This window comes from Asterias amurensis, chromosome 18 (genome assembly GCF_032118995.1).
Source record: "Asterias amurensis chromosome 18, ASM3211899v1".
In the NCBI taxonomy this organism is placed as follows: domain Eukaryota; kingdom Metazoa; phylum Echinodermata; class Asteroidea; order Forcipulatida; family Asteriidae; genus Asterias; species Asterias amurensis.
This window is the reverse complement of record NC_092665.1, coordinates 9,931,695-10,003,783: the sequence shown is the minus strand read 5'-3', so window position 1 is coordinate 10,003,783 and position 72,089 is coordinate 9,931,695. Positions and strand designations below refer to the sequence as shown.

General features: G+C 39.1%; 4 protein-coding genes across 7 annotated transcripts in view; 1 reads left to right on the top strand and 3 right to left on the bottom strand.

The window, feature by feature from the left end:
• The window catches only part of LOC139950573 (uncharacterized), a 45,547-nt gene extending 27,794 nt beyond the window's left edge, over positions 1-17,753 (bottom strand). Inside the window, exon 1 of the mRNA XM_071949322.1 lies at positions 17,649-17,753. The gene's annotated coding sequence lies outside the window, so the exon portion shown is untranslated. The remainder of the gene's footprint in view (positions 1-17,648) is intronic.
• Positions 17,754-22,116: 4,363 nt separating this feature from the next.
• On the bottom strand, positions 22,117-39,277 carry LOC139951045 (E3 ubiquitin-protein ligase TRAIP-like). The gene is made up of 11 exons (XM_071949861.1): positions 39,207-39,277; positions 37,677-37,813; positions 35,721-35,850; positions 33,883-34,050; positions 31,669-31,763; positions 30,924-31,037; positions 29,005-29,092; positions 28,059-28,240; positions 26,914-27,127; positions 25,571-25,735; positions 22,117-23,097 (listed from the first exon to the last, which is right to left on the bottom strand). The coding sequence occupies exons 2-11, from the start codon at positions 37,769-37,771 to the stop codon at positions 22,987-22,989; spliced, it is 1,362 nt and encodes a 453-aa protein (XP_071805962.1). The 5' UTR covers positions 37,772-37,813; positions 39,207-39,277; the 3' UTR covers positions 22,117-22,986.
• A 4,637-nt stretch (positions 39,278-43,914) lies between these two features.
• On the top strand, positions 43,915-51,357 carry LOC139951044 (monocarboxylate transporter 13-like). 3 transcript variants are annotated; one of them, XM_071949859.1, is made up of 5 exons: positions 43,915-43,992; positions 46,209-46,326; positions 47,162-47,302; positions 48,305-49,183; positions 49,790-51,357. In XM_071949859.1, exons 2-5 carry the CDS (start codon positions 46,302-46,304, stop codon positions 50,032-50,034), a joined length of 1,290 nt encoding a protein of 429 aa, XP_071805960.1. In that variant the 5' UTR covers positions 43,915-43,992; positions 46,209-46,301; the 3' UTR covers positions 50,035-51,357. The 3 variants fall into 3 exon arrangements, with proteins under 3 accessions (XP_071805960.1, XP_071805961.1, XP_071805959.1); XM_071949860.1 differs by lacking the exon at positions 43,915-43,992 and having other exon boundaries at positions 46,121-46,326; positions 48,881-49,183; XM_071949858.1 differs by lacking the exon at positions 43,915-43,992 and having other exon boundaries at positions 46,121-46,326.
• Positions 51,358-51,741: 384 nt separating this feature from the next.
• On the bottom strand, positions 51,742-71,551 carry LOC139951125 (spermidine synthase-like). 2 transcript variants are annotated; one of them, XM_071949969.1, is made up of 8 exons: positions 70,998-71,107; positions 68,875-68,995; positions 66,527-66,619; positions 66,214-66,367; positions 65,246-65,329; positions 61,676-61,821; positions 58,186-58,308; positions 51,742-56,048 (listed from the first exon to the last, which is right to left on the bottom strand). In XM_071949969.1, the coding sequence occupies exons 1-8, from the start codon at positions 71,036-71,038 to the stop codon at positions 55,980-55,982; spliced, it is 831 nt and encodes a 276-aa protein (XP_071806070.1). In that variant the 5' UTR covers positions 71,039-71,107; the 3' UTR covers positions 51,742-55,979. The 2 variants fall into 2 exon arrangements, with proteins under 2 accessions (XP_071806070.1, XP_071806069.1); XM_071949968.1 differs by lacking the exon at positions 70,998-71,107 and adding an exon at positions 71,333-71,551 and having other exon boundaries at positions 51,743-56,048.
• Between the last annotated feature and the right edge of the window lie 538 nt (positions 71,552-72,089).

Genomic DNA, 72,089 nt, shown 5'->3' with positions numbered 1-72,089 from the left:
GAACCTGAATTAGTATGCCAAAGAATAATTATTCATTTCTATTCACCGTTAATTTCTGCACATTTTGACACATCTTATGTTGCGCTACGATGTTGTTGGGTCGATTTATGGGTACTTGAGTGGCTTAAGGTCGAATTTCAAAAGTTGCAAAAGCCCCTATTCACCCCAATTCCAGAAGGGAACTCACACAAGCCTCACACACAGACAACATCAAGACAAAAGACACAAACTCGTTTCGTTTACTTGACCATGAAATTTATGGCTGTATCTTTAACTCTAAAACTGCTGATATCCTGTCCTCAATACTTGGTGTGTCCTCCATCACTGTTAACGGCAAGGAGTCGTCTTCTCATACTCCAAACGAGACATCTGATCTGTCCCTGGTCAATCCCCTGCCATTTCCTGATCAGGATGCGTCGCAATCCCTCGAGAGTGGTGTCAGGCTTGATGGACTTGTTCACTTTCTTCTGCTGCAGAAGTCACACTCGGGCGGCCACTCCTTGGCAGGTTGTCCACATTTCCCTGAGCTTGGTAGCCATTCCACCATTTTACTGACCGTCGCTGGTGACGTTCCAACTTGATGAGCTGCAGCTCGAATCGACATACCGGCTTCTATCAAACCAACGATCCGTCCTCTTTCCTGTTTGGTCAGTTGAGCCATCTTTCCTGTTATCTTGAAACACCTTTCCCTGTCTTACCATAATCAGGGATTCTGGCTCTTAACCCATTTTGTTGTATGCCTCCCATCTTTGACCCCTTTGCTTGGTAACTGACAATTATTGCTGATGTTCATCGCAACCGATTTATCCAAAACGCGACAAACAAATCATTTATAAAGGGCGGGCAAAAGAAACGCTGATCTTACTCGTCACAATACAACGATTAAGCTTGAATAGGGGCTTTTGCAACTTTTGAAATTCGACCTTAAGCCACTCAAGTGTCCGATATATCTGACCATTTGTAAGTGTTTAGATACTTTATTGGCGCAGTTTATTCAAATTGTCAAACATCTTTCTAGTCATATGCATTTCATAACAAACGGTTTAAAATACGTTTCACAGACAAACTCGCCCGATCCAAGGCACCTTGTCCCTTTATGTAAAAAACGTTTGCACATTTTGCATGAAATCGATGCAAAACTAAAATGAATGAAATGAGCACTGAGCGATAAACTCCAAACGCGAAACTAGATAAACAATTCTCATCAAGTATGACGTTTCAGACAGAAATATTTCAAGGGATGTTTTCTACTATCATCATCATCATCATCAGCGCCTGGAGTGCTTTGTTTGGTAGATACGTGCGCTATATAAGACTTCGATATTTTTTTATTATTACTATTATTATCATTAGGCCGTGTAAGTTTGATGCAAATCTGTGATCTTCACGATTTTGTTTCTTACCAATTCTGTAACGTTCCTTTCAGTACACATGAACTGTAATTCTGAAGATTTAGTTTCTGAATGTGAAGCTTATGTCAGTTATGTAATGTTGTTGTTGTTGTTGTATAACATTAGTTGTTGAATTGGAATGACGTCAAAAGCTATTCGAACGCACCGGGGCAGAACGGGGATGACCAAGCGAAGCTAAACGAACGCATCCACTATTTACCAGAGCCTGTAATTTCCATTGCATTGCTGTGTTTACCAGTGTCTGTGATACCAGTGCCTGTGTTTACCAATGCATGTGTTTACCAGTATCTGTGTTTACCAGTGCCTGTGTGTACCAGTGCCCGATTTACCAGTGCCTGTGTTTACCAATGCCTGTGTTTACCAGTGCCTGTGTTTACCAGTGCTGTGTTTACTAGTGCATGTGTGTACCAGTGTCTGTGTTTAACGAACGACCACTCACCGCTCTCGTAGTGACGTCGTTTACCTGGGGCCAGCCCCCAAGTGACACTCCACAAGCAGGGCACTGGGGGCTGACCTGGGGGAGCCCCTGGAATGACGTCAAAAGCTATTCGAACGCACCGGGGCAGAACGGGGATGACCAAGCGAAGCTAAACGAACGCACCCACTATTTACCAGAGCCTGTAATTTCCATTGAATTGCTGTGATACCAGTGTCTGTGTGTACCAGTGCCTGTGTTTACCAATGCATGTGTTTACCAGTGCCTGTGTTTACCAGTGTCTGTGATACCAGTGCCTGTGTTTACCAATGCATGTGTTTACCAGTATCTGTGTTTACCAGTGCCTGTGTGTACCAGTGCCCGATTTACCAGTGCCTGTGTTTACCAATGCCTGTGTTTACCAGTGCCTTTGTTTACCAGTGCTGTGTTTACTAGTGCATGTGTGTACCAGTGTCTGTGTTTAACGAACGACCACTCACCGCTCTCGTAGTGACGTCGTTTACCTGGGCCAGCCCCCAAGTGACACTCCACAAGCAGGGCACTGGGGGCTGACCTGGGGGAGCCCCTGGAATGACGTCAAAAGCTATTCGAACGCACCGGGGCAGAACGGGGATGACCAAGCGAAGCTAAACGAACGCACCCACTATTTACCAGAGCCTGTAATTTCCATTGCATTGCTGTGATACCAGTGTCTGTGTGTACCAGTGTCTGTGTTTACCAGTGTCTGTGATACCAGTGCCTGTGTTTACCAATGCATGTGTTTACCAGTATCTGTGTTTACCAGTGCCTGTGTGTACCAGTGCCCGATTTACCAGTGCCTGTGTTTACCAATGCCTGTGTTTACCAGTGCCTGTGTTTACCAGTGCCTGTGTGTACCAGTGTCTGTGTTTACCAGTGTCTGTGATACCAGTGCCCGGTTTGCCAGTGCCTGTGTGTACCAGTGCCCGATTTACCAGTGCCTGTGTTTACCAATGCCTGTGTTTACCAGTGCCTGTGTTTACCAGTGCCTGTGTGTACCAGTGTCTGTGTTTACCAGTGTTTGTGATACCAGTGCCCGGTTTGCCAGTGCCTGTGTTTACCAGTGTCTGTGTTTACCAGTGCCTGTGTTTACCAGTGTCTGTGTTTACCAGTGCCTGTGTGTACCAGTGCCTGTGTGTACCAGTGCCTGTGTTTACCAGTGCCTGTGTTTACCAATGCCTGTGTTTACTAGTGTCTGTGTTTACCAGTGCCTGTGTTTACCAGTGTCTGTGTTTACCAGTGCCTGTGTTTACCAGTGCCTGTGTGTACCAGTGCCTGTGTGTACCAGTGCCTGTGTTTACCAAGCTGTGTTTACCAGTGTCTGTGTTTACCAGTGCCTGTCTTTACCAGTGCCTGTGTTTACCAGTGTCTGTGTTTACCAGTGCACGTGTTTACCAGTGTCTGTGTTTCAGTGTTTGTGTTTACTAGTGTCTGTGTTTACCAGGGTAGTTTTTTGTGTGTACTGTGTATAAACAGTTAACATTAAAATTTAAATAGTTTACCCTTGCCTGCACTTACAAGTGCCAGGTATACCTTTGACCATCACCCCTTTCCCCAGCAAGTCTTAATAATTAAGGTCAAACAAACCTTGTTTTCTCTCAGCCACAGACTGACCTTGCCTCGCTCAGCATCTCAAGACTCCTAAAAGCATTTGTTGACTGATAATTTATTAAACCAATGAAGTGTGGACATGAAGCTGTGAGAGAAACGACAATACTTAATGGCTCCCACGTCCCTGGGATTAAGTATAGCACATAATGAAAGAATCTGCCAGACATCTATCCGTCAAGCATTCTTCATCAATCCGATTATAGATTTATTATGATGCAATCACGGATTTTCAAGGGGGTAACGAAATAATTAGATGTTTTTAATATTATTTTATCTTATTCTTAAGAAAATACTTTATTAGCCTTGAGAAAAGCATGCGCCAATACAATATGAAAACGATCCCATCTATATATTTTAGACAGCTATATTATGTCTTGTTCCCCTATTACGTAGAAGTTTAAACGTGCAAGGCGCAGTATGGTAACCAGACTATTTTTTTTGTAACAACCCAAGATCGTCCCTAACATCTTTACACAACAAAGAATGATAAGAATATAAGATTAACATAATGATAAACATTCCAAAAACACGATAATTCAAAAGGCGAGAATCATGTTAAAATGTAAAAAGTTATAGAACAACTACCAAGGCGTTACGATAATCGCTTCCTTCTTCCTTGCGGCAGTCGAAGACGGGTTTAGGCCTACATTTTGCATTTTGTTCAATTGTTTTGTTATGAACACTAGAAATGTACACAACTACACCGTCATGGACACAAAAGGATGTCTTTACAATATTCTATTTAAATGTTAGTAAATATTTAATTGAGGTAAAATAAAAATGAAAACCAGTACATAATAGGCCCACACAGTTTTCCGGAATTGAAACTTAGCGGTTCTGCCGCGGCGAGTTTGAGGAGTTTATAATTTGAAATTGTTACAGGATCTACCTTTTCTATGATTGGAAGTAAACCTAACTCAAGTCATGCAGGTGATTTATCCGAATCAAACAGGATTCCGCAATGTATACACATACATCGTCATTGCCATACTAGTTAATTGTATTCACAGTAAAAATCTTATTTTAAATACCAGACAGATTAAATAAACAAGGAAGAAAGTACACAAATTTCACGGACCGCAATACTTTTTAATGTTTGAAAATGACAAAATGTGATGCTTTCTTCATCGACCGTTTTACTTTACTCCGAGATTACATTCGTATGTTTTTTTTTCTTCTATAGACCATTGAAGCCAGTGACATCTCTGGAAGTTCTAATTACTATCAAAATTGTTTGTTATCCAGCCAACTGTGAAACACAACTTTATCTATATACGGCAGCACTCGGTACTGGCGTTTTGATTTTTGCTTTGTTAAATAATAAATTACTTTAATTTCCCGTTCCTGTTTTTGAGAAGCGAACGTTGAATAGAAAATTAATCATCGATATTGATGCAATAACTTTTGTATCGCCACCGAAGAAGAAGAAAAAGGGAAACAAAATACTGTGAACAAGAACTGTGGATGACCAAGGGCATTATAACAAGTTTGTTGAACGGCAAATTCATTCAACATTACAATGTGTAGACTTTACCCCCCCCCCCCAAGAAAACAAAAACCAACGCGACAAAGGATTGATTTAATTAATTGTCTGGTGAAAGATGGGGAAAGGACTGGAAAATAACGAACGCATTTTAAAATAAACTTGGAAAGGTATACTGAACATTACCATTGCGATTTCGAGATGCAGCCTGGAACACATTGTGATTTGTGATTCCTCTATCCTTTCAATAAAACCTTGCATGGGACTGTAGAAGTACGAGACTTGGTTATAATGGGAACCAAATAATCCCGAAATGCCCCGCAAAACGAGCGAGACATAGTCTGGTCTAAAAATAGCGGTTTCAAACTCAATTTTCACAAGATTTGAGACGCACACTAATGTCTATTTATTAATGCAACCTTTTGACTGTACCTTGTAAAGCCACACGAAGATAAAAACATAATCACAATTCAAGCCAGATAGTTCACGCAGGCAAGTTCTTCTTGGTCATTGCCATAGTGCTTCTGAATGACCGGAATAAATAAATACAAACAATTTACTCATAAAATTTGCTTTTACGTTTAGAGAGACAAAATGCCAGACATTTCTTTGAGTATCAAAAAGAAATCAAATAGATTGGACAAACCTTTGCGCAATATCAACGTGAACCAAAACTGAATCACAGTTTATTACAATTTTCCAAATTGCTTGATTTTGACGGCGATCATACCCCGACTTGACAATTTTTATCGGGGTGATTGGCATCGTCTTCGTAAGGTCAAAACAACAGTTGATGATGATATAGTCAAAGCCTTTGCTTTATACATTTTGTCTTGTTTGAAAAATGAAAAATAAACATTCTTAATTTGTTTTCGTGGAAATGCCGTCCCGTATGGAAAAAAGTATGACAAATAACCACTAAAAATGCTTTTAGAAAGTAATGGAGACTGCTCTCATGGAAATATAAGCATGAATAATACAACAAATGTCGATGGCATTTATTGGATTTGTGTTATTCTAAAAAGATGAGGTATATTTAGATGTTTTCTTTAATGTGTTTACTAAAGGAATGGGAAGCTGCTCAAGATGAGGAGAGCGAAGTGCAAGTGGTTTATTTTCTTTGTATGGGCCATTCAACCTAACAAACTTCACAACGCGGGAAAAACATACTCAAAGTTTTAAAGGTCTAGAATCAATTAAAGGCTTTCACCATCGAATTTAGAAAGACATTAAAGGGACAAGGTGCCTTAGATCGGGCGAGTTGGTCTGTGAAACGTAATTGAAACCGTTTGTTATAAAATGCATATGATTAGAAAGATGTTTTAAAAGTTGAATATAATGATCCACACAAACATGTCTCGAAATTGCGTGGTTTTCCTTTTACTTTGCGAACTAACACGGTCGGTCATTTGTTTGACTCCACATTAATTAATTGGCGTGCCGTGTTAGTTCACGAAAAACCATGCAATTCGAGGCCTGTTTGTGTGGAGCGCCATATTTTACTTATAGGTTTTCTAACCTTTCATAACAAACGGTTTCAAACGCTTTTCATAGCCCAACTCGCCCGATCAAACGCAACGTGTTCCTGTAAGTGACGTCTTTGCATGTGCATAATAAAGGTCAAAAACAATTCGAATCAGTTTCAGGTGACTTTTAAAAAACACCAGATTGTTAGGTAAGGAGCGCCTCAGAGTGAGTGGGCAGCAATCAGTAACAACCATAGAAACGTGTGCGTATAAAAGTTAATTTACCTTGTTCAATTGTATTTCTTACTGGTGCTTGACTATCCTTCTATCAGGAAAGAACATTTAAAGACACTTTTGGTTGTTACTCAGAGTAATTGTTAGCAAAAAACTTACTTGGTAACGAGCAATGAAGAGCTGTTCTGATAGTGTAAATTATTGTGAGAAACGGCTCCCTCTAGCTTTTTGAAAAAGAGGATTGTCACTCAAAAAATTAAAGACTTCAGGCCTGAAGCCTTTTACTCATCTGAAAGCACACAAATTTGTGCAACAATGTGATTTGTTGTTCTCTTGAAACTTCGATGACAAATTCCACAGATTTAAAGCTATTTTATGCATATTTATGTTGGGACACGGCAAGTGAGAATACTGGAGGAAAAAATATAGCAAGATTACTTCTTTCTTTCTGAAGTACAAAAAGCAAAACAAGAAGGACATCTGAGACGTTTTATCGCAGTGAAGATGTTTTCCCAGTAAATGAAACAATTCCAGCTGGGTGTGGTTTTGTTCTCTTCTACTAAAACAATACGGCGTAAAGGTCTTGTGTGCATTGCTGAGGTCACATTATTGTCTCTGTATAATAGAGAGCTGGTGGAGAGGTCTTAATCTTTCCGTTTTGTTGTAAAGTTCGGATAATCCGTGTGTGTTTCTGTTGGTTTGTTTTTACATAAAAGAGTGGTTTAAAGTGTAAAAGGCAACGGTTGGATCTAATTTTTTAAATTATGTTTAATTGAGACATAGTTTAAAGATTCCAGGTTTTATTTTTTCTCTGTCAGAATTTCAACTAGCTAATGTTTTATATAATAAGCTTTCGTTTTCCGACAATAAGTGGTAGTTAATTAACAACCAAACATTCATTATTTTCTGGGTCCCATTACAATCTCATGTCAGTCAGCCAAGTGAAAGTTTGGGCAATGTGACATGCATGTATTACGCTCGTAGCCCATATTCAATGTTTTTGTATGTTTTGTTTTGTATTCAACTAGTATCATCTGTTGATAAAGATCTTTTTCAAAGAGAGGGACATTATGAAAGATGTCTCAATGGTCAATCCTGTGCGCCGCGAACGCAAACATTGTTCACATCGGTTTACCTATATAAGATGGAGACTTAGTGACGCCAATGCAATGTTGGTGCCGTTATCAAATTTGTGAAAATAATACGTGGTTAATCATTTGGAAAGTATGTTCAAAAGGCAACCAATACCTTTGGTATTGCTAACCCTTGGATTGTTTTTAACCCTATATATTATATACAATAACTGTTACAATTAATCTTTGAACAATTCAAAAGGTGGTCACGTTTTGGAGGTTTCGCTGGAAATCCGGAGATGGCCATGCAGGATCTGATAAACGTTACGGCGGTAACGCTTCTCAGTTAAAAATTGTATTAGAACACACCCGCAAATCACATGTGCTTATTTGATTGCAGAATTAACTATTTTATGTTAAACGTGAACGACGTGAAAACACATTCCTCTTTAATGCAGGCCTAGACTGGGTCCAATTTCATAAAGCCTGTAAGCAAACTGGTTACCAGCCAAAATATCACATTGCAACTGGTGCCCACTCATTCTTTGCTTAGCAAAACAAATTGCTAAGCAGTATTGTTGTCTTAATATCTTGATAGACTTTGCGGTCCAGGTAACCCTTACCCTAAACCAGTGCGCAAAACCACCGACATAACGCTCTAAAAAAAAAAAAAAAATGCAAAATGAATTCTCCGACTGGAAACCCTTCATTTCTTAATCCATGATTTATTCTCTGCATTCTTGCTATTTCGGTGTGAATAGATGTTTTGTTGGTTGACCTTGATCGCGCACATCTAAGCAGAAGTAAGAAATCTAACTGTTGTTGTTTTTGTTGTTATGTTGTTGTTATTGTTGTTGTTGTTATGATGTTGTTGTTGTTCTTGTTGTTGTTATGTTGCTGTTTTTGTTTTCACGATCGAGTTGTTAAAGACCACAGATGTTTCTTAGAAACCATGCTTTATTCAAAATAACAGACTTCTGGATATCAGATGGCTCGTCTTGAAGTGTGTGAATTGTTTGCACGGTCCAGCGAGCAAACCTTGTTCCCAGACAATTATTGTTCATCACTTTAACGTTTCTCTAGAATTATAATTGCTCCATAACACAGCATTACTATAATGCGTTTGAGGTGTAGGCAGTGAACGTGTTTAATTAAGCCTTAGTATATAATGCAGTGTCTGTACACAGTGTCATGGCGGAGTCAAGGTGCTTGGTTCCCTGACGTCAGACTATAATGAAATTCACTGGCTTTCAATAAGTGATGTTATACAGACTGTGAGTGATGAGAGAACATGGTTGCATTCAAACATCTTAGATTTTTGTTTTTCAAATATTAGAGAATATGTTTCTGAACAATAAAATAATTTGTTGAGTAATTGTTTTTCACGATTTATATGTTTGAAAAATAAATAAAGTTGTGTGGGTGTGACTCCGCCTTCCCCTTTTTGTGATGTCATTCGAGGCAGACTTTGCCTCGATCGAACATCGAACACACGTACGTGCAAGTACATTCAAGTCCTAGTCGTGAGTTTGTACGTTTCAAAAAAGGGTTTTTCTTGCATTTTCCGGCAATGTCGACCTGGTGTATTCCTGCTGGATGCAGCAAAACAACTAAGGATGGGGTCAGTGTGCCAGTCTTTTCCAGCGCTGTGCAGCAAACACTTCGAGCCGTCGTGCTTCGAGAATCCGGAATAAACTACACATTTTGACATGAAGAGAAAAGTTCTTTTCTAAAACATGACGCCATCCCAATAATTTTTCCAGCTAGTGGGGAAGTCGAAGAGGGTACCTGAAACACGTGACGAACCTAAAGGAGCATTTGCCTGACGTGAAGTGACTTTGAGGGCATGTTTTAGCTTGCGCGCGCCAAGCGTCACACTATCTTGTGTTCACGGTGTATTTCTGTCCGAATTGTCATATTTGATGACAAATAAATAAAACTAATACCATTTAGAGTTTATCGCTCAGTGAGCGTATTATTATTTTTTTTTTCGATGTCACGAAAATATTAATGTGTACACGGAATTTCACTAATTCCTCGTAATCCTGATGGCCGATCGATCTCAAACTTCCACAGGTGGATCACATAATGTGATTACAAAGCCACCAACTGTTTTTTTTTGCAAAAAAAAAACACAATTCTGTAAGTTCCTTTAAAATGAGAATTAGTACTGTGTGACTCGTCGTGCGGGGCCATGTAACGCAATTATTCGTATTGCTATTACCGCTTTACTAGTAAATTACATAAACGACAAAGCTGCATTGATCATTGCTATAGTTGTATAATGGAAATTGTCAAGAACTTTACAAACTCTTTTGCAAAAACATCTATCTGGGTTCGAAGTTGAAGGAACTGAATTTATTGCTAATTACGTGCGCGCAGATCGGATGCGTAAAGTCGGGCAAATTCAGTTGTCGTCTTTGTTATACAGAAAATGTACTGAGCAATTTCGATGTGTTAAGCGAAAAGCACCAGGGACCGGTCACTAACAATAACATAAACATGTTAGCTGATACACTGTTTCTGAGTAAGTAGAGAAAGCTTTCTATGGACGTGGATACCGGCACAGTCAAAATACACACAACTGCTAAAAGGCACTGGACACTATTGGTAATTACTCAAAATACCCATTAGCATAAAAACTAACTTAATATTACGAGCAATGGAGAGCTGTTGATAGTATAAACCATTGTGGGAAATGGCTCCCTCTGAGGTAATGTGGTTCTTAACAAAGAGGTAATTTCTCACTCAAATAATAAAAAACTTCAGCTGAAGCATTTTGTTATACAATCTAAAAGCACACAGAGGTATGCCTAATGCAAAGGGTGTTATTCTTTCATTCTTCTCGTGCAAATTATAACCAATTGAGCCCAAATGTTCACAGGTTTGTTGTTTCTTTTGCAAAATGTTGGATTACACGAAGTGAAGTCTTTGACAATCACCAAATGTATCCAGTGTCTTTAAATCCCAGACGTACATCACAGACTATGCTTACCAGAATAAGGATGTATACTCTTCTAGCCTAAACACCCTTTTAAATGTATAGTATCCATAACTGGGATCGTGCACTTGTTTGCTATAAGCAAGCTAGGCAACTTCTACTGCTATTTCCTGATAAAGTTAGTTTTACTGCCACGGCATTTCATCAGTTTCCAAACGTTTACATAACGTCATTTACTTAAACTAACGCCGCAAATAATGTGCGTTGAAACAACGTTATTTTATGTTATTTCGACGCTGTTACGCCCTCCCCATTAACCAAGAGTCAACGTTGAAATAACGTTGTGTGCCCATTGCTGGGAAGGTGTTCAAGTGGTATGCTCTGCATATTCTTCTACAACAAGTTAGAGTAGATCGTGATCATCATGCAAATACAGATTTGTCTACATCCCATTGTATACTTTCTTGATTTCCTTTTAATTTGAGCTGATTCTAAAACGTTCCAGTTCCCCTTTATGCTTGAAATACTGTTTTTTTTTGTATCTCCCTGTCCTCAACATAATAATATCTATACCGATAAATAATTCTGGACAACAACGTTGTATATCTAAGGCTATGCATTATTAACGACAAAGCCTCACATCAGTGTTTGTTTAAAGGAGAGGTGTGAGATGGATTGGATACGAGCTAGTGTTCGTCAAATCATTGTCAAATTAAGATAGTAGTTGGCAACTATTCATCGCTGTTTTTTTAAGAGCAAACTAATTCACATTCTCTCATTTAAAACCAAAATGAAAAAGAAAATACAACAAAACTTAAAAAAGGCTACAAAATCAAATTCAAGAAAGTTAAATCGCGAATTTTCATTTTAGGTTTATTTCGATAGCGACAAACTCAATATGCAACGGATCTTAAAAAGATTTTTTTTTATTTATTTTTGCAGCCAACAACAGCAACAGCAGCAAATAGTAACAACAAAAGCAGCAGCAACGCAACATCACAAAGAGCAGCAGCAACAACCGAACAATAATATGCCATGTTGTTATATATGATGTATCTTGAGGTTTTGAGTCAATACTCTTTAATCTTTAAAAGATCCACCACTTCGTTACGATGTGTTGTCTTGTGAATTTTGTATTTGAAATAAAACGAAAATATAAAGCGTTACCATAACTTTGGTACAGTATGATGCTACTTGAAAACCAATAAGGACTTAAAGACAGTGGACACTATTGGTAATTGTCAAAGACTAGTCTTCACTTTTGGTGTATCTCAACATATGCATTAAATAACAGAACTGTAAAAATTTGAGCTCAATCGGTCATCGAATTTTCGAGATAATAATTAAAGAAGAAGAAAAAACCTTGTGTCACGAAGTTGTTTGCTTTCTGATGCTTGTTTTCGAGACCTCAAATTCTAAACTTGAGGTCTGGAAATCAATTTCGTGGAAAATTATTTCTTTCTCGAAAACTACTTCACTTCGAGAGAGAGCTGTTTATCACAATGTTTTATACCATCAACCTCTCCCCATTACTCGTAATCAAGTCAGGTTTTATTATGATAATTATTTTGAGTAACTACCAATAGTGTCCACTGTTTAAATACATGCATTATTTCAATCACTGTAACTAAATTATTTCTTCCAAACACGGACTATGTAAACTATGTATGGTCTGTTTCTTGAAAATAATTGAGAATTTTAACTAAAATTCTTCCAAAAATTTCCCTCAAACTTGGTGATTTACCATCCCTTTTTATGTTTTTCTTGAAAACTAGAGAGTTTACATATACTTAAATTAGGTACCACTCCTTTATGACGTGTTTCTTTGGAACAAAAAGGAGGATTTGTAGGATTGTACTATGATTAACAATGCCTTTTTTAAACACCACAATGTATATTTTAGCCCTACACCGATGGGTATTAAGCACTGTATTGGTATATACTCGGGAATGTTCAGAGTATATACACATTGGTGTAAGGGTCAAGTCCAAATATTATCAAATCGGTTGGTTACTTAAAATAATTATTAGCATATTATATTTCTTGGTAACGAGTAATAATGGGGGAGGTTGATATTATAAAACATTGTGAGAAACGGCTCCGTCTGAAGTAATGTAGTTTGCGAGAAAGAAGTTATTTTTCACGAATTTGATTTCGAGACCTCAGATTTAGAATTAATTTGAGGTCTCGAAATCAAGCATCTGAAAGCACACAGCTTCGTGCGAAAAGGGTGTTTTTTCTTTCATTATTATCTCGCAACTTCGACGACCGAATGAGCTCAAATTTTCACAGGTTTGTTATTTTGTGCATAATGTTTAGGTTTTGGAAGTGTCGTGGCCGAGCGGTTAAGAGCACCGAATTCAAACTCTGGTGTTTCTAATCAGCAGAGTGTGGGTTCGAATCCCCAGCCGTGACACTGTGTCCTGGAGCAAGACACTTAACCATTGCTTCGTCCTTCGGATGGGACGTAAAGCCGTTGGTCCCATGTGTTGTGTAACGCATGTAAAAGAACCCAGTGCACTTATCGAAAAGAGAAGGGATTCGCCCGGTGTTCCTGGTTGTGGCTGCTTAATGCGCCGTAGCACCTTGTAAACCCTTATAATGTGCTAAATAATTGGGTCTCAGAATTCATCACTGCAATAACCTATCTTTCTGAAAGTTTGTATATACTCAGCGCCTTGAGTACCTTGTTTGGTAGATACGTGCGCTATATAAGACTTCGATATTATTATTATTATTATTATTATTATTATTATTATTATTATTATTATTATTATTATTATTATTATTATTATTATTATTATTATTGTTATTATTATTATTATTATTATTATTATTATTATTATTATTATTATTATTATTATTATTATTATTATTATTATTATTATTATTATTATTATTATTATTATTATTATTATTATTATTATTATTATTATTATTATTATTATTATTATTATTATTATTATTATTATTATTATTATTATTATTATTATTATTATTATTATTATTATTATTATTATTATTATTATTATTATTATTATTATTATTATTATTATTACACCAACTGAGAAGACTAGCCTTTGACAATCACTAGTAGTGTCCACAGTATTGCACCATCTCTTTGATGTTTGGATCTCTTTGATGATTTTTGGAAACCTTTTGACCAGGAATGAATGTACTCCTCTCCCAAAACAAGTGAGATGATTCCTTTAACACGTATCAATAGAATCGATCGCGATGTTTGGTTGATAGGATCTTGACATAAGAGAATCTTGAGACGAACGTGCCCCGGGAAATTTTACCGGTTGAGCGGACATTTTGTTAACCGTCAAATCGCTCTCCGGATAGGGCAAATAAATCGGTCGAGGTTACGTCTGTCTGCTCAATGCCAATGCAATATTTTGTTATGACTCATCTGGAATTAGATACAAATCTACATATCTGTAGGTGTCTGCTAAAATGTACTCGTACATTAGGCTTGTACATTAAGCTATAGAGTGCGTAAGGTACACAGCCCTGGTTATAGGTGGTTAATGAATATTTTCTACATGTACATGTTCCACAGCTTCAGAGTTTGCAGCAATGGAGTTGAAAATAAATAATTACCGGCCAGCGATAACCAAAATTATAAAAATTTGTATGAATTTTTTCTCAGTGTTGTATAGTCAAGTACTTTTCAGTCGAGTATCAAGTATTGAGTGCTTGGGTGGCAGATGTATAGTACTCGAGTACCGGTAGGTTGGGCTTCAAACATGTCCGTGAACCGAATATTTTAGGGGTCTTACAATACTTACATCATCGGTGTTGTTACATAGATACCCAAAAAATGAATAAAAATGTACACCATTATGGTGCTAAAATAAAACTTATTTCGGCAAAAAACATTATCATTGGTGCTACTTTTAAAACCATATTATGAGGTTAACTTTTACTCTGTTATCAGTAATATGCGATAACACCACTGGTGTTAATTTAACACCCCCAGTTCTTGAGTCCAACGGCCAAGTACCAAGTAGGCTACTTGGATCTCAGAGTGCAAGTGCAAGTGTAGGCATACGAGTACTTTGTTTTTAATAATAAGTCAATATTAATACAAATCTAAAAATGTGTATTTCCTTATATTCTGTTGCAACTGATGGTCAACAATTATGTGTTTGTACGACAACCACCTTTTCACGCACGAATACATTATAGGCCTATACAACTTCAACAATCAACTTCATTTTCCCGGGTTTTCTCTATTCCTTGCATGTCACGCGTGTATAAAAAAAAAAGTGGAAAGGAAAGAAGGATTTTGATGGGAGTACTTAAACCGGAGTCCGAGTACACAGTCGAGTATCGAGTCAATGTGACCATTGATTTCGAGTTGGATTCGTGTTGATAGGCGAGTAGTACCGGAGTGCCTAGTACTCTGCCTCACTGATACATTTAAAGTCACCTGGAAGTGGTATTTTTTCAAAATAAAGCTTTTTGTCACTAATATATGTGTTTTGATGAGTGGAATGTGAATACACAGTCTACTAAGGTTTTCAAAAATCCGTTCTTATGTTATTTACAAAATTAAGAGTAGACCCCGACCCGAGAGGGTGCTGTTCGTGACGTCAATCGAGGCAGACTTTGCCTGTAATGCGTAGAGTAAACACAATTGCAAAGTACATGTACGGACCAAGTCGTGAGTTTGTACGTTTATTTTTTTTTCCGGCAATGCCGACCACTGTTTTGCTGCTGAATGCAGAAAAACACTTTTTGAAATGTACCAACTCACGACTTGGACGTACATGTACTTTGCACTTTGCACGGTGTTTACTATACGAACTGCAGGCAAAGTCTGCCTCAATTGAAGTCACAAAAGGGGTAGGCGGAGTCAGCCCCCTAAACAACTTTATATATTTTTTAAACATATAAATCGTGGTCGTAAGCATATACTCTTATGTTTGAAAGAAAAACAATTCTATTTCCAGGTGACTTTAAACATGTGAAGTTTTCTCAGAACTATTCCGTAACTTTTAATCGAACTGGTTTAATGAAGTATAATGTGATCTTCATTTAAAGCATTGGTATTTGATACTCTCTCTTTAATGTCAATTTTGTTCCTCCTATACGCCTCTCTTAATATTTATGCATGACGTCATAATTCTTACCCAAAATGAGGTTATGGGCGCACGTCCCCAATCACTTGAGAAAGGCATATAAGTGTCGTTTCGGTTACATTTGTTTTAATAGGGTGTGGACAAAATTAAACGCACATTAGTCACGCAATAAATGTGTATAGGTAGATGCTGAAGTCACATTAAACCCAATGCTTGATCATGTCCTAAGTCAGATTCTCGTCTCATATCATACAAAACAAACAGAAACATTACTTTCTGTTCCCCTGTAGCTTTATTCGCACTACATTTTTGAAAGAAAGCTAGACACTTCTGCGGCTGCAACAATTAACGTGGTGTTTACACTTCTTTTGCCCGAAACACCGAATTGAAAATAATCGATGGCTTCATGCTCCCCCCACTCCATGATGGTGATGTTACACGGTAGCTCGATATAGTAAACCGATAGTTACAACCACTATTATAGCTACACGTAAATTGACAATCGCGGAAGAGTTGTTCAAAGGCACATGTCACGTGTATAATAGTCAATGAATAATTCATTATAGCCTATGCAGCAGGCATTCTCGCATAATGGTTGCTGACCTGTTCAGTGTGCAACATTGACATAAGAACAAAGAAGACGGTCTATGTTACCACCTGTTGTTATATGACCGCTTTTATTACACATCAATTTGGTATACTGTATTCACTTTTTTTCACGTGAAGACAATTTTCTATAAATTACATCTTGAAATTGAGTCATGGGTCTGCTAAAATTGTTGGATTTACTCATTATTTAATTTAACTTTAATTATTTATTTGTATACTTCAACAGTTATGTTCAATATCCTTCGTTTTATTTGATTGTTTCCGATGGGTCTTTTTATTCTGTTTTGTTTTACATAAATTTTTTAAGTTGGTCATCTTTCACATAATGATGACGTTCTATTTGAGTCTTGTGTTGACCACCATGCATGATTGAACATTATGTAATTTGGTTCGTTTCTGTTACCTTCCTTCATGTTCACGGTGTTTCGGTCCAAATAAAACTAGAACAATAGAATAATGATCTCAATATAGACATACGCATGCAGTTTATGCACTCTTAAAAAACTCCCGACTCGGGAGTTCCCCATCCCGTGGCTTCACCTATATCTAAGCATACCCGAATTTGTGCGCCAGTGTGATCATTGTTAGCAATTTTTACCGAATTCGGGTCATACTGATCCAGAAAAGGTTCAAGTCCATGGGAACAGGACGAGGGAGTCTACAGACACTGGTTTGAAACTATTGGAATGAAAATGTTGATTGGAGATTAACAAAAGTTACATCAAAACGTGTTCCGAAAGCATCACATCGTGAATATTCATGACCACATCGAGACGTGTGAAATTAGTCCTGCTCTTTCAGCATGTCCTCACATAGGTTCAACATGGAGTGCACCAATTATTACCCATTGTTAAGAAACGTCTACTTGATAATCGTTCATGTGCACAATACATGCAGACGTGCACTGCAGAATGATTAAAAACCCACGATATGCAATTACCATAATAGGAATTCCTTCGGTCTACTACATGTAAGTCTAGGATAAAGCCATATATAGCTCTATGAAGTCTACTTGGATCTACAAGTACTCTTCCATGAACATTTACTGTGTTATGGTTAAAATAATAATGCCTGTTTTGTCAAGCTTTATTAGATAAAGGTGCAGTATTGTAGAGAGAGTTAGATTCAAAAGACCATTACTCGTTACATATCAAACACCTTGAGTTGTAAACACAATTCTGATGTTGAAATGGTCTTTATGAATAGCAGTAGTCAAATAGAGAGACTTGACAACAACACACAGTTGAGAGCAAAATGCAATTATGCCAAGCTTACCATTTAGAAGACGCAGTGCTGTTGCAGTAGCGAACTCGACTTGACACGCGTGCTCCGCAATAAATGATGGCGTTGCTTTTTTTGATCATCCGAGCAAGGCTCCTGTTTGTGACACTGATGCCTGGTCTCTGCCCGTATCCCTTGTTACCATGACAACAGGAGGCAGTTGATTGGTGAGTGTTCACTGTTCCCGCGGTCTCGTAGTGAGTGGAGGTACAATGCAAAAGTCATTGCGAAACCCATCTGCGATGGTTTGGCAATCGAAGGCATAATATCGCCGCCGTGGGTAAACTCGATTGCTCCCGTGATCCGTCTGACAACGATGTCCCAATCAGAGTATTAATACGTTGATCACGCATACTTACCGCTCCCCGAGAAGATTCAGAAGGGACAAATGTACAGACTTGATGTTATTTAATTGGATTTTGAGTAAAAAGAAACCCAAAAAGTTATATATTATTATTAACGGAATTTCACAATAACTGAAGTATATAAAGGTGCGGTACTTGAAAAATATAAATAAAATCATTTTTTGCATCAAAAACAAGCAACCTTTGTTTGAAAGTTTACTTTTTTGTTCAAAGTGGCCTAGAAAAAGTTGCGTTATTGTGGTTTAATACCCTGTTGAAATACTCAACACGTTTATATTGGGCAATTCACAGTATAGGCCTATTATCAACATTTCCACACGGAGATACTTGAATGTAAATTACATAAAAGAATATCCCCTATATAAAGAACGTACACAGATAATATAACGCGGTAATTTCCTGCTCGCAAGACGCAGCTTATACCGACTCTTGAAAGTTAAACACAAAAGCAGTTTATCAAGTGCAAAAAGGGCCTTGGAGCTATTTTTATTTAGTCAAATATTTATTGAGAAAACCAAAGTGGGTGCGGCACGAGATTCCGTCCCTCGTACGGCGAACTGTGTACAAACAACTTGTGATAGCGCCCTCTTTTGAAATATCTTCCTTCAGCCCATGTTAATTCTAAATTGAGGGACAAAATCTCCGGCAGACAGATTTACCCCATCCATACCAGCATACGGATTGTAAGCTTGTGAAAATATTGATAATTGTGAACGGTCGGTAAACAAAGATTGAATGTTTCGTTCGCAGGTGGCTAACGTCGTTAAATTGCTACAACCACGGGTCATTCAAACCGAGAAGAAGGGACAATAGCTCAATCCAGAGCAACATTCCTTTGTGGAGATTAAAACTTAGGGAACTGCAACTTTTTGGTCCAAAAGTGCGTCATAATTTGACGAAAACAATTGTCAATTATAGCCAAAATATAATTGAGACGGAGTTCAAATTTGCACCAGCACACTCGGGTTGGATATCCGCGAAAAGCAATCGCGCAAATTCGGCTTCCACCCGGGCAGGGAAAAGCGACCTTCCTGAAAATCTGGAAATCGCGTTTTGACGGTGCAAATCGACCAAGTTGGGCATCCTGAACAACTTTCCTGTGTGGAGACATGCAATATTCGCAATACTTTCGGAACTGCAACTTTTTGGTCCGAAGTGACGTCATAATTTAAAAACAAATTGTAAATTATAGCCAAAAGTTATAGTGACAGAGTTCAATTAATTTGCACCAGCACACTCTGGTTGGGTATCCGCAAGTATTCGCGCCAACTCGGCTTTCGGGGTGGTTCAAAAGTGAGAAGTCTCCGTGGCAGGGAAAAGCTGTCATCTTAAAGGCAGTGTACACTTTTGATAATTACTCAAAATATTTATTGTCATAAAACCTTTCTTGATTACGATTAATGAGGAGAGGTTGATAGTAAAAAACATTGAGAGAAACGGCTCCCTCTGAAGTAATGTAGTTTTCGAGAAAGAAGTAATTTTCCACAAATTGATTTCGAGACCTCAGATTTAGAATTTGAGGTCTCGAAACCAAGCATCTGAAAGCACACAACTTCGTGTGACAATAGTGTGTTTTTTCTTTCATTATTACCTCGCAACTTCGACGACCGATCGAGCTCAAATTTCCACAGGTTTGTTATTTTATGCATATGTTGAGATACACAAACTGGAAAGACTAGTCTTTGACAATTACCAATAGTGTCCACGTCTTTAATGTAATAGTAAACTCTGGAAATCGCGTTTTGACGGTGCAAATCGACCAATTTAAGCATCCTGAACAACATTCCTGTGTGGAGACATGCAAAAAAACTTTGTTTGAAAATTACAACTTTTTGGTGCAAAAGTGACGTCATAATTGGACCCAAAGTTGTCAGTCCTTACCAAAAGTATAATAGTGACGGAGTTCAAATTTGCACCATACACTCGAGTTGGGTGTCCGCAAAAAGTAATCGCGCAAATTCGGCTCGAATTTTTATTTGTGTGTTTTATCAACTCTGGAAAACGCGTTTTGACGATGCAAATCGACCAATTTGACCATCCGGTGTGGAGACATGCAAAATTCGCAAAACTTTGGGAATTACAACTTTTTTGAGCAAAAGTGCGTCATAAATTGACCCCACGTCGATTACATACAATTGTGACGGAGTTCAAATGCTCGTGTCCAAAGGGCCATCGAGCTCAAAAACGTCTTTTTCACAAGTAATGGAGGGCTGTTAATATAAAACATTGCTAGAAACGGCTCGCTCCAAAAAATCTCCTGTTTTAGGAATCTGAATGCACACGAATTTGTGCGACAAGGGTGTTTTTCTTTCTTTCATTGTTCTCGCGCAACGTTGACAACCAATTAGTCCAGATGTTCACAGATTTGTTGTTCATGAATATATTTGGATACACCAAGTGAGAACATGGTCTTTGACAACTACCAAAGATGCCCAGTGCATTTAAATACAAACACTTTCTCAACCCTAGTTTTAGCAAGAACATCGACAATCCTCGATTTCTTTGTTCATCAATTCAGAGAATAATATCACCCGGGGTGAGAGTCATCACTAACGAACAAGTCTGAAACTTGTACAAATTCAAAGGTATGTTAAAATGATGCAATTTCTACCGTTTGGTAACCCCTGAGGTTATACATGTAGATTCCAAGAAGCTTTTAGGAACAGTATCCAAAGCACTATAGAAGTAGACCAAAGAGCAGCTGGATTTCTTTATTTGTGGGGAAAAATATTGTCTTATTTTCTTCACCAGTATGACATAACAAGTCTGAATTCAGGCAAAAGTCTGAACAATCTCATCCCTGTATCAGGTAAAATAAAAGTAAAACAATGTGTCCACGCCCTTCGAACCCATTGAACCCATAGCCCTCTACGCAATGATCAAAGACATCAATACTCGTCTCTGGAGTAAGTGTCATTGCTGACAAAATGGCATCCAAACTAATTTAAGGTTTTTTGAAATGATCCTCCTTTGAATTAGAAATTACAAGCAGCTTCTGGGAAAAGTATCTAATGCTATATTGATCACAGAGCAAGGTTTATCCTAAAGAAATTGTTCAGTTATTTTCTGCTAGAACAATGAAGGTCTGATTTCAGATACAGCCCTAAAAGAAATTCCTCACCCCTTTAATCTTTTGGTGCCGAAATTGCCGTCCTATACATCCGATTCTTTAAAGGCATGGACACCTTTTGGTAATTTTCCAAGACCAGTCTTCTCACTTGGTGTATCACCACATAATATACACAAAATAACAAACCTGTGAAAATTTGAACTCATGATTTGGTCGTTAAAGTTGGGAGATAATATTGGAAGAAAAACACCCTTGTCACACGAAGTTGTGTGCTTTCAGATTTCAGATGTTTGATTGCTGGACCTCAAAATCTTATTCTGAGGTCTCAAAATGAGACATTTTAATGGAAAACTACTTCTTTCTCGAAAACTATGTTACTTCAGAGGGAGCCATTTCTCACAATGTTTCATCCTATCAAAAGCTCTCCATTGCTGGTTACCAAGTAAGTTTTTCTGCTCAAAATTATTTTGAGTAATTACCAATGGTGGCCAGTGCCTTTAAGAAACAGTATGTAAGGGGCATATTTCGTCATGCTGGTATATTTCTACAAAGACAACTTAAACATTTGAAAACAACAGAAGCATCTGTTTACATCGATGGTTATTTTTTAGACTCATTATTTATTTAAATGATTATGTACAAGTTTTGGTTTACAAATTTTGTCAATATACATTGTACTTGACTCCACATGGTCGACCGTGTTAGTTCGCAAAGTAAAAAGCTTTTCACCCGATCCAAGGTAATGTGTGACTTCACTTAAGCTTAATAAACCTACAGAAGACATTCTACCAGAGCTCATATTTCACTAAAAACTCAGATTCATCTTAAGATGAATTAAAATGTCACTTACTGATATGCATTGCGACATCACAATTATGTTTGATACACCGCTTTATTTGAAAAGGAGACCACCCCCACACACACCTTAACTATCCCATGGTTCATGCACCCCCACCAGACCAACCCCACACCCTCTGCCCTAAAGACCAGTCAAGCCCCCTCCCCCCCACCACAACTATCCCAAGGTTCGTCCACCAACAGCCAGACCAGCCCCCTTCCCCCCAAATACCTCATGCCTCATCTACCAATCAGACCAGCCTCCCCCCCCCCAAACTTTCCCATGGTTTGTGCACCATCCATCAGACCAAACCCTACACATCTGGATCAACTACTTTATATGTGCAACTGTACATAATATATGTTGAATTGACTTCAATATAAGCATGGCCTTATCGTCAATAGGATCGAGTGTATAAACTTTACTTGGTGGCAAAAGCACAAAAGCTCTCTCCCTTAGAAAGAAAATGTCAACATTTCATTTTGCAACTCTTTACTTTTTCAATCAGAACTGTAACGAGAAGGGTTTCAGTTGGCAGGATGCTTCAATGTTCCCTGACTTGCTTCAGCCAATCAAACCCCCTTCTGCAGCTCCCTATCTGAACAGCTCAGAACCACACACGATACATCACACTTATCTCTTGTGGTCCCAATTTCACTGCCCAGCATGCAGATTGCAGACGAGTACAACACGCTTACTAGGATATAAAGGCTTACCAGCCAGAATACCATGACACATGTTCAATTTCAAACTGGTATCCTTCTCTGCTTTGTTATGCAGAAAATTGCACCATTTTCATTTGCAATAACATGCTCGATACTTTGGTTAAAAAGCAGGAATTTATTATCTAGTAATAGGGCTGACCTTGCTTTAACAGGCTATTTAATCACAAATTTTTAGAATGTGACTAATTTGATCAAACTCATCCACCCAAAATGTCAGGAAAAACAAATTCGAAATTCAGCGTTGACTGTTCTGAATGGCCCCCAACATGGCATTCCGAAATGACACTGAGTAACCTTTAACTTAATGACCAGGCTCATAAACAATGCAAATCTCTCACAAATATTTATCTAAAGTTGGTAAATTAGGAAGGGATTTCCCGGAGCTCGTGGCAGGTTTGCCCTTCTTGATTCCTTTGCCGACAGAGGATGGCTTTATGAAAGAACCCTGTGATTTACTTGATAAGGAAAACAAACACATTCTGATCAAGGTTGTGGGGTAAAAACAAAACAGAATGAAGATTAAAAAAAATCAAAATAATAGAGGCAAAAAAAAAAAAAAAATCCAGCCCGACTCCAAGATTTTATTTTATTTTATGTAAAATAATTTCTTGGTAAATTGGGGGCGCTTTTACCATTTCAAAGTTTCAAAGGCATACTATAATACGGATGTGAATTTTAAATGTCCTATTTTTGCACTGGAGGGGCCTTAACTGTAAAAGGCCGTTTCTGCAAATAAAAGAATTGTAATTAATTTTAAAGAAAAGCATATTCGCCAGTGTGAGAGCAGCATAAAGCAAGACACTCAACCATTTCGCTGCATCCTTCAGATGGGACCTAATGCTGTCAGCCAAGTGTGTTGTCTAATGGAAATAAATTCCTGATGTAACAATGTTAAATCTTGGTCAGGATATTTTATACATTCATGCATGATACTTGGCCCTACGAAAGAGAAGAACCATCTGACATGCATGTAGGGCTGGCTGACCTACAGTACATGTGCATGCCCATAAATAGACTTTTAGATTTTTACCAGACTAAAATGACAATTGAAGTGATTTCTGAGTGCGGAAACAACAAATCAGAAACCTGATTAAAGTAGGAAGAATGTTTTCGCTTTATCACAGCCCTAGGGGGCCTATTTAAATACAGTACTCAGCATTTTTCCTGTGAGGTATGTGTAGCTACTCATTTGAAATATTATAGCTATTTCTTTATTTAACACCATGTAATGGTTTACAAGATGCTGAGGTGGTGAGAAGCTGAGATGCTATAGGGCACTGGGTTATTTTACATCCATTGAACAACACACTTCTAGGCCGATGGCTTTAGGTTCCATCTGAAAGATGCAGCGAAATAGTTGAGTGTCTTGCTTTATGATGCTCTCACAATGGCGAATATGCTAGTGAATGTGCTTATACAAATGTAAATACTTGACAATCGCGTTTGAAACAAAATCAGAACGCTCACAAGTGATTCTCCACCTCCTGAACAAGAGCGTTCAATTAATAGCAACTGCCTTCTAACCAGCAAAAGTTGTGAAGACGGTCATTCACCGTCAGTTTTTGTAAGCATTGGTAAGCCATAGTTAACGTTGGTAAAGTGTGGTAAGCATTTGCAACGATCTTAAGTCTACGTAAGGCATTGGCAAGCATTGGTAAGGGTTCCTATTATATTGGTAAGGATAAGTCAGGGGACGACCGAGGACGACAGAGAAAATATTCCCCATACATTCGAAATGTTTTTGGCGAATTCAACGCGAAATTCAAACATTCATATTCAAAAGAATATTTGCCAAAGTGTGAGAGCAGCATTAGGACACAAATGTTCTGACCAGGCCTGGGTGACTAGTGAAATTGACTACTCGACTTGTTGCACCTCAAATAGTTGCGACTACAACACTAGTCGCAACTAATTCTTAATTCTCAAGATGCATTGTGGGCTGTGGCAATATTTGCTGCAGGCGCAATATAAAATATAAAATTCAAACTAAAAGGATTAAAGGATTGTGTCACAGATGTCTGATTGTGTTTTGTAAGTACATTATGTTGTCGTGAATAGTCCTGAGCAACACACATAGTTCACTAAATAGATAGTCGTGGCTATTTTTGTAGTTCCTGTCATGCCTGTAGTCATGGCGACACAATTAACCGAGTAGTTGAGAAATTGTAGTCGCAACTTGACTAAGCACTCAATATTCGTGACTGTGACACTAGTCACATTAGTCCTCCAGGACTAGTTACGATCGCGGCTAGAACCCAAACTTGCCGATAATAAATACCATGCTCGAGTTCAGTGTTTATATACGCTCGGCCGTGACAGGCCACATAATACTTAATAAGGGAATCAATATGTGGTGAAGAGGTTTTCAACTAGTGGTTTAATCCCAAGGAGGCCTGGTTCTTGATAATTTTACCGAGACGAAGTCGAGGTAAATTATCAAGAACTAGGCCTCGGCGGGTTTAACCACTTACTAGTTGAAAACCGATTCGACACACTTTGATTCCCATTCATAAATACATTTTCGGTCAAAAATATGATCACTTTTTGGTCAAAAGGTAAAATAAATGCAAAAATTATAATTGTTAAATGATTTCTTTCAACACAACACCCCTCCAGCTATGAAATAGTAAAGCCCTCCGCCGCCCTCGGGTAAACAACTCCTTATAAGGGAATGCTGTGGGCGTCGCGCGTATCGGTGATGTGGCACAACTGTTTCAGCCGTTGCTCTTGACATATAGGAATGAAGAAACTGTCTGATAAGAATAGGTGCAAGGTCGCGTGTCACGCCCATGAATTAACACTTTATACCGGTCATAAACAAAGGTTTATACACATCCACGTGATGCGCTCTCCACCAATAGGAATAGTGAAACTGTCCGAGGTATTTATGAAGACAATTTAATAGAACAAAAGGATACAAGTACAGTTTTCTTGAAAACAGTGTTATGGCCTCCCATGCCATTGTAGCCTTTACGAAAGTTACTCCTGGAGTCCGATAGAGGGCGGCGATTATTGAATAGACCAGAGTTTGCTATGCTTGCTGTCACAAGTGCGTCCGATTCCTCTTCACTCTGAGTCTTACACTGGAGAAAAAGATATAACATTATTAACCTTGTGATTCTGACGTGGTGTGTAGATGTGTAATATGTAAGAGCTTGTGTGTTTTTCTACTATTGCGGAGAAGATTTATGAAAACCGGGGGGGGGGGGGGGGGTTTAGGTTCTGGAAAAATCTCCTCCTCCGGCCCGAGCCCCATTTCATAGAGCTGCTTACGGACAACAATTTACCAAGCACAAAGCAATTCTGCTTACCAGAATATGATTTGTAACATGCATTGTACCATTAAGGACTGGTTTACTGCATAGTTTTGGTTCCTCCTCCGACCCGAGCCCCATTTCATAGAGCTGCTTACGGACAACAATTTACCAAGCACAAAGCAATTCTGCTTACCAGAATATGATTTGTAACATGCATTGTACCATTAAGGACTGGTTTACTGCATAGTTTTGGTTCAGCAAGAAACTGTCCGCTTAAGCAGCTGCATAAAACTGAGCCCTGAACTACTATTGGCTCAGTGGATCGAGTAACAACTACTCATGCTTAACTTTGAGCCCTGAACTACTATTGGCTCAGTGGATCGAGTAACAACTACTCATGCTTAACTTTGAGCCCTGAACTACTATTGGCTCAGTGGATAGAGTAACAACTACTCATGCTTAACTTTGAGCCCTGAACTACTATTGGCTCAGTGGATCGAGTAACAACTACTCATGCTTAACTTTGAGCCCTGAACTACTATTGGCTCAGTGGATCGAGTAACAACTACTCATGCTTAACTTTGAGCCCTGAACTACTATTGGCTCAGTGGATCGAGTAACAACTACTCATGCTTAACTTTACTGCTGCAGAGCCAGTTATTATTGGTCTCAATGTTAAGACTAGGCTGCTCGGTGTTCCGACAAACCATAATGAATTTGATTTACACCCCGACTAGGGTAAGGGTTAAGATTCGGAAAATAAACTTAATCGCCTGCTCTAGTCATCGTCAGGAGACTGAAGAATAGAGGCTGTATATGTTCTTACACGAATAATCTACACAGTGAAGTAGTGACAGTCACTCGTTGTTTCCAACAAACCGATAACTATGGAGTAAAATATAGGGAAAAAATGCCTTGGTAAAGCGCACCCTTTTTAGAAACGAAGCATACAGGGCTGGAATTATATTGCTACAACCCCAACTGTTAATCATTACATACTGTACCTTCTTATTTTTGTGAGCAAGGGACGTCGTCTTGACAAACGGCAAGTCAAACTCATGACATGCCCTCTTAGCCTGAGTACTTGGGCTTGGACCTTCATCGAATCGAGGTGTAGAGGGGTTACCAGGGAATGGGGAGCCAGTATCATCCAGGTCAATGATACCTCCATTCTCTGGGGTGCTTAGCTCGGGGCGCTTGAACTGACAGGGTGCAGGACTGGGGAACATGATACAAAAGTGTAACATTTTAAAGTCATTTCCAAAAAAGTCATTAAAGGACATTATTGGTAATACTCAAAATAATTATTAGCATGAAACCTTACTTCATAACAAGTAATGGGGAGAGGTTGATAGTATAAAACATTGTGAGAAACAGCTCCCTCTGAAGTGCCATAGTTTTCGAGCAGGAAGTAATTTCGACACTTTGATTTTGAGACCTCAAGTTTAGAATTTGAGGTCTCGAAATCAAGCATCTGAAAGCACACAACTTCGTGTGACAAGGGTGTTTTTTCTTTCATTATTATCTCGCATTATCTTTCATTATTATACATCGACGACCGATTGAACTCAAATTTTCACAGGTTTGTCATTTTATGTATAATTATGTGAAGATACACCAAGTGAGAAGACTGGTCTTTGACAATTACCAATAGTGTCTACTGTCTTTAAAAATAATCATCAACGTTCAATTGTGACATCAACGTTAAATTGTGCCATCAACGTTAAATTGTGCCATCAACATTGAATCATGTCATCAACATTGAATCATGTCATCAACATTTAATACTTCACGTTAATTATTCACGTTTTGAACATGTTCCAGTAGTGGTACGCCAATAAATTTGCATGCAAGATGCAACATGCAAGATGCATGTACATGTAACAGCGTTAACACGCAACACAATGCAAAATATGCGCATTGTGTGTTTTGCGTACGCAAGGCAGACTGTGAGAATACGATCAAAATCAGAAATATTTTAATGTTGGGAGCTGCATTACTTACTTCACGAAAATGATGGATTAGTGAGGAATAAATGACGACCAGATTTGAGTTATGAAGCTTTGAAAATTTCTGCCCCAGATTTGGACCCTGATATCCAGGACGTCACTGAAGTATACAAGTGTAAGGTCACCAGGGCTAGGTTTACCTCTCCATGATGAGCCTTGTGAGGGCAGTCTTGCTCGCTCCACTGGGCGATTCCATTGTCTTATGTAGGAGTGTTACTCTGTCCTTCAGATTTTTTTTTTCCTCCTGGGCACAGCGAAGATCTTCCTCGGTACTCTTCAGCTGGTTCTTGACGCGTTCTAACTCAAGGGCTTTAGCCAATAACTAAATACCAGTACAAAAGTAAAAGATGTCAGTGCAAGTGGATTGCAGAGCCAAGGATAGGTAGAAAGGTACCGATTCAAACAATTATAGTAATAATAATGGCTTCTTATAGAGTACTCATACATATCCGTCATTCAGAAACGCTTAAGACGCTTCAACATTTTACATAGCACCATGTGATGTATTTACAAGGTGCTGTGGCGAAATATGCAGCCAATCAAACCACGAACACCAGGGGCAAAGGATGTCGGACACTTCATACCTTTGCCACTTCGTAACCTGGACACTTTGAACCTTTGGGACACTTCGTAATATTTTAAAGTCAAACAATCACACAATCGTCAAAATGGCTCCTTAGTCCCAACAAAATAGTAACAATTGGTTTGATTTGCTTTTATTTCATAATCATCTGATCCAAAGCACAAAATAATCATAAACGATGCAGAAATCCCGAATTAGTACGAAGGTAGGAAGTGTCTCATGAGAAGGTACGACATGTACGAAGTGACTCGTGAGAAGGTATGAATTGTTTTGTAAGAAGGTACGAAGTGTCCAAGGTACGAAGTGTCCAAAGTCACTTCGTACCTGACGAAGTGTCCAGGGTACTAAGTGGCATGAAGGTACGAAGTGTCCTGACACCGGGGCAAACTGGGTTCTTTTACGTGCATTGCACATCACACGGGACTAACTACATAGACCATGGCCTTCGTGGCATCCATACCATCCAAGGCTTGTTACTTGCCCTGGTGCTCAAATCTACTCACATTTTTCGAACAATTTGAAAACTTTTTCTTGGCCGAGTCTAGCTCTTCTTTCAGCTTCTTACGATTTAATTTGTTGGCTTGAAACTCTCTGTGAAAGACAAAACGGAATGACAACTTTTTGTTTTAAATGAAGGATTGAGTCACAGTAAAACGTTGGTATAAACACTGCAACAGTCTACAGTACAACCATGCTCAACAATTTTACGTATATTTGACAGTTAATAGTATGTTAAATTTGCATCGGGATAAAGAATATTAATTACGGTTTTTACCCATATACACCGATTTTTGTTAGCACTGCACTGTATACTCAGTACTTGCCCTAGTTCTAGGCATATTACTTGGTTGGGATTGATCATTATTTGACAGTTGCACTGGCTGAAAAAACGCTGTTGGGTTTATAAATAAATTTCGCTAAATCTGTGATATTTTGATGTCTTTTTTTTTACAGCAACCATCAAAACAAGTTGGTTCTATGATTCTACACCCCTAAATTACGTAAAGTAATTTCAGTGCCCAGGTCAAACATTTACGTTCTAGTTTATGCATTCCGAAATTGCCATTACCGTAAATGTGCAATCTTTTTTATGTACTCCAAAAGTAGTGTCATAAATTATATGTAGATCCCATATGCACTGTACATACATGTACATACATATTATCCTGAGAGTGCATTAATACTTAAGAAGTACAAATTATGTACTTTTGACTTTGGAGTTACCAAGGTACATTTTTATTTGTTAGAAATTCCTTTTACAAAAGAATGTTTCAAAAAACCTTTAAAAATGAGGCATTTTTGAAACGCACAAAAAAAAAAGTTAATTACCATATACTGAATACAGCAAAACAATTTTTTATATACTGTGATTTGTTAAGTTTCATAGGGTAGTTTTATCCATTTTCATGCATATTTTCTTTTTTGCATTATCAGTTTTTGGTATTTATTTGCAAAAACAAATAGTGGCTTGTATTTCAACCCTTTCTATAGATGACAACACAAGAAACATGAACACATGTAAAGTGTAACAAAAGCACTCAAGTGGAAATGTGTGCATGTAGGGAAACAAAGAGAGGCAGAAAGCACACAGACAAACCATACCAAGGGGTAAACAATGATTAAGAAGATAGGGGTGGGGCCAGAGGAATGAAGGGGCTGGTTTGACCACCAGAATAAGGGAGAATAAATAATTAACTAGTGAGTGAGGAACTGGTAGACTAATTTTCTTTTGTCTCATATAAACACCGTGCCATTGCTCAAAGAGTTTGCTAAGATTCATATGCATTGACCCCTGCTTTCACAATACAGAAAATCCATGTTAAACTAGGGCAGGGTTTGCCCTAGACTGGCCAACATGACTACATGTATGTAGTTAGCTTATCATTTCACTCCTCCAGCTTTGTTAGTAGTCTGTACTTCAATTTAAATATGGATGCTTCCCGGCACTGAACTAGCCTTAAGAACTAGTTGGACAGGCTTTTGACTGGTCCACCTGTGTGTTAGCGGACCACTGCTAAGGGAAAACACTGAATTATTGGATGGACTTGGTGTTGCATATTTATTCTAAGAATGCGGCATCTGGTGCTCCCCCACCCCCTTCTATTGTGTTTTGGGAATTTTTGATTTTTTTTTCCCAAAGGATTTTGAGGGGAGGAGATACCTTTGTACAAGAGAGTAAGAGTGTGTGAACATCTTATTTAATTGAATTTTGTTTAGGGGGACACAACCTCATCTACTTATCGGCATGGTATACATGGCATTGAATGTGAGGTACAGTAGCAATATAATTTGGTTTGCGGTAACACCATGTGTATATCCACTTGCTGGTTAGATTATGTTCTTTTGAGAACGCAAACCAAATACATATAGTACATAAAATATATGTATTTAAGTAAGATTAACATTGCCGTCATTATGAAACCTTTTGAGTAGTACACAGTATGTAGCTAGCTCTCCTGCAGCTCTTGGGCCATCGCCGTATTCTTTAAGTAAAGATTCTGTAGCCTCAGCACTGCTAGTCAACACCGTTTCCAACCTGTTTAGAATAACAAACACAAGAAAAACACTGTCATTTATTTTAGTGACATTATCATATTGTAACATACCCTGGGCACGATTTCACATAACATGAAAAATCATCTTGCAATAAGTTGTTTAATACAGCCAGAACTGCCAACATTTGCATCTTGCAATCAGGCCGATTTTGTACAGCAACCAGTGAGATATTTAGAACTACATTCAACATAATAGGGGCAAACTTTCCATAATCAGGGAGAACTTAAAAAATTGTTATCAGAACATGGAACGATTGGTTTATTTTCAGGGAACTTTCTGCAGAATCAGGGAGATGGTAGCTCTGTACTGCCATTGTGATTTAGTTGGATTCAAGGAACTGGCGAAAACACCAAGAAGATGAAAAGATGGAAATACATCTCTGGGGGTGCTTCTGCTGTCTGAGCAAAAGTTACCAGGAAACCAGTTGCAAATGGACCATGTTACATTATACTATGGCTGGTGACCTCAGAAAAATAAGCAAATTGTGTACAGCGCCTTTTTTTTTTTAAATTTCTCAGCTCATGAAAACAGTCACTATATTTCATCTTTAAGCTGCTATTTGTTGCTAAGCACAATTTTTCTTCTAAGCAATTCTCTGATTTTGGTTAAACCTTTCAAGATGTTGTAGCTTCTCACGGAGTCTCTTTGCTTCCTTCTTAGCTTGTTTAGCTTCATCTATCTGGTACGATAGTAGGGATAGCTGCTTCTAAAAGGGTGAACGGAAGAAATAAAACTCTATTAAAAGAAAGCAGACATGGTTGAACTGAATGGCAGTGAAGCATGTGTGAGGTGCTTGGTGCATGGTGCCTGCCTAGTTCTCTCGAAGTGTAAGGGCTACTGCATAATGTACACTCTTACATGTAGGTTCAGTCTAACATTTCCTGCTACAGTTTGTTGTTTATGGTAGCAATAAAGTAAGATGGGGTACAGGTTAGGTCGTGGCCGAGTGGTCAAGGGCATAGGACACAAGCTCTAGTCACTCGTTTTTGACCACTAGAGTGGGTTCGTGTCCCAGCCTCAACACTTGTGACCTTAAACAAGACGCTGAAACAGTATTGCCTTTCCTTCAAATGGTACGTAAACAGTTGGTCCCGTGTGTTGTTGATAAAAATCCATTCCCCTGGTGATTAGAAGAATGGGTTTGCTTCCAGTTTTCTGGTATGATTTGCTGCATATTGTGCCACAGCACAATAACAACGGGTTATGGCCAGGATTGTAGCTACATGGACAATGATGGAGCTATACATGTATATTTAATAAATGGCTCTTAAATCTGCTCTGGAAATGTAAGGGCAAAGGAAAATACTGAATACTCTTAGGTTTAATCTGAGCATTCCTTGCTGAAGAATTTTTTCTGGTGAAATTAAGTAGCTGCCACACGTCAGTAGTAGGTAGTAGGTCACACTCCTCAGCTACCAGTCTGTCTTGTGAAACCACATCTTGCCATTCATATTTGTGGGTATTAGATCTAATTCCAATACAGACCACTACATTGTACATGTGTGTACCAACCTGATTTGAGCCTTGTTTGCAAGGCAGTCTTGTGCTATCCCTTAAACAAAACAAGGGTGCTTGCTATGTGAGCTAGAAACACCGGGGGTTAACTTCTTCTTCTCTTCAAAGATATGTGTTCTAGGTTCTTTTTACGTTCTCTATAAATCCTATGTCCCATCCGAAGAACAGAGTAATTGTGGTAACGTACTTTTTTCAAGGACACAGGTGCCACGACTGGGACTCAAAGACACACTCTGCTGATCGGAAACACTAGAGCTTGAGTCCGATGCATAGTTTACCTACATGTACATGTACCTACGATGATGGGCAGGGCTCAAACTTTACACTGGATCGCAGGCCTGAGTGTAAGGCCTGTAAACTTTTGACTGCGCAAGCCCGGCGGTCTTGTGTATTTTTAATGACGAGAAGTGAAGAATGATACCCCACTGTGCAATGTCTTTAACAAAAAATAATCTGTTCACAATGTTGACTTTGATCTGATGAAATACCATTCAAGTCTACATGTTCCATTCAAGTATTGAAGTAGGCCCATTCTTTTAAAGCTCGGTTCATATTTCCTGCGAATGCGGAGCGAATATTGACGTCAGCAAATTCGCAACAAATAATTTGCAGCAGTTTAAAGCCATTGGACCCTTTCGGTTAACAGTGTTGTCCAAGGCCCACACTTTGTGTACCACAACTTCTATATCAAATAACAAACCTGTGAAACTCAAGGCTCATTCGGTCATCGGAGTCGGGAGAAAACAACGGAAAAACCCACCCTTGTTTCCGCGCGTTTCGCCATGTCATGACATGTGTTTATAAAATAAATCCGTAATTCTCGTTAACGAGAATTTACATTTTGCTGTTTTCTCAAAAAGTAAAGCATTTTATGTACTAATATTTCAAGAGAAGTCTTTCACCATTGCCTTCTGTAAACCCTGTAAGTTATTTGTAAATCTGTGAACTTTAATTTTTTTTTCTGAACCAAAAGGGTCCAATGGCTTTAACTCTGCTTAACTCACTTGCGAATATCGCTGCGAAAGGAAGGTTGTGATGACAAATTTACGTCCAATTCGCATCGCATTCGCAGGAAGTATGAATGGGGCTTAAGTATTGTCTTTACGGGTATTAAAATGACCATAAAGACAATTGAAATCAATCTTCCCCTAGTGCTTGTTTAAATAGAAACAGTTAACTTAAAGGCATGTTGAACTGATTTAAGAAGATATATCTCTTATTCTCATATTGTAAAAAGAATTCCGGTCCAGTAAACATTTTGAACCACAATCCCTGAGGCAATATTCCAGCCCTGATGAGGGTTTTCATACCTTGAGTGCATCACACGTCGTCTGCTCAGCCTCAAGATTGTGTCTTAGATCCTTATTTTTCTTGGTCAGCGTTTTGTTTAAGTTGAGAGTTCTCTGGTTCTCCTCAGTGAGGGCCGACTTGACGGTGTCTCGCTTCTTTAGCTCCGCTTGCAACGTGTGTAACTCATTCTTTAATATGAAATATTGAACAAAATTCTTCTATAATTGATACAATAATTTAAACTACAAAGGAAACTGACTGTGTAGTCCCTGGCAACACAGCAGTTAACAAATTGCATGATTGTACTAGCTTCCCCAAACAAAGATATTGACTGATAGGGAGATTGCCAACATAGGGCTAGACAGCTCAGATGTTGGTAGAGCGTCAACATGTTAACCCGGAAGTCATTGATTCAAATCACGCTCTAGTGAATTTTTCTTTGTTCAACCAAAATAGATTTCAATTTTACCCAAGTCAGTTTTCCTAACAAGTTGTTTATTGTTTGTATTTTGATATCTGAAGTACAAAGTTGTATCCCTGTAAAGATGATCCCCTGGATTCCGCTTCCCAGGTTGAAGGGCACATTATCGTTAAGTTGGGTGCAATCCCTGGCTACACAGCAGTAAATGGTTGCATGGCTTGTGACTGGCACCCCTGAACATATTGACAAAATAGGCAAAATATCATTCCCACCATAGGGCTAGTGTACATGTAGCTCAGTTGGTAGAGCGTCAGCATGTTAACCCACAAGTCAATCATCCATTTTCAAATTATGCTCTAGTCAATTACTCCTTGATCAACTTCAAACCAATAAGACCAAGTACATATAACATTTGTGTACATACAGGCCTGTTCAGTGTATGCCTTGTTTTTAAAGGGCATGGCACTAAGTCGTTAATTTCTACTGTCATGACTGTAGCATTTCAAGGGCACCAAGGCAATGACCAGGAGGCATGGAGGCGAAGGCCTTTGTTGCCTCTGTGAGGCCTTTGTTGCCTCTGTGAAGTATTAGGCCTGTACATGAGTGCCTTCCCCAGTTTCTATTATGACATGTAAAAGTTTGCAATTAAAGGCAGTGGACACTATTGGTAGTTGTCAAAGACTAGCCTTCACAGTTGGTGTATCTCAACAATTGCATAAAATAACAAACCTGTGAAAGTTTGAGCTCAATCGGTTATCAAAGTTGCGAGATAATAATGAAAGAAGAAAACCCTTGTCACACGAAGTTGTGTGTGTTTAGATGGTTGATTTCGAGACTTCAAGTTCTAAACTTGAGGTTTCGAAATCAAATTCTGGGAAAACTACTTTTTTCTCCAAAACTATGGCACTTCAGAGGGAGCGGTTTCTCACAATGTTTTATACCACCAACCTTTCCCCATTACTTGTCACCAAGAAAGGTTTTATGCGAATAATTATTTTGAGTAATTACCAATAGTGTCCACTGCCTTTAATGAGACACAATTCCAGTAAAGTTCATTTAAAATTAAAGTTATCTGGGTGGAAACAGCCTAAAACTCAAGTCTGGCTCATGATGCATGACATGTGATGTCACTGGGTGGAACAGTTGAATGAATCTTCCTTTTTTTTGTACAATGTTTTGAAAAAGGAGGAAATTTGTTATCAGAATGGTAAAACCATGTTAACTGTATTTTCTAATGGGTGTTTTAATTGTTTGGATTTTAATATGTTTTGTTTTAATTGTTCAGCGCCCAGGAGCATGTTAACATGGATAGGCGCTATATAAATTTCCATTATTATTATTATTATTATTATTAGTAATAACAAATATTGCATGCCTGGAAGTTTGTAAAACACTGATTAAGTTGAGTCCCAATGAACATCAGAAGATTGAACTCACCTTGAGTTTGCTTGGATCGATATCTCCTGCGTCTGAACCCACTTCAAAAAACAGCTTAATGGTAGAGCGCTGAGTAGCCCTAGCACGACACTGAGGACAGGTTGCTGAGTTGGCCAGCCATGTAAGGAGACTATAAACAGTATCAAATAAAAACAAGTCAGCAAGTCAGTTAGAGTCAGGTATGGAAAGGGAATTCTCGTATGGGAAGAGACACTTAGAAAAAGCTACTACATGTACTTGATGACAATTATTTGTGGAGATTTGTAGAAAGTAAGGTCTGGACCCATTTTACTTGAGATGGTAAAATCGTCAGTTTGTGTTAACTGTACAATGTAGTTCAACAGCCAAGCTACATTGTGGCATGCATAAATGTTAAGGGTGATGCTTGTCATATGGGCAAACTTATAAAGAAAGATAATAAAAGTCACTTGTGAATGTTTCATCTGGAATGAGAAAACAGCACCAAACTTTCACAGTATTTTCACATGAATGTCAAATCTATCCATATTTTGCCAGGTGACAACCCACAGGTACCAACTGCATAATGTATGTAGATCTCTGGCTACAGCATTTGCAAACAAACACCAACCCTCAGATATCTGAGAAATAATTCATGAACAAATCGCTTCTCAGATTTAAGATGTTTCTAGTGATTGGGCACTTCATATGAAATAATTAGGCAGGATGCTTTCCAATTACCATCTATATATCAAGTAAGCTTTCAACTGTACACATTCAAATTTACATATTTTTTGCAATGGTCATTACCGACGATGACCCAACCTGTAATTAATTAAGCATTTCAGTTTGCCTGAAAACTGACCCCCCAAAAAATAAGCTAGTAATTATCATGTAACGCAAAATTGGCCTAATTTCACAGCTCTTCTTGCCATGGATAACAACTTTGACGTAAGGCTTAATGTACAGGGAAAGCCCTAGTTTTGTGCTAGCCGTATCCTAATACATGTATAATGTACATTAGCCCCTTTCACATGAGAGAACCCAAAACCTACGACCACTGTTTGGGGCGCCAGTTGTCTTTCCCAAAGGTTGCTTGCGATTTTATGATAAAAATTTAGCCTCTAGACGATCAAATTCAAGGCTAACATGATCAGTTTTTTGTTTTTTGATGATCTTCCTGTCAAGGAAACTTAGCAAACTTCCACAAGGGGAAAACACCAAGAGGCAACAGCCAATCCCTCTCTCACAAACATTGGTTTAACATGAATCGCACAAATCATTCAGAAATTGTAATTCAGCAACTAGAAGACAATACTTCTTTCTAATTCTAATCCAATACTTCTAATTCTAGTCATTGTTAAATCAGCGGTTAGCTCGGGGGATTCAAACCCACAACCTTGATGCATGATTGCAAGTCCTGCAGTCTAAGGGGCCATTTATAACAGTCAATGTTTACAAATTTCTAAATAAGTGTGACCCACCCAACCACCCCAAATTTTGACTTTTAAATATTGATTTACTTTACATTATGATCTATGCACCAAAGAACAAAATAATACTCAAATGATGCATATTTTTTAGGTCAAAGGTCTCCAACCAGAAGCCCAGTTTTCAATAGCTGTTCTTGGCTTAAACACACAAGCACATAAAACTTTACACAACAGTTTTTGGCTACATGTACGTAGATATTCTGAGGTTCTGCTCTCGCATAAAATGCTGATGACAAGTTTTATTAAGGGCAGAAATTAGGGGACAAGATCGTCTACGAAATGTATAATTTGTTTTTAACTGAATTTTGATTTTGGCCCTACAATTTGTATCTGGCTCCCACAGCATTAAACCTACATACATTGTCCATGTAGGCCCTATTGTCTATAAAACAGTCACTCTTCCAAGAGGCACTTGTTTACATAACATTGAGAGCAAAAAGACTAGTGTTAATGGAACCCATTTATTCAACAAGGAGTTAACTGGTTTGTGGTCAAACTATCTTACCATTCCTCGTGGAAAGTGTGTCCACAAGGGCAAGCCATGACGACTGTGTCTCCTTCAAAGTAGTCATGGCAGATGATACAGCAAGCATTAATCATTCTGCTGGTGATTCTTTAAGAAACTTCAAATCAGTGTTACACCTGCAATACAATAATAGGATACTTTGCAGGCATCGGAATACCCACGGCACCCACAGCAATTGCTGTGGTGTGTGCTGTGGGGTGTGCTGTGGTGTGTGCTGTGGTGTGTGCTGTGGTGTGTGCTGCCGATTGTCCTCAAACTGCCGAACGAATCGCGAAGTCACGACATGTTACGATCGTGTGCTTAGTATTTTTTCTCAGGACGACTGTGGAAAATTAACTACTCTAGGCCTAATGTTCATCCTGGAAAGAAAAAATATCTGATCCGTGCTTTGTGTACAAAACATGTCACACGTCCGGGAACCATAGATCTAGAGTGTAATATACATGTACTGGTACCCTGAGCGAGCTGCTTCGTGGTTTCCAGTAGGACTAGTTTCCAGATGCGTTGATATTATGTTTTGCAAAAAATAGTTAATGGCCTGACGTTTCGACCCTAGCAGAGTCTTTCTCGAAGGCTAAAAAAAACACAAAAAAAACCTGATGTTATGTTTTGTACACGGATCGGGTATTTTTTCTTTCCAGGACAAACATAAATAGATAATTTTCTATTTTTGAATGTGTGTGCCAGATAATTCTCCATGTTCGTTCTTGGAAAAAATAATATGCGCACAATCGTCACGTGTCGTGACTTCGCGGTGCGTTCAACAGTTCGGGGACAATCGACATTCGTAGTGTAGTGGTAAAAACCATGGAGCCCATGTAAAAACGAAATAGATCATAGATGGGGACTGAATGATTATGGTAAGAATTTAACTTTTTTTTTTTGTGGTTGCGGTTTGGATTTCCTAGCTAGACCACTCTATCTAGGTCAATTAGAGTTCAAAGAACACGTACGTGTACAGCCTAATTATGGCGAAATTTGATTAAAAAAAAAGAGGGAAAAGTTTTCGTATGTGGGGCCACGCGCCACCACTTTTTCATTCGATATGAAATTATATAGTATCTAAATCTAATTCTAATTTACCTCAAGGCTCGATGAGTGAGATATCCTTTTTTTGTAAAAATGAGTGAAAAAATGGTGCCACCACGGGTGGCGCCATATACGGAAAGTTATCCAAGAAGAGATTTGCACTCAATCGAAACCCCCCCCGTTTGTGTTGTGAGACATGTCAACTAGCCCACCTTGTTGAGCTGTAAATGGCTCCACTGTAACATCGGTCTCATCACTGTTGCCAGTGATGAGACCGATGTTAAAAAAGCGGAGCCATTTACAGCTCAACAAGGTGGGCTACATGTCAACGGTCAACTGATTGTAATGTTGTCAAGTGGTACGTTTTTGTACACAAGTCAAAGACCACCCTGTTCTAAAGAGGATTTTGAAATCAACATTACCACAAAAAACTTGTAACAAATCAACAGAAAACCATAACATAGAGGAAGAAAAACTTACGATTTTCATTCTTTCAAACATGGCGCTGTACGTACCACTGCTGAGTTCTTCAATCCACCAATCGATAGAGGGCGCCCTGGTTAAAAAAAAAAAAAAAAAAAAAAACGTAGCCGCATCCGCATGCTTGACCAGTGCATACATGTTTGTTTGTTTGTTTGTTTGTTTGTTTGTTTGTTAGAATGATCTTCCCGTCGGCAAACTCCCACAAGGGATATGCAGGCCTATGTTACCATAGAGTTATATTATTACTCTATGGTTTAAAAAAAATGTCTTTTGAAAAAACTACCACAGGCATAAAGTAGTCGCGACCCTTGCAATTATAGAGCTGTCTTGCCAACTGGTGGACTAGGTACATGTAGGCCTATCATGTTTATGTCTGTGTGAGCCGCACAGATAGGCCCCTTTCGATACCACGGCTTCGGCTTTGGATTCGGCTTCAGGCTCCGTCCTCTTGTCTGCTGAAGCCCTGCTGAACGCCGCGCATGGTTATTGTCAAAACAACCGCGGTGGCAAGCCTGGGCCGAATCCAAAGCCGAAGGCATGGTTTAGAAAGAGCCACTATTGTTGTAGCCGCACTGTATTAAAAACGCCCAATGCGTCACTGCAAAGTCAATTCATAGTGGACTCCATCTAGCTCTAAGAAAACAAATTGGAGACTCGTCATTTTGTTGTTGAGCATTTCATAATATTTTCTTACGATTCATAATCATAGGTTTCTACCTCCATGGTTTTACCCGTGCACCAATATTGTGTCTGTGCACTGTGACTTAAGTTTGTTCAGTGGTTTCTGAGGCGCGGGCCAGCTTTTCATCATGATTCACATCTAGCTCACATGGGATGGCCCCCGGTTCCGCACCAGTTGCAGTCTCTATGGGGGGGGGGGGGGGGGGGGCGTAGGTGACTTCCAGGTGACTTGAGATGGGGTCCGTTTTTCAAAGATTTACGAATGATACACTCTAAAAACTAAAGAGTTAAATCCAACACTTGCATAAGTTCGGTGAGTGACTACACTTTGACATCGAAACCTTTCTTATACGTCACAGTGTATAGAAGGTAATAGCCTCAACGATTCGATTCTGTTTCTTAGACCCCATGGAATCCGACACGAAGAACCGACAGCCAAATAAATGAGTAATTCTGACGGGGGTGCAAAATGTACTCTCCCGAAGGAAAACCGGCACACCTTCCCTTTTTTTAAGTACACCACTAGCTTGACGATAATACACTTTTGTTCGACCTCGTATAATCACCAACGGAGTTATAAAGTTATGCGCATAAAAGAGGGCATACTGCCTTTTGGCCTTTTTGGTTATCGGGAAACGCGTGAACGGGGGAAACGAGCTAAATACATATAATCACATTAGTTTAACATTTTACAGACTAAAATTCCGTTACTGACTTTATTAAAGGCAGTGGACACTATTGGTAATTACTCAAAATAATTATTAGCATAAAAACTCTTTGGTTAGGGAAAGGTTAACAATAATATGAAACATTGTGAGAAACGGCTCCCTCTGAAGTAGAGTTGTTTTCGAGAAAGAAGTAATTTTCCAAGAATTTGATTTCGAGACCTCAGATTTAGAATTTTGAGGTCTCGAAATCAAGCATCTGAAAGCACACAACTTCGTGTAACAAGGGTAATTTTTTTCGTACAGTTATCTCGCAACTTCGATGACCAGTTGAGCTCAAATTTTCACCCAGGTGTGTTATGCATGTTGAGATACACCAAGTGAAAAGCACGGTCTTTGACAGTTCATATGGGGGTTGAACAAAGAATTAACTTGAGTGGGATTCGTACCAACGACCTCCGGATTAACGTGCCGGCGCTCTACCAACTGAGCTATCTAGCCCTAAGTTGGTGGTCTCCCTATTTTTTCAATATCTTTGTTCGGGGGTGCCAGTCAGAAGCTATACAACCGTTAACTGCCGTGTAGCCAGGGATCACACCCAAATTACGATACAACCTGGGAAGCGACAGCCAGGGGATCACCTAAACGGGATGTAATTTTTTTGTTTCAGATATCAATATAAACCACAAGGGAAACTGACTGGGTAAATTTTGAAATGATTTGTCGGGTTGAACAAAGGTTTGACTAGAGAGGGATTCGAACCAACGACCACCTTTATCTTCTTTGTTAGATTTGTCTGTTGTATGTTCACATGGAGGAATGAAATCTTCCATTTTGGTTTAGACATCAAAGGCATGCTAATTGTTAAGTATCTCTTTGTTCATGTCTAACTCGATTCATGAAAATTTAAATGTCGCATTTTATTCTCTACATAGTTTTTTGTTTGTTGTTTTTGTGTGTTGAAAATGAAACGGCCATTCTATCACTTTTGAATTGTCAACTCCCAAAATAACTAACGATGGTATGTTTTTAACCCAAAGAGAGTTAACCAAATTAACATATTTGTCGTTTCAATGAAGGAGGTGTGGTTTTCACACCGTTTCGAAATCAATAACTTGTTTTGTTTTGAATTTAACTTGCAGAGACGTAATCCGGACTTGGAAAGGTACCTATTATAACACTTTGGACAGTGAAACCATGTGAAACCACAATTTAATACAAGTTGGGCGTTTTTCTAATTCGCAACGTGGAGTTTCACTTTGTAGCGTTTTGTTATCGCGTGTGGTAGATTTCTTTCGCGTAAACTTAGGCCTACCCTTCATTACTATTGTATTATTAGGGTTTTTTTCCCAGTGAAAATAGACTCCTCTCACGCGAAAGGGAAATACTACCAGCTTTACTATAGCAGCCATATCCTTGAATAATTATTCATCTAATTTATTACGCGCCATATCAACATATTAACCTTGGAGGTAGTTGTTTATCAGCTCTTATATCACGATAACAATTTAATATTCTGCATTTTCATTGGTTTGGAGCGCGTCACATGGTATGTCTTAGTTTTACTAGACGGCGGCCGTGTGATAGTGCATCGTTTGCCGTGTGATAGTGCATCGTTTGCCGTGTGATAGTCCGACGACTATCACACGGCGTACAGTATATCCATACGTCTTTTTACCCACCTCGAATCCAATCAGTTGTGCATCTTTGATCTGAAACGCGCGTACGAAGGTTGCGTGTACGAGGATGATAATTATTCTGTTGTTATAAAACAAATATTGACTTAAATTTAACATCAGCTCTTAAATATTGACTGCTTTAACTGGTGCTATGGTTAAAACTACGACTCCCTCGGTGATCCCCGGACCATTCCATATTCCCTCGGCTGCGCCTCGGGAAAATAGAACGCTCCGGGATCACCTCGGGAGTCGTAGTTTTAACCATCACTCAAAGCAGTCAATATTTGTATACTCGATCGCGAGGTCAACGTTTGTATAACGTACAGTCATCCAGTCATCACTTGGGTACTATGGTCAACTGTAAACACGACTCGCATTCGCCCGTATGTTTGCTTTGAGACAACCCGTTGGTCTGAATGCATCTAGCCCTCCTAAAAATGTAGACTATGGACAGTCGGTTATGGTATGCCGCGGTGAGATAGTGGTTTCCGCGATCATGTACTGCAGTAAGTGGACGGCTCGAAATCTAGACTTGCAGAGTGTAGTCTAGATTTCGAGCCGTCCACGTAACTAAATCATACCGTGGCGGGCGCGCTTTGGCGATTCAACCGCGCGTAGTACACTATCCAGAATCAAGCACCATCGTCTTGGGCCAAGACTAATTCAATGCTTCATGGGCGCAGTGTATTTTTTTTTAGTATAGGTTTTCTCCGTCAATTTCGGAAAATGAGCAGCCAATTTAACCACCAAGCTATTCTATTTGGCACGAAATTGAATGCTACTGAAAAGCGTCATTCGATTTCGTTTTATGATTAGTCAAATGTAATGTTGCGTCATTCGACTTAACAAAATAATCATTCAATTTAGCAATTCATCAAAGCAGCATTTCAAATTCGCAGACGCTTCTTGAGGCGTATGTGTCATGAAAAAGAATGGCGATATGCTAAATTGAACAGAGAGCTGAAGGAATTTGACTCGACTCAAAGCGAAATTAAATGGCCGAATTCTGAATTTGAAAGGCAGTAACAGCTGGAGAAGCAAAACAGCTTTAATTCGAACGCGTGAAAATGAAATTGGCTGCTCTTTTCCCGAATTGACCGAGAAAACCTATAGTATCCGCACGATGTATGTAGTATTGTCCCCGTGTTGAACAATGGGCCTATATTTAAAATTTTGTTCAAATAACATAATGTTTGGATCCTGAATACGAGGTCAATTAATGTTAACTTACCTTTTTTTTTCGGTGACAGCGACTAACAAAAAACTATGTGTTTCTCATAATTTGTGTTTTTAATTGTTTTTGTTTAACTTGTCAAAATTCGGTTTGGTATCCCCGATTTTTTTATTCAGCACCCCAAAATTAGGTAAGTTGGATGGGTTACCAACCTTAAGACTCATAGCCCTATAATCTTTTTAATCTAGCCTATACTAATATTTGCGTAGCGAACTGTTTGTTAAAAGCGTTTGTTCTGTTCTGAAACCTTTGACATGGGACCATTAACACTTGCTCAGTGGCCAGATGCATGCTTTAGCTATTTAGTTTTCTGAAATCAATCATTTAAAATAACAATAACTTTTCGACTGTTTGCCGAACACCTTTGAGCACATAGGCCTATCCCACGGATCAGGATTTTCTCGGATTACCATTCTTTTGTTTTAGCAGTAGCACATTCACGACGCCTAATCCAAATCGTTTACAGGATGTAGAACTGCATAGCCGAGGTTCATCGGAAACTTGGAACTTACCCAGTTTTACTTGTGAGTACAAAAAGTAACATTTTCCTGGCTCAGTATTATTTCAATTCAAACATTCAAAGTTTTCATGTAAATGTTACGGATGTAATTATGCACCGGCATTCTTACCGCAGCACTCGTAAGTTCAAAATGTTCCTTTTTAACTGACAACAAAACAGTTACAAGGAATGCTACATTGTTTTCTTGGGCCATTTATTGGCTGCGCCCTTTATTGCTGAAAGAACGGATTTGGAGCGCCCGGAAGACGGGCGCAGCTTTCCCCTATGCTACTCACACACTGTGGAGATGCTAGCAATGGCTTACGAACGGAAATATTTAACAATCGCTCAAACTTCGCAACATTCGCCGTAAGCGTTGGTAACATCTACGGTACGTTCACAGGTCATTCTCCACCTCCTTACGAAGATTGGTCACTTAAAGGATTTATGTACTTTTTCAAAATGTCCATAGATTTACATTAAACTTACAGGGTTTGAAGCTAATGATAGTGGAAAGCTTCCCTTCAAATATTACTTACTGAGGTGCTGTAGTTTTTTAGAAGTGAGTAAAACAATGTCATGAAAATACGTTTGTAAAAATGCTTAAAGGGACACACCGGCTCACCGTTTACGCAATTTAGGGGTGTAGAATCATAAATAATGTTTTTATAGATGGTTGCTGTAAAAAAAAAATCATCAAAATGTCACGTATTTAGCGAAAAATGATTTTAAAAAACCAAAGCGGCCATATAACAAGCTCCCGTTACACGGACTCTTTGAATGTGAATCTTACGTTAGATTTTTCACCATTATTTACATTTTGTAGCGATAATTTGAATACATGATCTTTTTTGTCAATTATTCGTAAATAATTTTGTAAAAAAAAAGATTTAAATTTGGTTAAGTAAGTTACTTTTAGACGGCTGAAAGTAAAAGTAGCCCGGAAGGTCACGTGATTGTTTGTACCACTTTTTGGTTAGAACAATCACGCGACCTGCGTTTTTGTCTTAAAATGCTCAAAAACGGCTAAATTTGATGATTTTTTTTAAGGACTGTTCTTCTTCATTCCTGGAAGACCGTTAAAGTCATATCTTAGTCCATTTTGTAGCCCAAATAGCCCAATTCGGCCGGTGTGTCCCTTTAAAATAATTTTCGTCTCATGACACTAAAATTATTTTCATGACATTGTTTTACACATTTCCCAAATACTATACAGCACCTCAGCACGTAGTATTTTCAGGGAAGCTTTCTGCTATCATTATCTTCAAACTGTGTAAGTTTAGTGTAAATCTGTGGACATTTGTTTTTGTCCTACAAAAAGTACATACACCCTTTAATGCTGCCCTCACACGGCGAACATGCTTGCGAGTTATGCCTAATGGAAGGAAATAATTTGACAGTTGCTCAAACTTCGCAACATTCGCCGTGTCTTCGAATGCGTTGGTAACAAATTCGAAACGTTCACAAATTATTTCCCACATTTTTACGAAGATCGGTCAATTTAGAACCGGTTTCTAAATGTCAGCAAGTGTTGCGAAGACGCTCATCATTCGCCGTCGATTTTCACAAGCATTTGTAACGTTGGTAAGGAGTGGGTAAGCGTTGGCAACGTTCGTAACGGCATTGGCAAGCGTTGCCCAGCATTCGTAAGATATTGGTAAGAAGGGGGCCGACCGAGAGGACGATCAGGGGTGAGACCGAGATGAAAATATTCACTATCCAACCGCCATTTTTGACTAATTCAATGCAAAATTCAAATATTCATCTTCGCAAGAACATTCGCCACTCTGTGAGAGGTTCAATACGAAGCGCTTCCTAAACTAATTTCAGCGAATATTAAGACGGTAATTCGCCTTCAATATTCGTAAGCATTGGTAAGCCATTGGTACTGTTGGTAAAGCGTGCGTATTATGCATTAGATATTGATAAGGAGAGGTTTAGGGACGACCGAGAACATATTCACTGTCAAATCGCAACTTTTGGGCGAACTCTTGCGAATTTCAAATATTCATATTCGCCTCAGTGTGAGAGTAGCATTACGCCCTTTTCCCCCCTGACAATAGGGGTGTGAATAATCACAGAGTGGTACATGGGTTTTGTTCTTTCTTTTTAAATGAGACTTTATTTAATTATCTTTCTTTAGTGGGCGGGGTTTAATCTCTGAGAGACATCATGCACTCTGAATGGCGAGGTTGGGGTGTAGTGATCGTGATAGCGTCACACATTCTGTACATACTGCAGGTCGGTTTTACACGGTGTGCCGGGATACTGTTTAACAGTCTGCAGAATGCTTTCCTTGGCACCGCAGCACAGACTGGTGCAATCATAAGCATTATGACATCTGCAGCTTACTTCGGATGTGAGTAATGAAGCCGCGGTCTGTATTCCATTCATTTTAATATCCTCATTTTCAGTTTTCTGATTGGATGAGTTTGTTTATGAAAAGAATTTGAAACCATTAAAAGGCATGCGGTTAGAAAGATGTTTTAAAAGCAGATTTTAATGAGCCACACAATATGCCTCAAATTTGCGTGGTTTCCCTAATCGTCGTGAACACTGCACGCCAATTTATGGAATCAAACTTTTGACTCCACAAAATGGCCGACCGTGTTATAGTTCACAAAATAAAAAGAGAACGACGCTATTTTGAGGCATATTTATGTGAATCATTACATAATTCTTTAAAGGCTGTGGACACTATTGGTAATTGTTAAAGACTAGTCTTCTCACTTGGTGTATCTCAACATATGCATAAAATAACAAAACTGTGAAAATTTGAGCTAAAAAAATTGGTCGTCGAAGTTGCGAGATAATAATGAAAGAAAAACACCCTCGTCGCACGAAGTTGTGTGCGTTTAGATGGTTGATTTCGAGACCTCAAATTCTAAACTTGAGGTCTCGAAATCAAATACGAGGAAAATTACTTCTCTCTCGCAAACTATATCACTTCAGAGGGAGCCATTTCTCACAATGTTTTATATCATCAACCTCTCCCCATTACTCGTCACCAAGTAAGGTTTTATGCGAATAATTATTTTGAGTAGTTACCAATAGTGTCCACTGCCTTTAAACATATTTCGAACCATGCATTTCAGACGGTTTCAAACGCTTTTGATAGACCAACCCGTCAAATTAATTGAATTTATCGCTGTTGTTACATTTTGTATTATTTCGTGTAACTTTGTTTTAATTAGGCGTAATTGGCGGTGTATTGTGTAACCGATATGGGTGTCGCTCCACAGCTATTCTCGGTGGAGTCATGCAGCTTATGGGAATGGTTGCCAGTTCCATCTGCCAGACAATCCAGCAAATGTACATCGCAAGTTTCTTCATTGGTAATGTTTGTAAATTATTGTAGAATATTTTATGATGCTGATATGGAAACACAAAACAGTCCAAAAATAAAAATTGTTTAACCTTTCAACTCTTGTATTGCTAAGTAAGATTTAAAACATTGTATGGTGGAAATACGATATGGAAAGGTTTGCGGTAAAACCATGTAATGACTATCTCTAAATGAGTTAGGGCAGCTTTCTCCAGACGATCAGAGCATACTGATCGAAACGTCGAGTTGAAACCAAGTACGGTTCTTTTCAGAACTACCCCAACTCATTTTAGAGATAATCATGTAATACATGGTAAACCACCTACACCGCAAACCTTTTCATATCTTTGATTGCTTTTTGAATTTTCCCCACCAACAAAACAACAAATAGGCATGGCATGAATTTTATACTTGATTTGTAATATATGCATGACTCAATGGTATGACTTTGCCTGAGAAATGGTAACATTTCATTCATCATCAAGTCAAATGGACCGTTCCGGCTTTCCACTAAGCTCCGCCCACCGCGCACGTGAGCAAGACATACGAACACTCCCAATGACATTCTGCACGATTCTGCCGCGCGTGCCAAATATACGCGCACGCATGACCGAGTTTGTCCGACCATAATCATTGCTGTGATTGGTCAAAATGGGTGAACGCGCACAGTTTGATTGACAGGCCGGATCGGTCCACACCGAGCCGTTTTACCGGCTTGAATGATGATGAACTGTTGTTGATATTAGTATCCACTTCTAGGTCGAGAGCATCAGACTGCGCGCGCATAACGGCCGAGTGGTCATGGTGACATTTCAATCCACAGTTTTGGTTGTTAGATCTAAAAGCGTTTCGTTGGTTTTAAAACACAGGAGTATGACATACCCGCTATGGAGTATAATAGGTTGACGTGAATAAGCAGCCATAATGATCATTTTGCTATATATAGGAATGATATAAGATGTGGCGTTGTATTACTGTTGAATGTATACCCGCCATTATATTCTATTTGCAGGTTTAGGATCGTCATGGGCGTGGTCTGGGGCAACAGTTGCCGTCACCCATTACTTCACGAAGCATTATTCCTTAGCAAATGGACTAGTCAGTGTCGGTTATGGTATCGGATACCTCTCGTTTCCGCCCATCATGCAACAGTTGCTTGTCGCTTATGGATGGCGAGGGACTCTTCTTGTAACAAGTGCAGTCTCAGCCAATATGTGCGCATGTGCAGCACTTTTCCGTCCCCGTCTCCGTAATCAACGATCTCAAATCAGGAAAAAGTTCGCTTGCTGGCGTAAACTTCAAACACGTAAAGAACAATTGCCTGCTGAGGAAAAGACTATAGACCCAACAGTTGCTTCTCAAGAAGAACCATCGCCTCTGCGATTTGATTGCAAACGTATCTGGGCACTTCTAACCCGTGTTCTCTCATTATTTCGACTGGATATTTTGGCTAGAAGTTATCGTTTCATTTTGCTCGCTGTCCTTCACTTGATCCATGTTTCACCTTATGCTGCGTACATGTTGTTCATTATACCACGTGCTATAACCGTATATGCAGACGAGAGTAATGCTTCTTTTTTGTTATCAGTCTTTGGTATTGCCAATATGGTGGGGCGTCTATCTTCCAGTATCATCGTCTACAAAGTTCCCCCTAGCCTGGTCTACTCAGTCGCCATGCTCCTCGCTAGTGGTGCTGTTCTCCTTGGACAGTTCAACAGCTACGTTTTCTTCGTCTTGTCTGTCAGCACGCTTGGGTTATGCATTGGAACAGTGAGCATAACCGCCATGGCGATAACAAGACGTCTTGTAGGTGCCGAAAACATGGGATCTGCCATTGGCTTTTATCAAGTGCTTGGAGGTGTTGGAGATCTCTTAGGACCAATTTTTGCAGGTACACAAAAAATGAAAACATCAGCAACAATAATAGTTAGCAGAAAACTATACATCCTTGATTTTTTAGGGGAGAAAGTAATCCTCAGAATCTCACTCAATAACACACTCTGTATATGAAAACAGCCTCGTGACATTTTCCGGTGTAACTCGTTAATCTTTTTTTTTTGCTGGGGGGGGGGGTGCATGCATCGCACTCATTTCGATTATGTAGCAATGAAACCACTTTGTTTTGTGCTTGAACGCCAAAACAAAGTTTGTATTATAGCAATTTGCTCCTTTTCATCAGTAATTATTGCATGTTTTGAGACACTGTTGCATTTATGGTATGGTAAATCCAGTGTTCAAAGAATAATTGCGCGTTCTTGTCTAAATAACTGTGTACACTGATCATGAAAACTTAGCATCTCAAAGTCACTGATTTTTTTCTGTTGATGAGTAACCTGTATGCATGATAGTAGCCTCTTGTCAAGGCCTTCGTTGCTGGAGAGCCGCGACCATAAGCGACTGGAGCGTGGTCTCACGTTCCAGTCGCCTGTGATCGCGGCTCTCCACACGACCTTGACAAAAGGTACCTGATGAATGGTTGATTCATTATTTTTGCCAGGGGCGCTGTATGATGCCACTGAGGACTACCAGGTTATGTTTTACATCATCGCAGGGATCTTCTTCTTCTGCTTCCTTCTCACAACCTTGCTTCCTCTGTTACGCAAAATCGAACCAGGGATCGACTTTAAGGAAAGAGGTGACACAGCGGTATCAAATCCCATGCGACGTTACGGTGAAGAGAATAATCCACACAGTGTGCCGCATCAGTATAGTTCTTTACAAAGCATTCAAATGACAGTATAACAAATCTATATCAGTATTATTTAATGTGCTTTCCAAATAATGTTCGCATAAAAACTTACTTGGTAACAAGCAATGAGCTGTCGGTAGTATACATACAACGTCGTAAGAAACAGCTCCCTGTGACTAAAGTAACATATTTTTTTTAAAAGGAGGTAATTTTTTACTCAGATAATAAAAATACTTCAGGCCCGATGAAGCCTTTTATTAGGCATCCGAAAGTACACTATGTGCAACAAGGGTGTTTTTCTGACCACAATTGAGTCTAAGTTTTCACAGATTTGTTATTGTATGCAAAAAGCTGGGCAAGTGAGAATACTGGGCTTCTACCAGATTGCCAACCGTGTCTAGTGCATCAAACGTATAGCACGCAAATGTCGAATTTCGGGTCTAACTTATCTCAGGTATATTCAATAAGCGGTCAATTTTATTTGCATTCTGTGCTGAATCCGGTCAGGAACACCAAGGTCTAGTTGACCTGAACGGGGGTACATTGGGCCTGGACCAGGTCAATACCTTGATAGTCAATAAATTAGTCATTTTAAAGGTCAAAGTGAATTTGAAAGTCTTCCCTGCCCCCTTTTCCCACATGAGTTTTAAAAGGCAGTGGACACTATTGGTAATTACTCAAAATAATTATTAGCATAAAACCTTTCTTGGTGACAAGTAATGGGGAAAGGTTGATGGTATAAAACATTGTGAGACACGGCTCCCTCTGAAGTGACATAGTTTTCGAGAAAGAAGTAGTTTTCCACGAATTTGATTTTGAGACCTCAGACTTAGAACTTGAGGTCTCGAAATCAACCATCTAAACGCACACAACTTCGTGTGACAAGGGTGTTTTTTTCTTGTATTATTATCTCGCAAGTTCGATGACCGATTGAGCTCAAATTTTCACAGGTTTGTTATTTTATGCATATGTTGAGATACACCAAATATTTTAAGGGATGATTTCTACTATCACCATCAATAGACTGTGTAAGTTTCGTGTAAATCTGTGATCTCAGACAATTTGTTTCTCTTTTTTTCTGTTACGTTTCTTTAATATATAAAAATATTTACTCTTGTAAAATCGTGTCCATTTCTCTTTACATGTTTGTGTACCACTTATTAATTCGATTATTATGAAAGACTTTTTAACACATAGAGCTGGAGCTGGAAGTTCGAATCCAGCTTTAAATTTTCAGAATTTTTATAAACATGACTCTCAATCAGGCGTAGAGCCTACATGTGAATCTGAATTATAAAGTCATCCAAACATACATTACCTCCACTATTTTAGAGAAGACAATGGGAGAAACCCCTTACAGGGTAGTCTTGGCCCAAGACGATGGTGCTTGATTCTGGATAGTATACTACGCGCGGTTGAATCGCCAAAGCGCGCCCGCCACGGTATGATTTAGTTACGTGGACGGCTCGAAATCTAGACTACACTCTGCAAGCAGCTTGCAGAGTGTAGTCTAGATTTCGAGCCGTCCACGTAACTAAATCATACCGTGGCGGGCGCGCTTTGGCGATTCAACCGCGCGTAGTATACTATCCAGAATCAAGCACCATCGCAAGTAGCTTGCAGAGTGTAGTCTAGATTTCGAACCGTCCACGTAACTAAATCATACCGTGGCGGGCGCGCTTTGGCGATTCAACCGCGCGTAGTATACTATCCAGAATCAAGCACCATCGTCTTGGGCCAAGACTACTTACAGGGAAATCAACGTATTATCTGCAGGGGAAAAAACAACGCAGCCCCAAAACGTTTGTCACTTTGTCATTTTGTCTAGAGTTTTTACCCAGCCGTCGATTTCACAAAACTCTTCCTAACTTAAGACTAATCTTAGGACTTAAGACGAGTCCCAACCCTGCACTGTAGCATGCAGACCTTAAGATTAATCCTGAGTTAGGAAGAGTTACTCGTCCTAACTCTTTGTGAAATCGACGGCTGGGAGTACTTTCCATGATAAAATGTTTTGAACACCTTTTTGGCGGCATTTCTTTTTACTTTAATCTGTTTGATAATAATAAGTGTTATAATATGATGACGTGTTGTATCGCGCTGGTGTATTAGGTACTGAACACTATTAAAAACTTACTTGATAACAAATGATGTGTAGAGCTGTTGGTAGTAATAAGTAAAATACATTGTGAGAAACAGCTCCCTCTGAAGTAACGTAGTTTTTGAGAAAGAGGTAATTTCTCACTTAAAAATGATATGAAGACTTTATTATGCATATAAGAAAGCACAAAAATTTGTGCAACAAGTTTTTTTCTTCTTTTCTTTCATTTTTCTCTTGCAACTAAGATGACCAATTTTATTCATATGTTGGGATACAAAAACTAAGAAAACTGGTCTTGACAATATTATCAAAGGTGTCCAGTGCCGTCGATTTCACAAAGAGTTAGGACTCGTCTTATCTCTAGTTATGACGAGTTACTCGTCCTAACTTAGGAAGACCACACGTTTTAAGATCTCCTAGGTGCCTTTAAATGTAATTGTCACACTCGGCAGTTTTTAGTGGCAACTTGGAGACAACCAATTGCACTGCATTTTTTTTTTTGACTCAACTCAGAACTCAGAAAGTTAAGCTCATTAATGGTTTTTTATTTAACTTCCTCACTAAATATATACACTTGTAGTCTGATGGAATGAAATAAATAGCAATTGATAACATACATTCGGTCTTCAAAGGTAATGTTTTTGTTTCTGAACTACTTAATTTGTTTAAATCATCTGGTAACAAAACCAAAGAAAGCCAGTGAAAACCAAACCATACATGCCAGACACCTGGCCAAGGTGGGATTCCAAGGAAGGGACAAAACAAACTTGAGTTCAAGGGGTGGATTTCACTAGGACCTATTAAAAACTTCAGGCTAGTAACATGTCTAGTGAAATCCACCCTCGATTGTTTATCAATCCAAAGGCCAACATATTACTGTTTTTCTACCCCCAAACTATCCTGTGAAAAGTGCCTAGCAGCTGATCAGTGGTGCGATTATTGTTGGGGAGGGGCAGGGGAGGAGGCCCTGAGAAACAAAGAAAATACACAACAAATAATAAATGTGGAGATGAATAGAGATATGGTTAAAGACAATAGACACTATTGGTACGCAATTGTCAAAAACCAGTCTTCTCACTTGGTGTATCTCAACATATGCATTAAATAACCAACCTGTGTAAATTTGAGCTCTTGTCACACCCTTGTCACATGAAGTTGTGTGCTTTCAGATGCTTGATTTGGAGACCTCAACATTCTAAATCTGAGGTCTCGAAATCAAATTCGTGGAAAATTACTTCTTTCTCGAAAACTAGGTCACTTCAGAGGGAGCCGTTTCTCACAATGTTTTATACTATCAGCCTCTCCCCATTACTTGTTACCAAGTGAGGTTTTATGCCGATAATTATTGTGAGTAATTACCAATAGTGTCCACTGCCTTTAAATCACAAGCTATATTCTTGAACCTAACTTAAGATTGTACATTTTGCACCAATTTCAATGTTAAACCGATAAAGGAGAGTAGCAGGCTGCTGTATAGCAGCATCTATATCAGACAAATCATTTGATATTTGAAACACACAGAATCTAAGAGTTGCTTGAAACATTTGGAAGCTACCTGGAATGTCTGCCGCCACCCAACGTTCCCATAAGTCTCCCAGAACACATTTTATAAGAAAAAGAAACGGTAAAATTCCGACAGCTTACCATAAAACCCTGTTCTCTTCATATATGTATAATTTTTAGTGAAATACTTAAAATAGTTTTAAACAAGAATGGTGTTTTAAGAAACACAAATGCCCTGGTGAGATAAATTTCATTCTTGAGTTATTGCTTGGACATTTATTTTGTTTTACTCACCATGATATTTAAAGTCACCTGGAAGTGGTATTTTTTCAAAATAAAGCCTTTGTCACTAAGATATGTGTTTTGATGAGTGGAATGTGAATAAACAGTTAACTACATGTAAGCTTCTAAAACACTAGTTTTCATTTTATTTACAAATTTAAGAGTAGGCCCCGACCCGAGAGGGCACTGTTCGTGACGTTAATCGAGGCGCGATATTTGAAGGGAAAATGTGTAGTCTGGCCCCGTACACTACGTCTAGGTACTTGATCGGTATGATGCCTACGTACAGAACTACGGTCACAAAGCAGACTGCAACACTGTATGGCTGCTGTGCGGACGGTCCACTCGGATTACCCTGCACGGTGAATCCCAAGCTAAAAACATGCCCTCAAAGTTCAAACTTACCCAAATTTTTCACATTTGGCAAACGCTTCTCTAGGTTTGTCATGTCTTTCAGGTACTTTCTTTGACTGACTCTGGAAAAGTTGTTGGGTATGGCGTCATGTTTTAGAATAACTTTTCTCTTCATGCCAAATGTGTGGTGTATTCCGGATTTAAAGCACAACGGCTCGAAGTGTTCGCTGCACAGCGCTGAAAAAGACGTCGGACCTGATCACTATTGCTCTTGTGAGTCTGACTTTCGCGGCCCACAACCGCCTATACTTGGGATCTGCAGGAAACACCTGCAACCTGACCCCATCTTTAGTTGTTTTGCTGCATCCAGCAGCTATACACCAGGGTCCAATTTCATAGAGCTGCATAAGCAAAAAATTTGCTTAAGCACGAAAAAAGCTTGCTTATTTTACACATGTTACTGGCAAAAATTTCATGACATGTACATTGCTCGTGACTAATATTACGCTGTTGTTTACTTAGCATAACAATTGAGTGGAGTCTTAGCCGGTAATCTGATTTTACAAAGCAAAGATTTGTTTGCTTAAGCAAATTTTTTTGCTTAAGCAGCTCTATGAAATTGGGCCTTGGTCGGCATTCCCGGAAAAGTGCTAAACAAACTTTTGTCGAAACGAACAAACTCACGACTTGGACCGTACATGTACTTTGCACGTGTGTTCACTCTACGCATTGCAGGCAAAGTCTGCCTCGATTGACATCACAAAAGGGGTAGGCGGAGTCAGCCCCCCAACAACTTTATCTATTTTTTAAACATATAAATCGTGACAAACAATTACTAAAAAAATTGTTTAATTGTTCATAAGTATATACTCTTATGTTTGAATTTTTTTTTTTAATATATCCAGGTGACTTTAACCAGTACCCGTGGGTTAAAAAAGAACAGGCTTCTGGGGGATCCTAAGACCAACCAATACGTCAATTTTCGAACAGATTTGCCAAGTCCTTCTTTAGTTAACACTCGAACAATATTTCTTTTGTTTTAGACATTTAATGTAGGGGGTCCAAAAACAACAGGCTTCTGGGGGATCCACAGACCAGTCTTCAAACCAAGTTTGGAGTTGATATGTCAAATCCTTCTTCAAACTGTTGCTCGGTCAACGTTTCTTTTGTTTTAGGTCATTCACTTAATGACCCTAACATGTGACCCAGAGGGTCTTAAAACAATTATCTTCTGGGGGATCCCAAAACCAATCTACAACCTACATTTGAGGTTGATATGCCAAGTATGTTTTGAGTTATAACTCTAACACAATTCTTTTGTTTTAGACATAATGACCTTGACATTTGACCTAGAGGGTCCAAAAACAACAGGCTTCAACCTACATGTACATGTAAACCTTTCCTGAACCTTGGACGCTATTGTCCTCTTTTGTTATAGGTCCCTGGTTGGAATGTGTATACCTACTCACACACACACACACTCAGCCTTATGGACTAGGTTTGTTGGGTCCTGCTATTGTTGTTCTATTAATGATAATAAAATTAGAAATAACTCAAAGCTTTGCATTGTGAAGGCACAACGAGGTGTAGGTTTGTACATGACATTTGACGACCTATCTGAAATGTCCAGTAGCCATAACATTCTCCTCATAAAAGATAATAAATACATGGTTTACTACCAACCTACTTCTCATAATTAAGACTTTGCTTTCTTCCGTTCTAGCTGGCATGTCCACTCTGCTGGTAGCTTGTCCACGCTCAATCTAGCTTGTCACCATTGTGTTGCAATGACTTTTCATTTTCTCCATTAGCTTCGGTTTCCAATATCTAACAAAGCAGGAAGTCAAATAGAAAACACATCAATTATAAAGTTTGCAGAACAAAACATGCTCATTAAATACAAATCACAATATAATTTATTACCACTGGACAACAGGTGCTGAAGACACATTTTTTAGGACACAGAAATGGAGGCCTAGTGATCAACCCAATTTAAAATGTCCATGGGATGCCACTGGCAGACAAGAGTTTGTGAAAAACAGAAATATATACTGTACATGACACAGCTGAGAAAACCAGATAAAAGGAACTCAGCTCATAGGTTGCATTCCTGGTTGAAGTTGTTACCTTAAACTTTCAACTAGACCACTGGGCATGCCTGGGTGGCGATATGTGCCACCCACTAATAAGCCATTTTATGAATTAGAATTTCTCACACGAAGGAGATATTTTTTGCTAACGTTAACTCTACGTTTTGACTAGTATGCAAATTTATAGGGCGTGGGAGATACGTCACATAGTATACGGTGCACTTCCTTTGTGTTTATGCTTAATTTTAGGCTAACTACATTGTGCAGATAGGGTGTTCTCGTAAGAGGAACATGGGACACCCAAGGGGAACCAGAGATCCATCGAAAAGGTTGCGGTAGCATCAAGTGCGAGCTGAAGCTCCAAAGTTATTTTGGAAAGTGATCTAGAAATGATCGAGTTTTGGGGTTGGGAGAGAGTTGGGCGATAGCCTAGAGAGAGATTGTGGACGTCTTTGGCAATATTGTTTTTATTAGCCAATTATTCTTCAGCGGTAGCTGAAAGTTAGAGAAGTTATGGATACGGTCGAGTTGGGCCACGAGCTTCCCGTAGTCCCGTTCTTGTACATGCATAAGGAAGCCAGTTGAAACTGTAAGTTTAATTCTTTATTTATTTGTTGTTTAAATTACTTGGTTTTGCAGTAAAAGAAATACTGTCAGTGTACCAACAATATTTCTATTTGGGGATGTAGTTATGAATTGAAAATTCAGCGCCACTGATATTAGTTTTGATTATGTAAATTGTGGGCTAGGCAAACACGACCAAAACTAGGCCTGGATGCTTTGATGTTGTTGTTTTCTGCTATGGAAAAGTATTTTTTGAACTATTGTAACTTGTTAGATTAGGATCATTGGTTTTCATGTCAATATTTCCAGGGCTTCCTATATTGGGTTGAGATTGAGAATTATCTGGAGTGGACGGGGCGAAGTGACGAGCTCGACTTCACTGTTGTAGTGGGACTGACCAGGAACTGGCATAACCCCATCTGGACCTCCGCTGGCACAACACCGAACGGTCATACTCCACTCTACTCACAGCTGGATGTGGCGGGTAGGACTTAATTAAAATAATAAAGGATTTAGTAATAGTGTAATACTTCTCGTTTATTTATTTAATTTTTATGCCAGTGGTAATAGTGAAAGATATTGTGATTATTCTCTTGTAGATAGTTGTAAATAAATAACTCATATTCTGTACGATAGTAGAAGAGTTGATTACTTTGGAGTCAGGGTAAATTCAGTCTCGGACGCATGGCGCGTGAAGGCAGGGTGGCCCGGGTTTTGTGACAGAATTGAATAAAGTCATGTATGTACCCCCTCCCCGTTGTGTACTTGGAATCACAGAGGAAAAGAGTGTGTTCAAGTATGGAACATACTTATTCAAGATTTCTCTGTTGATTTCGTCCTGGTTTGAGTGTATTACAAGTTTAACTTGTTTTGTCTCCTTTTGTGTATCTATTTTGTTTCACCTTTCACTGTCAGGAGCTGTGTTCTTTTAACATGTTTAACATATTGTATAGCGTGGTTGAACTGCTCTGTATTATTGATATTATTAACGTGGGGCAGGGGTAACCTCTGTCACCCATATCATCTTTGAAAGGGCAAAGCCATTTTAATTTTGCAAAGGGCACATTCAGTGGAAAATATACAAGTCAATGGGCAACTTTGGAAGGGGCAGCAATGCAAATACCAGGGTCACTGAAGGCCATGGTCTCTGTGTTAGTCCAGGCCTGGGTATGCTTCTCATCAGACAGGTGTACATGGTTAAACCTTGTAGAGTACAAAGTGCTTAGTACACCTTATTATAAAAGGTTTAAAAACCAACTCAAAATTCTTTAACCCAATTTATTAAATCAACTAAGTTAATTTATTCTTACCCGTCTGGCAAATTCAGGGAGGACAAAGGCTGCTTTGTGAATGTCACTATTGTAGTATTTCAAATTCAGGGTCTTCTTGACTTCATTTGTCCAGCTGCGAATTGGTTTCCTGAAGTTTGTTTCCTGCAGATAGACATGTTTGAAGATAAAAAATATTTTAAAAATGTCAGAGATGCAACTGGCAGTTGAAAAATCTAAGGCAAATAAATGAATGCTTTTTTGGGGGGCACATTTCTAAAATTTTCAAGAATGAAATTTGGTCCTTGAGAAAAAAGTGGGAACACTTTACTATGAACAAGGGCTGACCTACATGTCTTTTTTCTTTGTCCTTTTCTTCCAGTCTGTACTTTTTAACAAGTGTTCTGCGCCTTTGATCATTTTGTATGAAAGGGGCGCAGTATAAATTTCAAATATTATTATTATATTATTATGACATGTAAACATAGTGTAGGCTCTAGAAAAGGCATAAGTGAAATAGGGGAAAACAATTATGAATTTTTAACAATGCTAAACAGATCTTTGGTAATCGGACCACGCATAACTTGAGAGAGATTTTAACTTGAGAGAGATTTTGATGTTTTTCTTAACCTTTGTAATAAGTGAATATGTTGCTATCCCTTTTCAATTGGAATTATTCTTCAAACCCCTTTCAGTGTCTTCAAGATTATCTTGGCAGTGTACTCTAGGGCCACTGATTTTCCGTTTCAGAAAAGTGCAAATTCCGTTTGACAAAAACATGAATTCCGTTTCAGGCACAAACAATTCTGTTTCATGTTTTTTAATTGGATAAAAGGTTGTTTATATTCAGGGAGTCACTTACAAACTTAGGGTCACCTGGAAGTGGTATTTTTTTAAAATAAAGCTTTTGTCACTAAAATATGTGTTTTTACGAGAGGAATGTGAATAAAAAGTTAACTAAGGTTTAAAAATATAAGTTTTGATTGTATTTACAAATTTACGAGTAGGCCCCGACCCGAGAGGGCGCTGTTCGTGACGTAATTCAAGGCGCGATATTTGAAGAGAAAATTTGTAGTCAGGCCCCCGTACATTACGTCTTTCAGATACCTTCTTCGATTTCCCACTAGCTGGAAAAATTGTTGGGACGGCGTCGTGTTTAAGAATGGCTCTTCTCGTCATGTCAAATGAGTGGTGTATCCCGGATTCGAAGCACGACGGCTCGAAGTGTTCACTGTATAGCGCTGAAAAAGACGTCGGACTGGACCACTTTGCTCTAGTTAATCTGACTTTCGCAGCCCACAACCGCCTATACTTGGGATCTGCAGGAAATAGATGAAGACTGACCCCATCTTTAGTTGTTTTGCTGCAACCAGCAGCAATACACCTGGTCAGCATTGCCGGAAAAATGCCAGAAAAAAAACCTTTTTTACAGCGTACAAACTCACATCTTAGAATTACATGTACTTTTGCACGTGTGTTTATCTACGCATCGAGGCAAAGTCTTCCTTTTCCTACGTCACAAAAGGGGTAGGCGGAGTCAACCCCCAAGCACTTAATTAATTTTTTTAACATATAAATCGTGACAAACAATTACTCAAAAAATTGTTTTATTGTTAATAAACATATACTCTTATGTTTAAAAGAAAAAAAAACCTATTTCCAGGTGCCTTTAACTTTTGAATAAGTTGCACATGCAGACTTCTTAAATATCAATTTTGAACTGAATTTCTGAAAAATACTGTTACATTACTTGTTGATTAATTTGTAAATGAAAACATCAGCAAAAAACAGTGATGATGATTTAAATCAACGGCTGATTCAGTTTCGGAGTAACAAGTTGGAAATTTTAATTCTGAAATTTAATGCACTGACTCACTGACTGATCAGAGATCCCTGCAACAGAAACATGTAACAGCCGTAGCACTGTGACTACAGTATCAATGCACATGACATGATATAGACTTGATTTCAAGTCTTACACCGCGGTTATTTCTCTGCATCAGCCACGCAGAATTCCCTCGCATTATGTGCTATCACACGGTCTAACTCACAAGAGGGCGCTGTTTCAGCCAATACGCACGATCACAGACTTGGAATAATAACCTGACCGTTCTCCCTCACAAACAAAATGTCAGCCATTTTGTTTCGCTTCGGCGACAAAATGTTGACAGTTTACGGTTTTATTTTAGACCTTTCCGAAATAAAATCATTGTGTGTGTTCATATAGAGCATAGGTAAGCTGGTTTGTGTACATGTATATTGTTGATAAGGGGTAGGGAAAAAATGTGATTTGGGTGAAAAAAAAAATGTAAAAAACGTGCCGTAAAACAACGTGTATTCAGAACGGGATGCCGCACTCGCACGGCACTCGCTGGATATTGCGCTACTACGGTGACGATCTAGTACATTTTTTTTTTACAACCTGATTTTTGATGCTTTGTTTTAACAAAAAGAAGATTAATAAAGAATGCAATTTCAATAGGTTTGGCCTGAAAAAAACTGGGAAAAAACCTAAAATTTAGTTCGATTTTTTTTTCTTCAAAAATTGAAAACCCTGTTTTCCGTTTCAAAAGGCTGATTCCGCAATTTCCGTCCGTTTTCCGCGATTGCGGAAAATCAGTGGCCCTAGTACTCACCATAACCTTTTTTTTATTTTAAATAAACGAAACAATTATCTGAGACTTAACGGTAAATGCAAATGTCAACAATGATGACTCTCCATACAAGTGCGTTTCACACACATTGTCTCAAAGTTTATCACATGTCGAAGTTCATTGCAAAAACGTATTTCCAGCCAGAAATAGTGGTTTTATCAGGGAAAGTGCGTACATGTACATGTACCTGATGACTGGTAAACAATGAGTACACATTGATACAGGTGGGGTATTTCCTAGAAGACAGTATTTTCCTTTTTTATTTGTATATTGAACACATCATTTTAGAATAGAAAACCCAGATTTTGAGGTAATATGGGGATGAACAATTAAAATAGTGAGTCTGATTTTCGATTTTGAACACAAAATGAGACAAAGAAGTTGCCAGTAGGGTGCCAGAGGACTGGCGGATTACATGTCAAAACTGCGATCAGTGTCATTAATCTGTGTTGCATATACAAGTTTTGATGGCTATCATGACCAGTGTTGTAGCCACAGAGGATAGTACCTGGCAGGCTTGCTCAAAACTAACTGATTTCAACCAGCACTCTAAGCAAAATGCACTGTGCTGCCCATCACAAATTTCCCTCGGATCGCACTTCAGCAATGATGGCCCCCATATCTAAACATGAATAATTTTGTTGAACCGCTCGCCCTTGGTGGACTAAATTGGCTTTAGAGCCTAACACTACAATTGGTCTAGCTACAACACTGCACTGATCATGACCATCTAGTTAATTTCGACCAATAAAGCATGTGGTGGCAAATACTCTAGCACGTCAAACTTGAAATAGTTTCAGGTATGCCTCAAGACACAGTGCATTATTGATACATGCAGTCAGGGAACCACACCAATTTATTCACCCTAGAATACATACCGGATTTAGACTGCACAGGGTGAACCCAATTTGACCACTTGGATATGTAGGGATGGTACAATAACCGTAGTCAACGACTGGGTACAAAGTCTTGCAGAAGTCTTGCATCGTCTTGATCAGTTCCAGATGCAACCATAGACATTCTCCTGCGTAATAACAAAAATATGACAAAGTGTTACAGCATTGTTAGCATTACTCCCATCAATTCAGTAAATGTGTTTTTATTCGGTTGGATAACTTATAACCAAGGCACTCCGCGCCCCCGCCACGTTTATCACGTGATAGGGTGCGGCATATTTGAATCAGCTCACTGAAGCGTGATCCTATAAATAGTACACTTTTGCTAAGTAAGAATTAGTTCAGGCCATTCTGCCGATCGTTGAGTGTTGCCCAGTACATTTTCCTATAGCTTTTATGCTTGCTTGAGATTTTAAGATGTCATCTAAAGACGAGCAACCAAGTTTCAACCCTGAATTGCTATTCGACAAGTTTAAAGATTAATCAAAAGTTCGACAGTTTAGCCAATAATAACAAACAATGCGAGGACAGCGGCTTTAAAGACTTAACAAACAAGGCGAGGACAGCGGCTTTAAAGACTTAACAAACAATGCGAGGACAGCGGCTTTAAAGACTTAACAAACAAGGCGAGGACAGCGGCTTTAAAGACTTAACAAACAAGGCGAGGACAGCGGCTTTAAAGACTTAACAAACAATGCGAGGACAGCGGCTTTAAAGACTTAACAAACAAGGCGAGGACAGCGGCTTTAAAGACTTAAAGAATAAGATCGAGGCGAAAGCCCTTAAGAGATCGGGAAACTCCGCTCAGTTCGAGTTCTGTGGGCAGCTGGAAATTGCCCACGACAGGATCAAAATTGCCCTCCTCAAGAAAGGGAACATCCAAGAAGCGATTGATGCCATCCAGGAGGCAGAGGATCTAGTAGCGGACAGAAAACGAAAGATCAACGGTCCAGCATATGGATAAGGGAGAAGTGGGTGAGATGTCAGCCGAAGAAAGGAAACGGGTGATGGTAGCCGAGGAATCGGCTCTGAAAAAGATAGAAACCAAGAAAAGACAAAGACGGTTCCGGAGTTCCAGTTCGACTTCAAAAGATGCTTATTCAGCTGATCGTTATCTTTTTCGAGGTAATTTCTGTCACTGTTACCCTTATGAGCTTTGTGTCGGTTCATAATTCAATCTAGCACCGGCACACTCCCATGCTTTATTAAACCTGAAGAAACTTAAAATGTCTGCTGTCTTAAAAGTGTGTTTTATTATTCATTGTCCAATAGACTGAAACTGTTTTTCATGCGTATGAGCATAGCGAAGTAGCTTGAAAATGTGGTTTTATTCGGTTGGACAACTTATAACCAAGGCGCTCCGCGCCCCCGCCACGTTTATCACGTGATAGGGTGCGGCATATTCAAATCAGCTCACTGAAGCGTGATCCTATAAATAGTACACTTTTGCTAAGTAAGAGTTAGTTCAGGCCATTCTGCCGATCGTTGAGTGTTGTCCAGTACGTTTTCTTATAGCTTTTATGCTTGCTTGGTTTCACTCAAGTTAGAGATACTTCGTTTTCAAAGATATATTTTATTTCTGCCGTCTTCTGCTGTTCTTTTCTTTTTTTCTTCTTTTTTGACTTTTAATAGGCATGCCAACTACTGACATATGCTACAACTGCAGACAACCCGGGCACTGGTCCTGAGAGTGCCCATATAACATCGACACCATGTATTCCAGAGCCAACTAGGGCAGCACTATCTATTGGGTACACCCATTTCAATAATAGAGTCACCCCATGGCAAGTGCCCTACTCTCAGCGTACCGCAGCCATCACCCTCCCGGGCACAATGCCAAGCTTCCCAGCAGTCAATCCAGCCGCCAATGCCACCTCTAAAGGCCTCGCTGCAGGACCATCCACTCTGCCTTAAGTTCTCAAATCTGGAGCAAAAGTTTGGAGATGTGCTGAAGGTACAGTGTGGTTATGAATCATGTGAGACGAACGATCTAAAATATGATATGTCAGTCAAAGGGAGATTAAAACACCACTCTAGTTTTTGGATTAATACAGGCACTTCACCAATGATTATGTCAGTAATTAATGAAGGATACAGGATTCCTTTTATCGAGGACCCCCCCCCATGCATCATCGTAACAACAATTCAGCTATCAATGATCATTTGTTTGTAACTCAATCTATTCTAGAATTGCTTAGTTCCAATAGAATTATTGAAATGTCAGGTCCTTCTTTTGTCGTGAGTCCCCTGTCAGTAGCGTATCAAGATTCCGGGAAAAAGAGGTTGATTTTGGACTTAAGCAGACTGAACAAATTCGTACTAGAGGCTAAATTTAAGCTGGAAGACTGGAAGATTGGTTTACAGTATGTTACAGAAAGTGCACTTCTATTCTCCTTTGACTTGAAGTCAGGTTACCACCATATTGACATTTCAGCAGAAGATCAAAAATATCTGGGGTTTTCCTGAGATTACCAAGGTTGTGATATTTCGAGTTTACTGTCCTTCCATTTGGGCTTTCATCTGCTCCTCTCCTTTTTACCAAAATGCTAAAACCTTTAGTCACCCATTGGAGAGACTTAGGCATACTCATTGCTCTATACTTAGATGACGGTTTTTGTGTCGTTCCCAGTTCGGCAGCAAACGACAAATCCCACGAAAATGTAGCAAAAGAGATTTCCAAGCATGTAAGGTTTGATTTGATAAGGGCAGGTTTTGTCTATAATAGAGAAGAGCAAGTGGATTCCAACCCATTGTATTGGATGGTTAGGCATGATTTGGGACACTCGGGCTGGGACTCTGAAAGTGCGCCAAAAACGTATAGACAAAATATTAGACAATATCTGATATACATGTAGAACAGTGTTCCTCATTAATGTCAGTGCGCAACTTGCAATCTTTCGTTGGCCAAATTATTTCTCTAGGTCCAGTTTATGGAAATTTAACTTGTCCATGTAGGCTGATGACCAGACAATGTCAAGTTAAAATTGCTCAAGCTGACAACTCAGTTGAAGTTGTCTGCTTAGCGAAGTAGCATTAAACTAAACACCCAAACTGTTGTACCCTGATTATGGTGGTATGCCTAATCCCATGTAAAGCATAGTCAGTTTTGAATACTAATGCAGTCTTCAATCCAACACCATACAGTAACCCAGCACCCAAACTGTGCGACCAGCAGCCCAGAGCACTTTGGTTAAAGGAATGAGGTACCAATATTTGAGTACAGGAACATTTAGTGGATAACCTGACCAGATATGGTAGGTGGCCGTCAAAATTGTGTATGATATCTTGCTAGGTACCTCTTAGTTTATTACAATGTACATGTATAGGCCTAAATAAACAAGATAGCTTTCATTTATGAAACCGTATGCGCGTCCAAACGCGTACATCAATGAAGCACGCAGCACGCATCATTCCTGGTATGATTTCTACGGCACAAGCTGCATGCACGCACATGCTATGATGTAGGTCAGATATTTGAACGGTGACGTCATATTCAATACGGTCTATAATGAAACAGTCTCTCCACAATCACATACGTACATGTAAGCTTACCTTGAGTGCAAACAATTCCGTCAGGTCTTAAAGCCTTTTTCATCAATACATAGTAGGGTCTCTCAAACAGAGCAGCAGCGGGACCTGACCATACAATTAAACAATTAATACTTTAGACAAGAATTTACAAACATTTAGAATAAGGTTTCCACTTAAACCATCCAATTGTATAACATAAGAACAAAACCCTTTTAAGGTACAATATACTTAAATTATTATAAAACTTACCCTTCTACCTGGCATGTCTGGGCGGAAGGTAGACAATCTGCTGGGACTACTACTTAAGGTTATAGGATCATTATTGACTTCACTACCATGGAGTGAGTTCTTTATTGGTCTCAACGTTTCAACTAGCTTGATCTAGTCAAGCTTGCTCTAGTCAAAGTGGTTGTCCTCACCGGTTTTCTACACAATCCACCCAGGTAGTAGTTAAAAGGCAGGTTAGTTCTTTTCAGAACTGAGAAGTTTCCCTGGTTCCGAAAAATCTACTCCGAGCTAGTAGAATATAAAGCAAGACAGTTCTCTTAAAAGCAGTGGACACTATTGGTAATTACTCAAAATAATTATCATCATAAAACATTTCTTGATTACGAGTAATGGGGAGAGGTTGATAGTGTTAAACATTGTGAGAAACAGCTCCCTTTGAAGTGACGTAGTTTTCGAGAAAGAAGTAATTTTCCACGAATTTGATTTCGAGACCTCAAGTTTAGAATTTGAGGTCTCGAAGTCAAGCATCAGAAAGCATACAACTTCGTGAGACAAGGGTGTTTTTTCTTTCATTATTATCTCGCAACTTCAATGAACGATTGAGCTCAAATTTTCACAGGTTTGTTATTTTATGCATATGTTGAGATACATAAAGTGTAAAGACTAGTCTCTGACAATTACCACTAGTGTCTACTGTCTTTAAGAACAAAATGTACCTTGCAAATATTTGTACCAACATGTAGTTGGCGTTTGTAATTTACCTATTGGATCTGATGAGTCTGTGATGATTACGTCAAACTCGTTGAGATGTTGTTTCATAAACGCAAACCCGTCTCCTATATGCTGCGTTAGCTTGGGACTTTCAAATCCACTGGACATAAACGGAAGGTACTTCTTGCTGACTTCTATAACTTTCTGGAGATCAAACAAATACAAAAGGATTTGAAACCACACCCAGATGATTTAGCTACATTGTTGTACCGCAACCCAAGTCTTGTGCACAAGACTGCATGGCCATGACATGATATAGAGCTATCATGCCATGAAATTGGACCAAAAGGTTTAGGTTATTACCTCATCTATTTCACACTGAGTGACACTCTCCACTTGTGGGTGTTTCACAACCTCTCGTATGACTCCACCATCACCGCCACCAATCACCAAAACCTAATGGGTAAAACAAAACATGTAACTTTGAAAGAGATTTGATTTGAAACTAGGCCAGCAAATATAACTTTTTGTCAGAAAATAGTAAAAATCCTAATTTGTTTTGAAGAAATGTGAAATGTTGTTTCATCAGACACACCAGTGTTTGGCACACACCAAATGATTGGAAGGCACTAAGGACTAATGGTTAGCCTTGTAGCGGTTTGGAGTTTCTCCAGTGCTGAGTGCACTTATGCTATTTTATAACAATGTCCCATAAAGAGGGCAAAAGATAGATCCCTTATAAATTATACCGGAACAGAGTACTTGACAATTCCCAGTAAAATCAAGAATATCTGAACAGCGACAAAAGTTATTACAGTACAAAAGTGCTTCCCAACATGCCCAAAGAGTGCAGTTACAACACACATGCATAACTGTCATTGGGCTTCAACTAACTCAAGGCACCCACAACAATTGCTGTGGTGCCCTGTGCTTTTGTCATAAGTGCCCACCCAGGAGGAAAATTGCTGTGCCCCTTCAAAAACAAAGTCAAGGCCCGAGTCATGACCCGTGTTGTAGCTAGAACAATTTGAGTGGTGGGCTCTACATATTAATTTATACAATTAAGTGCACCGAGGGCAAGTAGTTAACAATTATTCATGTTAAGATACATTATTATTATTATTAAAAAGATTTATATAGCGCATTTCCAAAATAGACCATGCGCTTTACAATAAAAATTGAAATTAAATACAATAAAAAGCAAATTTATGCACACACATAAAAAGCACAAGAAACATCACATTAAAGGGTCTATGTACCTTCTGTAGGACAAAAAAAACTACAATGTCCACAGATTCACACCAAACCCACACCGTCCGAAGACAACGACGGTAGAAAGCTACTCCGAAAACATCAGCCGCCAAGGCGCTGCAGCTCTCGAGAAACGAAAACAATCTTCGTCCCAGTGATCGTGAGACGAAAACTATTTTAGCGTGTAAAATTGTATATTCATGACACCGCCCCACCCACCTCTCAACAACCACAGCACCCCAGCAACCAACATTCCAAAGTACGCCTTCACCATCACTATCCCCAAACGGTGCAATGTAAACCTGCGGACACCATGCCCCGTGTCACAAAAAGTACCCAAATCGGTAAAACACATACTGACTAACTTAAGACAAGCACAAGAGGGTGCTATCGCATTGACCTTTGACCGGGGTGCATGACAGGGAGAATGCAATGAGTGCAACCAGGCTTCCGTCCACGTTAACAATAGTGCATGTGTGCGACGCATCATCACACGATGAACGTGGTGCGGCAGATCGGGGACCGGACGTGGCCTATTAAACCGGGCACTCGAGGGTAGGTTAAACTACCCATTTGGGTCGGTTAAGTTACCTGGGAGGAAAACTTCCTGGACTGTTCACAATCACATTAGACTCAAAATGGGTTAGTTACCCATTTGCTCGGTTAGTTTACCCAAATTACATCCAATGCGAACCGGGCTTAAGAGGGCAGACTGTGTAGATACATGCATCCAATATTATCAAACCACTGACAGGTAGTTTATCTTTCATTCAAAACCACAATGTGGATGCTACTGAATGGTCAGACAGTACTAAGATTAACAATGGTAAAAAAATGCATCTTACAAAAAGATTTCACCACACAAAGGTCTGCTGTACATCTCTGAAGGCCTATAATGTTTTATGTTTGGAGGGCCATGCACCAAGGTATTTTCTCCTTAAAGGCAGTGGACACTATTGATAATTACTCAACATAACTTTTAGCTTAAAACCTTTCTTGGTGACGAGTAATGGGGAGAGGTTGATGGTATAAAACATTGTAAGAAACGGCTCCCTCTGAAGTGCCATACATTGTAGTTTTCGAGAAAGAAGTAATTTTCCACGAATTTGATTTCGAGACCTCAGATTTAGAACTTGAGGTCTCGAAATCAACCATCTAAACGCACACAACTTCATGTGACATGGGTGTTTTTTTTTTCATTATTATCTCGCAAGTTCGACGACCGATTGAGCTCAAATTTTCACAGGTTTGTTATTTTATGCATGTTGAGATACACCAACTGTGAATGCTAGTCTTTGACAATTACCAATAGTGTCCACTGTCTTTAATAGCACCAAATGAGGACACTATAAATTTCTACCGGGATGAGCATTTCAAGGGCATCAAGGCAATAACCACCAGGGGCATGGAGGCAACCGCCTTTCTTGCCTCCTTTAAATTCCAGGCCTGTGTTTGGTTACCTTTTTGGGGTTGGGATGTGAATTCAGAGGTAGATGGGATATCATTTCTTGGTAGCTAAACTCATCTCTCTCTGTGCACTGGATAACTCCATCCAGTATGAGGACATTGCCATAGTTTTCACTGAAATGTAACAAAAATCACAGTCAATTATTATCGTGTGTCACTCCCTTTGAGGCCGACATTAATAACTTACAACTTCAAGTCAAAAGCAAGATTAACAAACATGTCATTGAAGAAAAAAACACCAGCTTACACACTCAGACAACAACAATGTCAATGGGTTTTTATATACATATTGACTGGCAACGAGGTAACTGGTGTACGTCTATTCTCCCTCGGGCTTGTGAGTGACCAGAAGAGCGACCTATATCGGCCGGCCGAGGGAAATAGGCCCCGGCTCTTCTGGTCACTTACAAGCCCGAGGGGGAATAGACGCACACTAGTTACCGAATTATGCCAGTAAATGTGTGTTTTATAACGCAGCTAGGTCTTTATTGCAAATAACAGAAAAAGGAATTTTGTAGTTGTTGTTCACCATTCTAGTCAAGAGAGGGCGCTGTTACCGCGGGCACTATATTCAAAGACTATTGCCCGCTCTGGTACTATTTCCGCAAAACACGCACGCGCGATCGCTAGCCTTTATTAGTTCATCCCACGTGACCGTGTTTCAGCCAACCAGAATAAAGAACAAGCAAGAGGTGTGTTATAAAAATGTATACATGTACATCCTGTGTAGCTATTGCATCAGAAGTAGACCATATAGACAACTAAATTGTGCCAAAAACATATAATATTCAAATTGCCACCACACCATGAAGGAGTTGAGTGCCAAAGCTGAAATTTGGTGTATAAGTAGATATAATATGTTTAACTGGTATCAATTTCAAAAAATGTTTCAATTGATCACGGGGTCAACCGGGGTCAAGACGGGCGGGGTCTTTTTGACCTTTTTCTGGCTGGAACCCACTTTGGGCTCATGCTATTTCTGAATGAATGCATTGGTGAGCTTATAATTGCTTTTGGGTAAAGACATGCACCGATAGATAATAACTAGGCAATATAGGATTCATTTGACCCCTCATGTGGGCATAGGGGGACCCCAATTATCAAAAAAAACATTTTTGGCTGATTAAAGTGCCTTCTTTGGGCGACCATAAACTAGAAAATTAGAGGAGATACATTTAATTTGAGTGCAGATTCATAATATTTGGCAAAAAGTAGTATGGAATACCAAGTTTGAGCTCTCTACATGGTACAAAATCTAAATTATGAGTTTTCAAAGTCGGAAATTATCACAAAAATCACATTTCGCGTCTCGTGCGCGCACAAAATGGCCGCCTCGACCATATTTCAATGGATCATATCTCGAAAACGACATGGATTATGACTTAGCTTTTTTGTATGTGTTCATTTGAGCCACATTCAATCATTCTGATGAAGTTTCATCAAAATCTGAGGGGGTCACCTGGGGACCACTGATTGATTTGACATGTTTGACATGGAATGACCCATGACAGAATACAACTTTGATTCAAATATAAAAACAAATACAGTGACCTAGCACATTTTTCACACTTCTTGGATGAGATTTGAAACCACTGCCGGCCCAGATGCATTCTGCAGCATACCCAAAACCACTAGTGACCAAACCAATGAAAATGCCCAGTGACAGGAGGGTAGTTTGATTAGCAGTGTGTACTGAAAACAACTTGAAAGGTGATTGCATAAAGATGAAAGGCACTGGACACTATTGGTAACTACTCCAAACAATCGTTGGTAACAAGCAATAGAGTCTATATATGTTGATAATATAAAACATTCTGAGAAACGACTCCCTCTGAAGTAACGTAGTTTTTGAGAAGTAATTTCTCACTAAAATATTTGAATTGATTTTGAGACCTCAGCTGAGGCCTTGAAAAAAGTATCTGAAAAATAATGTAATTCAGCACTTCCCTTGTACTTTAAATAGTAGGCTGTAGTGTAAACTTAAACAAAAGTGTAAGTGGAGAATGGTGATCGTCGCAAAGATTTAAGTTATTAAATTATTATCATGCCCGGGTTTTAGTAACCGTTTGTTAGGGAATTAATTTAATTAAGATTAAGAACCACATTTATTGAATACATTTTTTTAATAGAGCCTTTTGTTAATATTGTCATGATCATCAACCAAACAAGAAGAAAGCAATCATCTTGCCCCAAGCAGCCAAGCCAAGTCGCCCACAGCAAGCATCTCCTCCCCGGTCGCTCGACAAAATCCCATGCCGAATACACATTACATGAAGAGCTTGTACTTGTAGTTGTACCAGAATTCACGATTTAATTGTTGCGCAACAGTACACGGCCAACACACGTGTAATCCTTCGGTACATGTACATACATGTACATACGTATTACTTCGGTACATGTATGTACGTCATACACTGTAACTAATACGTATTAGTGTAGACAAAAACTCACCTTTTAAAAACAAGTACATCTTGAAATTTAGTTTTCTCGTGAAACAACACTTCCGTAACTTTCAGCGACATGGACTGACCAGGCCAAAGTGTACTAAACTCACTAAACCAACCCTCTCGCAAACAGTCCATTGTGATTGTTAGTAATTGCCTTTTTTGTTCAGATCTTGTCTTGAGCTGCTGTACTTCACGCGCGGTGGTGTTGACGTTCGTTTCTTTATCGCTGATCCGGTCCGGTCCGCGTGTGGTGAAAGGTGAACGAGCGAGTAGTCTTAGTTCGAGACCTTCCTGCTCATGATACCACACTCAAATCATCACCGATAGAGGGCGCCTGGTCGTACATGTCAGAGTCCACGGAAATAATAAGGTCAACAAATTACAACGTACATGTAGTAAAGGTGTACTTTTTGGTACTATACGTTTGACGTCAGACGTTCAGACTAATCGGTCCTTAAAATTGTCTTTCCGCATTGACACTTATACTAATAAATTACTCAAAATAAAATGTCACTTACTTGTTACTTGTAACAAGCAATGGAGAGCTGTGCATGATAGGTTAAAACATTAATTTTGAGAAACGGCTCCCTCGCAATCTTCCACTAAATTTAAATTTGACTTCGAGATCTCAGAATTAGATTTTGAGGTGAAGAAATCAAGCATCTGAAAGCACACAACTTCGTTTGTGACAAGGGTGTTTTTCTCGCAACTTCGGCGACCAGTTTGAGGTCAAACTTCCACAATTTGTAAAGACATTCATT

Coding starts and splice junctions, on each gene's coding strand:
- LOC139951045 (XM_071949861.1), bottom strand. CDS start 37,771: ATGATTAATGCTTGCTGTATCATCTGCCATGACTACTTTGAAGGAGAC. Junction 34,051..35,720: donor TCGATCCAAGCAAACTCAAG/GTGAGTTCAATC, acceptor TTCATATTAAAG/AATGAGTTACACACGTTGCA. Junction 23,098..25,570: donor TTTTCAAGAAAACTGTACTT/GTATCCTTTTGT, acceptor AGTAAATCACAG/GGTTCTTTCATAAAGCCATC.
- LOC139951044 (XM_071949858.1), top strand. CDS start 46,140: ATGCACTCTGAATGGCGAGGTTGGGGTGTAGTGATCGTGATAGCGTCA. Junction 46,327..47,161: donor ATCTGCAGCTTACTTCGGAT/GTGAGTAATGAA, acceptor TGTTTTAATTAG/GCGTAATTGGCGGTGTATTG. Junction 47,303..48,304: donor CATCGCAAGTTTCTTCATTG/GTAATGTTTGTA, acceptor TTCTATTTGCAG/GTTTAGGATCGTCATGGGCG.
- LOC139951125 (XM_071949968.1), bottom strand. CDS start 71,463: ATGGACTGTTTGCGAGAGGGTTGGTTTAGTGAGTTTAGTACACTTTGG. Junction 58,309..61,675: donor CCCTGTGCAGTCTAAATCCG/GTATGTATTCTA, acceptor GTCTATCTGCAG/GAAACAAACTTCAGGAAACC. Junction 56,049..58,185: donor TCCCTGAATTTGCCAGACGG/GTAAGAATAAAT, acceptor CTGCTTTGTTAG/ATATTGGAAACCGAAGCTAA.